The sequence below is a fragment of the Natator depressus genome, chromosome 10 (genome assembly GCF_965152275.1).
Source record: "Natator depressus isolate rNatDep1 chromosome 10, rNatDep2.hap1, whole genome shotgun sequence".
NCBI classification, from domain to species: Eukaryota; Metazoa; Chordata; order Testudines; family Cheloniidae; genus Natator; species Natator depressus.
The window spans coordinates 64,764,246-64,829,283 of NC_134243.1; the positions used below are offsets into that span (position 1 = coordinate 64,764,246).

Sequence of the window (65,038 nt, forward strand, 5' to 3'; positions counted from 1 at the left end):
TTAAAAATAGCAACAAATCTATCATTGTATTCCTATTACCTTGGGGTTACTACATTATTGAAGGCTAATAATGGGCTGCCCTCAATACACTGCTCTCTCAAGTGAAATACAAAGGGATAAAAAAGAAAGCCCTTTACCCTGAGTATTTTGTAAGGACAAAGTAGAGGTCTGGAGGTAGGACAATCAAATCTAAATTTTCATTTAGTGATCCCCACTCACTTATTATAGTTGAGTTTAGTTAGAAAGAGCTACAGGAATTTATATTTGAGAGTTTCCCTGAGATGGGACAATGGAATCGACATTCTAGCCTTTTGTTGCTCTTTTCTGTACTTCTTCCATTTTCTCTATATTGCTCTGCTAACGAGAGGCCCAGAACTAAACACAGTGTTCCAAGAATGGTCTTGCTAGGTACTTAAAAGAAAGTGTGGCTAACAGAACAACCTTTAATGTATGTGTGTGTTTTTAAAAGCATAAGCACTACATGGTGGAAGACAAAAGACTATGGGGATGCCACTGTATAAGGAAGTAAGCCAGTGATCTAAATGTAGTACCTCAAAACTGAGTACATGACTTCATGTAAGGAATACTACAAAACATAACTGCAAGTGGAATCAAAAGAAATAGGCTAGGGCCAGCAGTATGAATAAATATTTTATAATGTGTAGTTTAATAACTGATTTAATAAATCCCACAGTAAAGCAACATATTTTTGCTTTTTTCAGTTAAACAAATGTATAGTATATCATTACAATAAAAAACTCCAAATACAATACAAGTTTATCATACTCCAACTACATTGACTGTAAACCGCAACTTCATAAAATCCTACTTGAATAGCCAGTATGTGCAAAATACCTGGTTTTCAGAAAGTTCATATAGAAAGGACACACAATTTTTCATAACTGTGATATGGCTTTATTGGTGATATACTGTATGTACTGAAGCATTAGCGTCCTGAAGACACTGGTACTCTACCTCTGAGCTGAAGATGCTGGCATACTGTATTGTCATGTTCCCTCTCTCTGTTGGAAGAAATACAAACATAATCCAGTGTTATATGCATTTTGTCCAAACTAATACTGTGCTGTTAATTAGTATCTCTCAAATTTTATCATCTGATTCCCTACCTCAAGAGAAAGCAAACAAGCCATGTTTTAGTTCTAATTGCAACTACAAATGAGTTTGATGAAATTAAGTATGAAACAGTAGCAGGTCTCAAAACAGTATGTTGCCTTGGTATTTACAGCTGAACAGCAAAGCTGTCAATGTAGGGCAAAAGTTATCTTTTCTGATACATGCACAGAACTATTATTGATGTCAGCGGAAGTTCTGGATAGAGATCAAAGTGCAACAGAGATCTGAGGCCAAATTCTGGTTTTCTTTTCAGCTTTTGCAGTCTATATTCTTCCGGCCTTTAGTGAGGAGGATACATGGCGGCTGTAACCACAGGCAGATCAGAGAGACTGATTAGATTTAGCCCCTATAAAATCAAAGTGCAGAGGATTTATAGAGAGCTTGTGAGACGCAGTTCCATAGGATTCTGGACATCATATATCATGCACAGAATGTATTTCTCTAAAGGAAATGCAAAAATGAAATTAACAGATTATTAAAATTCTAAATTTGGGGAACATATCTGAAATCTCTCCTCCCTACATTCCTGTTAGAATATCTGTGTGTTGCATGTCTGATTATCTGACAGTATCTTCATAGTTAACATGGTTTCTATAATTTTCTTTTCACAATGCAAAATAATCATGAAAAATGTTTCCTACAGCACATTTATTAATTCTAATTAGAATTAATGCTAATTAATCGACCTTTGAATCAAGTTAAAAGGTTTTAAACATTCAATTTCACTAATAATAAAATCATCTTAAGAGTCAAAACTTTGTTAAATAAATAAGTGCTTCTAAGATATACATGCCATACTAAAATACATGAAAGATAACTGATCACTTAAAACATTTTGGGTCCAGTCCTGAAGTCTCTAATTAGGCAATGGAAATTTTGCCTGGGTAAGGACCTCTTGCTTTGGACCTTTGAATGCCTGCATTAAATCTAAATTTCTGGTATGGGTGCAGTAAATTCTATATTTGGCAATTTTCTGAAGACAGTTTATCAAATGGTTTAGCTAGCACTGTATGCACCATCTTCCATGTTAATATATTAAAAACTGTATTACAAAAATACTGTATAACCACTTTAGGGATCTTTAAGTGTTATGGACCCCTGACATAATCAACTTTTAAAATTTTTTTTAACTCAAATACTGAATTCTTTATGCTCCGTTTGGAACGCAGGTACATTAGTGGTACACAATTGACAAAATTGAAGTGTAATTGATGAGGTATCTGCAGAGCCATATCACAACCTGTAAACAATATTGTGGAAACATCTTTGTCTGAAAATCATATCGAGCTGACAATAAATTGGTCAGAGCGAGAGAGAGCAAATACATTTTTCTGTGGGGTACCTCCTGCACTTTTTGCAGGACCAGTTCTCCCTCTGGCATCAAATACTGGTACAACCCCACACCTTTGGGATTCCATTCAATCATTTTAGTTTTGCATTTATTGCTTTTTAGTCTTTGACTACAAGATAAAGAATAAGGCAGCAGTTCCCAAAATGTATGAAATTAGGCACTGGAACTCTGACAACTTGCACAGGTCTTGTTTACTTGGTGCTTGTAACTCTGAAGCTGGACAGAGCATTTATACATTCCAAATGTGTTCAGCAGCAAGTGTCTGGCCTTGGACTGAACTTCCTCCCATTTACGTGAACTACCTGGAACTGGAAAATGAAGAAAATCATCAATACATGTCATCCTTCAAAAATCTGACAATCCACCTGTTTCACTATGCATTACAGCTGGCATGACTGCCCCATTATCGTGTGCCCTTAGGCCCTGATCCTGCACTCAGATCCTTAACGCTGATAAAATTAAGAATCTGATAGACAAAAAAGATCCAGATTTTTTGTCTATGCTTTCTATGGACAATACAAAAAGGGATTAATATGATAAATACATTACTGCTGTATTATATAATATTTTACATAGCTGCTAAACATAAACCCTCATGGGTTGTACTGGACAGATATCTGCTGTTTTAATCTAGCTGGAATATATGGGCCCAACGAGTAATGGTGTTAACATAGCCCAGTCACTGTCCAACATTTAACAGATTTAAACAAGCTTCACAGTTTCGTATACAGAAACCTCAGCCTGCTTAGTATCATGGGAAACACACCATTAAAAATCCTTTTAACTTTTTTATGAAAGACATCACAGAAAAGGAAAATAGTTAAAGCATTTGAAAGAGAAAATATTAAGTAAGGCTTTCATTTTAACAACATCCCTTGTCCTCTTCCCCTTTAGATGGATAAAGTTTTTAGAAGGAAAAAGTCCCTTGTCTGACAGTCTTTAAGACAGTTTCAAAGATGGTAAGAACTGTCCTTTTTGAGGAACAGAAGCTAGATGAGCTGGGCTAGAGCTGTCATTGCTGCTGTTGTTAAAGTCTGAACCCGTTTCCTAAAAACAAAACAAGACAAACACACACAAGGGGAGAGAACAGAACAGCAAAGATACAAAATGCAGCTTCTGTCTCTGGCGTTGACTTTCACTTGCAACCTCACCACTGGAAAAACACAGACACAGCACACGGTCTTACCAGCCACTCCGAGACCTAGCAAACTTGTACCAGCATTGGGCTGTTCTGGCTGGGCACTGCATTTCTGGTCATAGGCTTACAACAGTGTTGCACATAGGCCATGGCGTTGAATTTTTCTTTTCCCTGGGGATGCCCCATCCCTGCTCTGCCCCGAGGCTCCACCCGCTCGCCTGTGCTCCCCTCCCCCTGGCTCTGCCTCTTCCTGCCCTGTTCTGCCCCCTCCCCAAGGCCCCTGCCTGCTTGCTGCTCTCCACCCTCCCCCAAGCCCCTCTCCCAGCTACCAAACAGCTGTTTGGCAGCCCCTCCAATCAGCTAATCAGGGGTGCTGCCAAACAGCTGATTGGGTGTGCTGCCAAACAGATGTGGCTGGTGGGTGCTGAGCACCCACTATTTTTTCCCATGGGTGCAATATCAGACTTGGGTGGGTAGCATGCAGCCCCTAGAGAGGTCTGTGTTGATTTTTTTATACAAAGAGTCTTATGTTGTTTTACCGCCTATGGTGGGAAAACTGTTTTTTGGTGCAAAAATCTGTGCAAAAGCATCATTTTTTTATGAATCTGATCAAACAGTATTTGCTCCTGATCTTTCCAGCAGTGCGTTTTCTTGCACAGCTCTCTATAATATACCCAGGATAGGAGAAGTTTTATATATTTTATAAGCAAGCCATTTTCTATGCGAAGTGTAATTAAAAGCCTTGTTCCCAAAACGGATACTTCACAGCTCAATTTAATCAGAAGCATAAAAACAGAGTCAAAGTTCTTTCTGCAGCTAATTTATCTATAGCTGTACCATTGTAGGTGTACTATGCAGTTACTTACCTAATTGCAAGTGGACTATGGCAGTAGTTTTTCCTGCAGTGAGAGACCAAACATTCAAATCTTCTATTGAAAAAACATCTTCAATTTTCATTAAGTCTTCTTTAATGCGGTCTACATTCAAATGCTTTGGAACCCCTACAGTATTAGAATGAGGAAAATTAATTGTTTCTAATTAATACACACACTGATTTTCAAAGTAAAATATTATGAAAGGTCACAAGAAGACAAACAAATAGTTCTTGGAACATTTAAAGTGACTAGTGGTATCTAAGTTATCGGCAAAGAACACAGGAATTGCCACATTGAATCAGGACAGTAATCCTTCCAATCCAGTAACATAGGAACTGCACTATTGGCTCAGACCTCAGTCCATCCAGTCCAGAATCTTGTCTCCAAGAGTTGCCTGCACCAGATGCTTCACAGGAAAATGTAAGAAACCCCGCGGTAGGCATCTATGGAATAGTTGGTCACCCCTGACAGTCTTATTCTACCTCCTGCTAGCTAGAGACTGGCTTAGATCTTGAAGCACATCCCTTCCAAAACTCATTTTTTGTGTTAACTGTCATTACTCTGGATATTCTTCTTCTCCATGTAACTGTCCCAACCTTCTCTGAATCCTTCATGTGACAGTGCTGTGTACCAGATACTTCAAAGGAAGGTGTAAAACCCCCTCGTGGTGCACAATTATGTAATAACATGACTCTGGGGAGAGTTTCTTCTTAACCCAAGAAATCAGTGGATGTTTACATCTGGAAGCATGAGGATTGATATCACTTATAAATATTTATTCTAGCTAATGTAACTGCAGATATTATTCATGTAACTTTCTAATCCTTTTTTAAAAATCCTAATGTGTTCTTTGCCACAAGATCTTATTGAGACAGTGAGTTTCACAGGTTAATTATAAGTTGTATAAAAAGTATTTCCTTTTATCAGTTTTTGAAATTTGCTGCCTTTTAATTTCATCATGTCATGAGGGAAAAAAATAGAAGCACCTTCCTACACCAGTCACTAAATAATATATATATACATCCAACATACCACATATTAATAGCCTTTCTAAATACGCTTCACCTTTTTAACCTATTACAGAAGCTTTTTGGTCACACTTTATATTAAGATTCCATTCATAAATCATTTATAAAGGTTAATAAATGATTACTAACATTCTATGAACATGTTACTAGTCAGAAACTGGAAGTTTTGTCTCATGAAAAGTCCCGACATTTCAAAATTTTGTTTCTGTTCTGAATCAGAGTGGAAAATCAAAATATTGAAAAAAAATACATGGAATGAACGATTCCAAAAATTTTCAAACTGGAAATGTCAACATGAAAATTTTGGCATTTTTGATCAAAATGATTCAACATACTGAAACATTTTTTCCTCTTGAAATGACATTTTTTTCTTTTCAAATAACCCTTTAAATGAAAAAAAGTTTCAAATTCACATTTTGAAAGAAAAAGCATTGCTTCACTTCAAACAGTCAACTTGAAACAAATTCTTCAATATGATTCTCACAACTAGAAAATTTTAAAAATTGCCAGAATGAACTATTTCTCGGGAAAGCTTTCAATTTTGACAAAAACGACATTTTCCACAAGGAAATTTAATCAGCTCTGCATGTTACAGACATGAGGAGTATATGTTATAGATGGTTTTAAGCACATCATTAGAAGGTGTTATAGATGATTATAAGACATGATTTACAAAAAACCTTTTGATCTGTTGCACTTTGTAACAACCAATTTAACCATTTAGTAAAACATCTATTAATCAAGTATTAATGCTTCATAAACTATAAACGGAAGCTTAATATAAAGTGTGACCAGTTTTTCCATGGATCTCACTCATTTTTGTTCCTCTTCTCTGAACCTTTTCTATTTCTGCTCTCTTTTTACAAATAGGATGACAAATACTGAGCAATGTTTTCATTGATCCATTTCCATTGACTCCTCTGTCTTTCAATTCAAGGATTATAATTAATTGAGAACCCATCAATATATAAACGTAATCTACTATTTTGTTGACGCTCTCAAAAAAAATCTGATACACTAGAGAAACATGATATTCTTTTATACAAGATGTAGTTTTGTCCCTATCATGTTCATCTACTGTAGTTGGTTATAACTCTATATTTTTCTAACGCTATTTTTATATTTATATTTTCCCAACCAATAATCTTCTTACTATTAAAATAATCCCCATAGCCATCCCTAGCACCTTTTTAAAATACACATCTAATATAGCTATCCTCCAGTCTTCTGGTACAGTAGCTGATTTTAATTATATATATATATTTAGCAATGCAGCCACTCCTTGTCTATTTTCTTTGGCTAAATCTCAATGCCACTACCCTGGAACTAATTGAGACATCTTAATAAAAGCACAGTTCACCATTTTTGCCCTCTCAATGAACCTTTTATTTTATTTATTTATTAAGGAAGAAAAAACATTTCACAATCAAGATTGGTGAGGCCCTGTTCAGAGTTTTTGACTTGAACAATAATTCAACAAAGCGGAGTGTCAGATACTCAGCAACTTTATGGCCATGTTTGCATTAGCCCTTTCTCCCTAATATTTCCTTCACTGATACCATAGTTGCATTTCCACTAGGGGTAGTAACAGTCGGACTGCTAGTTAAAACAATGCACTGGAGGCTGCTGGCATTTTAACCACCCTGTTGTCTAGATCTGCTCCGCACAGGCTAAGACGACATAATAATTAAAAAGCAATGACCAGTCTACACCTGTGCTTCCACTGTTGCTACCACCAGTAGAACTGCACCCATGGTGCAATAACAATGGTGGGAAATTTGAGGGGGGGGGGGGGAGATTAGTGTAGACACAGCCTGGGTGTACAGCTTTTTGACCCAGGTTTGTCTCTTTGTGTTTTGTAAGCATTTACTTTTCAAGTTAAAGTAAAATGCGGAGCCAGGTGCTTGGCTACGGCAGAGAAGCATATAGTACAGGATTGGGGCTGGAGGAGGGAACATGCATGGGCGCTGTAAACTTCACCTTTGCCTTCCAAATTCTGGGCAAGCTGTGTGCCAGGCAGGCACCCAGCAATTTGGCATAAGTTAAAGTAGCCTGAAGACTGCTCTAAGTTATACCAGCTCCCAGTGACCCCAAAGGCTGAAACAACAGTGGGGAAAAGGGAAGCCACAGACATGCCCCCTATATAGCAGCAGGGAAGGCATAGGAGCCATATGACACCTCTGTGCCACTAGTGATCCCCCTACACTAAGGCAATCCTCTGATGGCTGGATAAGTTGGCTCTGTGGCTAGGTTCTGCTTGTGGTGCCATGTAAATGGTTGTAATCCATCCAAGAATCTGGACCATGATGTCTGTGATCACTTATTCAATATGATTTAAATATACTTAGTGAACATTTTGTACAACAGAGAAATAACAAACTTTCACTGCTAGCTGACATGTAAAATTAAATAAAAGTATCACAGAATTTATACAGATCTTACCTTCCAGTATAATAACTCCTGTGTCCCATATGATTCGGACTGTTGTAAAAACCACAAGTATTGAGAATATGTAAGTACATATAGGGTCAGCAATCTTGTATTCTGGCTGCAAGGTACAGATTAAGAGTTTGTAAGGAAATAGGCTTCTAGTAAAGATTCAAAAAAGTCTTGGTCCAGTAAGATTCAACCACTTTTAGCTCTCACTTGATTTTATATTCTGTTGAAGACTATTTAGAAAATATGTGCATGGTACTCATTTTGGATGAATTTATATTACTAGAAAACAACAAACACTGAATATCTCTATATCTTATAAAAGAGGTCCTTTAATCTAGTATAGGGGTTAACATAAGAAAGTCCACAGTCACAAAAGACTAGCAACGTCCTACCTTGAAACGTATGATGTATGCAGCTACAAGCACACCAATACTCTGTACCAAGTCCCCCAGGGCATGGACAAATGCTGCTCTCACTGCAAGGCTGCTGTGTCCCTGGCTATGCCCATGGGCTGTGTTAGCAGTGTTTGATGCAGGTACTTGGGAGTGTGAATGGGAATGAAGATGACCTGACTGATTCAGTAAAAATCCCATTCTGAAAATGAAAGGAAAAAGAATAAGACTGACATGATTTTAAAATATTTCGACCAAAGGATGGAGAAAAATATTACATTCATTACTACTGCATGTCTCATGTTGTGAGCATGAAGAGACCCCAAAAAAACCCCACTAGCATACAAATAAAATTCCCAAGTGATTGAGACTGATTCAATAAAGATAAATATTACAAGCTGTGAATGAATTCATCTACATATTGTATTTTGTAAATGTATACAAGGAATATCAATGTAGGGAAACAAAGCTTACATCAAGTTTACTGCAACGCCAACAGCTGCTGTAATGAGCATTATATCTCCATTAATTTCATAGTCCATATGGATAGTTCTTTGAACAGCTTCATACAAGAACACCACCATTAGGATATATACCAGCAATACACTAACAAGGGCTGACAACACCTCTGCAAACAAAAAGGGAACAACATTACAAGAGTGACTTTTAGATCTACTATAGCCTATTTAAAATTTGTCGTTTTTTACAAGGCAATAATTGATTTTCAGTAGATTCTCATGCCTTAAAATATGTTGTGAATCAAGTCAAATTCAGAAGATACAGTCCGCAAACAGGACAATTTGTGTTAATCAGATAATACACACTCTCATATCAGCTTTGTTCCTGGAAATATATTTCCTCTGTTTAGGTCATTATTTCTAGGTGGGTTCCCTTCCTGGGAAAGACAGATGCATCAGAACCCACTGAAGCTGTCTCTGTGGAGTGGCTGCAGACACACTTCATTCTGCCCCCTGCATTATGCCACATAGGGTATCTGCAAGTCCTCTCTGCATTCTGCCCCCTGCATTATGCCACATAGGGTATCTGCATGCTCCTACACAGAGCCCTTGCACAGAGGAACCTCACTGGTGTAACCGCCTGGGGGACATCCACAGAGGAGGAGCAATTAGTGTGTAGGTAATGTAATTCAACTAGCCTATAAAAACCAGAGTCGAATGTGCATTTTATAAGATCCACATAGGCAGTTCTTAGAATATGTGCATGTTACTGTAACTACAGCATGAAGAACTCAATGAGAGAGGCTTATTCTTTTTTGTTATTGTTTTTGTTCCTCCCGATTCCCTGATAACAGAAACTGTAAACAACCTATGTTACTTTGACACCATCTGTATGACAATTTTTCCCATATTAGGAAACAGGATTTAAAAATTGTTATTGAAAAATAATTGCTTGGTCCCAACAACAGCTGAACATTCTGAGCCCCAGCCACACAGGTTTGCACAACCATACCAGCAAAACAGTTTTTACAGCCAAGTTAAACTGTTTCTTAAAAACTGGTGGAAACTGTGGGGGAGATGGACAATTTAACTCTAGCCAGGGTACATATTATTGGAAGCACAATTCGTTGGAATTTTGTTATAATTTTGTCCTCTTCCTTTTTATTTGTAATGTTATTACCTGCACACGGAGTTTGGACTGTCAGTAAACATAGCTTAATATTACACATAACTATGTTAAATGAATTAAGGTTGCCTGTGCAACCTTAAGTTGCCACCCTTATTTGCATGCATTATGATACAATCTTTAATGACAGGATCATATGCTATTTTTTTCCATGGGACCCCTGCCTAATTCACTGCACAGGATGGATAGTGTTCAATTAATAATCAGCTATTCAATATTTTGTTTTCTCCTCATTGTTCAGTGTATGGCCCCAGGCTTTATTTACTGCAAAATATTCAGCCTGAGGCAGATCCCTGGCATGGAAAACAGGTCAAGTCTGGCAAAGTTTCATAAGTAACTGAAAACAGGGTCTTATAATGGGTAGTGTTCGGAAAATCTTAAGATATGGTGCCACCAGACCAGCCTATAATGCATATATATCTGCAGGACTGTATGCATAATTTGTATCATTATTATTTGTAATAATTAAAAATGTCATTCAGGACTGCTGATAAAATCTCATTGTCAGTTAATTACCAGAGCCTCTATCTTTCTGTATCAATTCCTCAAAGATCAGAGTTGATATTCATTTGTTCTCTGAGATGTAGAAGTATAGCTGTTATTTCCTTGTATTCCACACATGTTGCGATGAATTCTTTCACAGCTGCAGCAAAATTCTATCCTCAGATGCATAATATACTCCAACAGTGTTCTTCTTTGTTGGCATTTGACAAGCGCCTCAGTTCTCCCCATGTCTTAGATCTGTCAGCATGCGATGAAGTGGGCTATAGCCACTGGTGAGCTGGAGCTGGTTCGCACCAGTTCGTGTGAACCAGTTGTTAAATTTCAAAGCTCATTTAGAACCAGTTGTTAAAGGGGTGGGCAAACTCCGGCCCGCTGGCCACATCTGGCACGCGGGACTGTCCTGTCCGGTCCGCCTGAGCTCTCAGCTGGGGAGGCTCCCCTGAGAATCCCTTTTTAATTTTTACTCACCCGGCAGCGCTCCGGGTCTTCGGCGGCACTTCGGTGGCAGGTTCTTCACTCGTTCCGGGTCTTCGGCCGCACTTCGGCGGTGGGTCCTTCAGTGCAGCCGAAGACCCGGAGCGACTGAAGGACCTGCTGCTGAAGTGCCGCCGAAGACCCGGAGCAAGTGAACGAACCGGTTCTTCAGCTTTTGGCAGTTCATCACTGGCTGTAGCCCACGAAAGCTTATGCTCTAATAAATTTGTTAGTCTCTAAGGTGCCACAAGTACTCCTGGTTTTTTTTGCGGATACAGACTAACACAGCTGCTACTCTGAAGCATGTACAATGTTTCTTTGATGGCTGCAGCATGTATTGTTTCTACCAAGGAATTGTCCTCATTTTACTTATTCAACATGACTGTAAAAAGTGTGCTCTGTACAAGCTTTTGATGTCACCAGAATCACTTGGGCCACAAGCTGAATTTTAAAATCGGGTTGGCAGGAAGAAACTCACACCAACACACTCAGCTGTTCAGTTTGTCACTGCCTGGATAAGAACCAGTATTATAAAGCTCTAACCAGGCACTGAGAGGCAGCCATCATGATCTCAGATGATTTCAGAAAGATACCCATCTTTAAAAAATCCTGGAGTTATCCATGCAATTTCAGGAGTTCTTTATGAAACAAATTATTCATGTTGATGTCCTTAAAACAACACAATTTCTTAGATTCGTCAGTCATGTGAAATGTTGGCATATGCATCACATTCCATTACCATACACCAGCAGAGTACTTATTATTTTTGTTTTAATTCAAAGCAATTTTCTCTGTAGCTGCCTGAAACCAGTGCTTTTCCTGGCAAAAGATTATAATGAAATCCCTTCCTTGCTGGCAATGTGAATTTGGTCTGTCTGCAATCCCTCATTTCTCATTGAATTAACCAAGCACTGTCTAAAGGGATCAATCAGTTCTGTAGCTATTGACATAATCTCACCAGCAATGGAGAGCTACCAAATTCTCTATCTATGATTAAACCAGTTAGCTGAAAAGAGACATCTCCACTTAAATCATGGTTAAACTGAAGTACTTTTGGTTTTAAAGGTGTAGTAACCCATTCTAAACTTGCATGTTCTGTCCATATTTCATCCCCATTTTTTCTAACCATTCTAGGATTCTGAGTTTATCCAAAAAGAAAAGGAGTACTTGTGGCACCTTAGAGACTAACCAATTTATTTGAGCATAAGCTTTCGTGAGCTACAGCTCACTTCATCGGATGCATGTAGCTCACGAAAGCTTATGCTCAAATAAATTGGTTAGTCTCTAAGGTGCCACAAGTACTCCTTTTCTTTTAGCGAATACAGACTAACACGGCTGGTACTCTGAAACCTGAGTTTATCCACTTACTTTTCATCGCTGCAAAGAGAATTAAGCCTAAGACACAACATACATTCTGCATTTAAATAGCGGTGCAATAGGTGATAGCAGTGCTAATTTCCTCTGAAATGTAAACAGATAATCAATAGTGCTAATGTGCTAGATGCTGCTGGAATCCTTTTACAAATGAAAATGCTCTCTCAAGTATTGGAAATTCAGAGTTCCAAAAGCTGGAGTTATCGAAATACAGTTAATTGTATTTGTAATGTTGCCAACGTTAATATCTATATAGGTAACCTAAAAAATAAGTGCAGAGTGCATCAGTTTAAGAAGCCATGAGATATTTAATGCATATTCTCAGCTTTTTTGAAAAGGGTGCTTTCTATTCTGTACCAGAATCAGTGACGCTCGCTCTTTTTTGCTGAATTTTTATTATTCACTGCTCTCTCTATATAATATCTTTCATAAAATTCAGACTAATGGTGGGGTTAAATTATTTGATAACAAGGTTCTTAATGTAAAGACTTTTAGGAGAATGTGTCATGAAGAGCTGGGGAATCTCTTGTTCCATTACCAGCTGTACAACTGATTTGTGTGGCATTGGGCACTTAGGCCAGAATGATCAAATTTGGGTGCCTCAGATTAAGCAAGTAAATCCTTGTATATGTTAACTTCTTACGTGCCCCCAGCAGTAAAATGAAAACTATACTTAGATCGCTCACAGAGGTACTGTGAGGCTCCTTGAATTAATGTTTGTAAAGTGCTTTGAAATCCTTGAATGAGAAGCATTACATAAGTTGAAAGTAGAATAATTGAGTTAGAGCCAGCTGAGCTCCCATGGAAAAGCTGTGGAAAAATCCCTGAGCCACAATTGTTCTTCCTCTACTTAAACTCTCAAATATTTGTTGCTAGTGTAAAACAAACCCAATGAGATGCAAGTCTCCTGCTGAGCCCAGAGCAATCTTAGTGAAAGTTTCCAGGACTGTCAAATATTTTCAAGAAAACGGTTAAAAAAAATAGCTTCCAATTTTTTTTTTAATGAACTTCTCTGACCCCTTCATTTTTGTCTTAGGTTGGTCTCAGGTCACTTCATTTCTATATACACATTAGTTTTTGAGCTCTAAATGCATACAAAAACTGAAAAAATTTTACTTTTTTTAAAAAGGAGGCTTAATAACTCAAAACAGTACCCAAGAGACTTCTGTGTGTATTCATATTGCCCAAAGAGTGCTCTGGGGCAAACCTGAAAGGTCATGTTTCAGTGTAAAGGTAACTCATTCAACAAAATTAAAAACTCTTGAAAGAAATGATTCTAATGGAAATGCTGGCAGATCCTTTCTTGTTAGAGCCCCAATGAGCCTTGCTACTGTATAGTATTACGCAGTATTGCTTGAGTGACTAATTAATGGTCGAGGGTTGTAGGGTTAGGTGATGAAGCTAATGAATCTGCTACCTACTGCTATAAAATCTGAAATATGAATTGTAAACTTCATTACATTATGTAAGTACTGAGCTAAAATAGACTTTGGAATTCATTGTAAAAGCATGTATTTTAAACTACAGTAAAGCAGAAATAGTAAAGCCTGATATTTCATAAAGCATAAAAAGTTAACGTTCCTGTTAAGATGTTTACAATTCAAGACCTGCAATCATACATTATTAATACAGTTACAACATAAATAGCACTTTTTATCTTCACAGATATATACAACCATGAACTAATTAATCCTCCCAACACCTGAGGTTGGTAAATAATTCTTATACTTTATAGAGGCCTAAAATAGGAAGAGGTGAAGTAATTTGCTCAATACCACAGAAAGAATCATACCAGAGTCACAATAAGAACTCAAGAATATGTAGCACATACTAGGGCAAATGTTTCCTTTCCCCTTTGTGGTACTGGAAGGTCCTCAACACACCAGAACTGCTGCTGCACAGGGAAATAAAAGTTGTACAGGAAAACCCATGCACACAGCAGAGTTCTCTGTGATGCTTCTCTCCCCAGTAGCATGGAGTAGAGATAGTACTGTGGTTAAGGCATTGGACTAGGTTGCCAACTTTCTAATCAGACAAAACTGAACACTCTTGCCCCACCCCCTGCCCCACCACTTCCCAGAGGCCCAGCCCCTGCCCTCCCCTTCTCTGAGGCCCCGTCCCCTCTCTCCCCTACCCTCTCTCACTTTCACCAGGCTGGGGCAGGGGGTGGGGGTGAGGGCTCCAGCTGGGGGTGCAGGCTCTGGGGTGGGGCCAGAAATGAGGGGTTCAGGATGAAGGAGGGGGCTCAGGGATGGGGTAGGGGTTGGAGTGCAGGAAGGGTGCAGGCTTTGGCTGGGGGTGTGGGCTCTTGGGGTGGGGCCAGGGATGAGGGGTTTGGGGTGTGAGGGGGCTCCAGGAGGGAGTTTGGGTACAGGAGGGGGCTCAGAGCTGGGGCAGGGGGTTCAGGGTGTGGGCTCTGGCCAGGCAGCACTTACCTCAGGCAGCTCCCAGAAGCAGCTGGGATCTCCTAGGCAGAGGGGCCAGCGGGCTCTGTGCGCTATCCACCCCTGCAGACACCATCTCCACAGCTCCCATTGGCCACAGTTCTCTGCCAATGGAAGCTGCGGAACCAGTGCTGGGGGCAGGGGCAGCACGTGGAGTCCCCATGGCTGCCCCTGAGCCTAGGAACCGGATGTGCTGGCTGCTTCTGGGAGCTGCACGGAGCCAGGGCAGGCAGGGAACCTGCCTTAACCCCACTGTGCCACCAACTGGACTTTTAGTGGCCTGGTCAGCAATGCTGATCAGAGCAGCCAGGGTCCCTTTTCGACCGGGCGTTCCGGTCAAAAACCGGACACCTGGCAAGACTACACTGGACTGAGACCCAGCTCTGCCACAGACTTCCTGTGTGATCTTGAGCAAGTCATTTAATCTCTCCGTGTATCACTTCCTCCTCTGTAGAGCAGTCAACCCTTCCTTTCTCACACTCTTTTTGTGTGCCTTGTGTATTTAGGGCTAGATTGTGGTGACTATCACTCACACTGAGTGGTACCTTATTTTCCAAAGGAACCCTCTGAAGTCAATAGAACTACTTGTGAAATAAGGTACTACTCAGCATAAGTAAGTCTGGCCCACTGATTGTAAGCACTTTGGGATGGTGATTGTGTGTATGTACCACACCAAGCATGTGGGGTTCCTCCAGGTGCCCTACTGTTCTTGTAAAGTGCTGGAAATGGCCCACTTTGATTATCGCTACAAAAGGTTCCCCCCCACCCTGCTCTCCTGCTGGTAATAGCTCACCTTTCCTGGTCACTCTTGTTACAGTCTGTATGGTAACACCCATTGTTTCATGTTCTCTGTGTATATAAAATCTCCCCACTGTATTTTCCACTGTATGCATCCGATGAAGTGAGCTGTAGCTCACGAAAGCTCATGCTCAAATAAATTGGTTAGTCTCTAAGGTGCCACAAGTACTCCTTTTCTTTTTGCCAATACAGACTAACATGGCTGCTACTCTGAAACCTGTAATACAGATAACATTGATATAATGATAGGGGTTGTGGTGAGCCAGAGAAGTGGTCTATTTGGCTCAATAGATTTCATCATCTTAAACTTAATCTTTCAAAACTGAGGGGTGCACAGGGGTCCTAGTTGCTTGGACAGCCAATATTGCTACGGACAATGGAGTGGATGCACATCCACTCTGAGCCTCATCACTGGCTTGTAGGAGGAATTTCCTGTCCTACCTTGTTAGATTCCTTACGCAAGGCCCATATCCTGGGAGCAACAAGCAGCATTTAGATTACAATCTGTAAAATCACCCACTCATCAGAACCTACTTGACAGAAAGCCAAATAAACTTTCATTCCTAAGAGCTAAGTCAAGCACTAAAAACTTAACTCTGAATTTGCCAGATCCTTAAATTGGGTTAGCTAACCCAGATTCCAACAGTAGCGAAGACATAACAACTCAGCTTTTACCTTGTGTTAACAGCTCAAATTCAACTCTAGGCTCCCCTACTGGCTTTAACTTGAGCTGCTCACCCAAGTTAAAAATTGCCTTATCTTTGCTGCAGTTTTACCCTGAGTCAGCTAACAGGGGTTAGTTACCCCAAGTTAAGAACACATTCTTTGCAGTAAGAAAAGGAGGACTAGTGGCACCTTAGAGACGAACCAATTTATTTGAGCAAAAGCTTTCGTGAGCTACAGCTCACTTCATCGGATCAGTGCAGACCTAACTGAAGGCTTTATACATCAGCGCTGGTCTTTCTGTAGCTATATATGTTCCACATACTCTCTGTAGATAAGTCTTTAGATTGGAAGATTCTTATTCAGGTGATGATGAATCACTATGCTGAGTTATTTGCAAGGAAAAGGCTGTACTTTTCCTACATAATTTAACATGAAGTAATCACTGTGACATGAGTTTCCTAAATAGGCCTCTAATGCACAGTTATTAAAAAGATACTACCAACTGAAATGGAGCCTTCTGAATGCGCAGCAAAGTAATAAAGAACAAAAAGACATGCCTGCCCCTTTGGGTATTTTATTAAACTTCTCAGTGATGTTAGTTCTCATGAAAGGCTACGGTCTGACAGCCAAGAAGAACATAGTTTCCTATTTGGCCACACAAATAGATACAGCACAGGTAGGAGCATTGGAACCTCTTCCAGGAAGGGGTATCAGTGTAACACAACCTCGGTCTGGGGAGACCAGGTCAAATCATGGGCTCCAGTCTGTCACTTTTGTGTCACTCTGCCTAGGGAAATTCCCACGTGTCATAAAGCCAGCATAGCCAGCTGTCTGCCACCTGCTATGGACAAAGCATTGTAAAGGGCCCTTCACGTAAATGAGAATCAGGCCCCTAAAATATAAAGCTATTTCTAGATTTACATAACCTCATTTCTGATAGTTATTTAATGCTCTACACTACATCTCTGCAGTCAAACTTTCCTTATAGTTATCATTTACAACACTGCTATAACAGTAAACCTCTGGCAGCTACGTACCTAAGCGGTGAAATCCAAAGGTGAACTTTTTTGTGGGAGATTTTGCAGAGAGCCACAAAGCAAGCAGAGTCAAAAGAATACCACTGAGGTCAGTTAGCATATGAAGCGCATCCATCATGATTGCTAGACTATTAGCAACATATCCACCTGAAATGAAATTGGAAAAGTTAGGGCATGTGATATGAACCACTCTGCAAAACATCCTTTGGGTGTAGTTTACAACAAAGTGCATTCAGAACGGTGCATTGAGCAAGTAATGAAGTGCAGTGATGGAGCTCGTGGTTTTTCCCATTGCAATCAATGTGCCATGCTATTTCTTAAAGCTACCATGGTGATAAATACAGTATAAATACTTAAACAGATTAGGTAAGTGGAAAAGGCTCAGTCCTCCAAGCTTTACTCACACAAGTGGTCTCACTGAAGTCAGTGAGACCACTTGCTTGAATAAGGTTCTGCAGGATCAGGCCTAAAGTAGCTTAGTGTCTTTTTTCTTTGTTATTTTGTGTGTGTTTAATCAGCTGATTAATTTATTAAGCCAAGACTGAAAAGTTTTTTGACATTTTGAAACATGGGCAGAGCTCCAATGACTAAATGGCAAAGAAATTCAGCCTGTCCTCCTTTTTTTACCATTAAATCTTAAGCCTCATTGTTCCCTGTCCCAGCAGCCATTGCCAACCCTTCCATTCTGAAATATTTCTTTCCATTTCTATGTAATTTAACTCCCTTCTCATAATTGTGGGCTGTGCTGAGATAAATTTCCTCAGATCAGAAGGTCAAAATGATCAATTTGTCCTGAAGCAGTTGTCAATATCTGTAATAGATGCATGGAAGGGGTTAACCTAATAAAGATGTCGTCTTCCTTTCATGCACAATGCTAATGGGAGTTCTGCACATGCACTCAAAAGAGGCTACATCTTCAGTGTCAGTTCAGCAATGGGTCAGGTTTCCCCACGGTTCTGGGAGCAGCCTGAAATTGTCCTTGAACCTGCAGCTTCAACCAAATATAAAATGCCCCCTTGCAGGCCTGAATCTCCATTTTCAGAAATGAAAAATCTCTGATAAGAGCTCGTTTGTTTCCATCATTTCTCACTGCCTGGTCTTTGTGTAATATTAAAAATTTGCATTACAGGAAAACCTGAGGATCCTTATTGGACAGACCATTAAGGGCCAGGTATAGCAAAGGAAAGTTCACAAATTAGTTGATTGCAAGATCAACAAAACAAAAATCTATCTTTGTCTACACACACACGCATGCACCGATAGCGTACATTATAGTTGGTGGTGGTATTAATCACTATATACTTAAGTCTGAGATCCAACTTCCAGTCTAGCTTCCCTCCCACACTGGTTGCTCATCACTTTATCAGACAAATTCCTCTGAGGCTGTAATGCAGTTGCTCTACGCCGATGGGAGAGAGCTCTCCTTTCGTCTTAACTACTCCAGCTCCCACGAGTGGCAGAAGCTAAGTTGGCGGGAGAAGCTCTCCTGCCGACATAGCGCTGTTCACACCAGCGCTTATGTTGGTGTAACTTACGTCGCTCAGGAGGGTGATTTATTTACCTCACCCCCACCCCGAGCCACATAAATTATGCCAACATAAGCTGTAGTGTAGACATAGCCTGAGACAGCCTAATGGTTTGTTGAGCCTCCTGGCAGAAGGGACAACCAGACCTTGGGAGACTGGCTGAAATACTGACTGTTTGAGGATGAGCTCTAAACATATGGGTGGGGTCCTGCTGAATGTTCACCAGATGACCCTGGTTTTGAGTTGTGGTTTTTCCTGACTTTGTTTGGACCTTAACATCCCAAAAGGACTGATGTGTACCTTGGCCAGATGGCTAAAGCACTGCTACATCAACCCTTGCAAAAGACAGTGAACCTACCTACAGAGACATGCAGCTGGGTGAGTCGTGCCCTGATGGGCCACAAGGGGGTGCTGCAAAGGCAAATCTGATCACAGTCCCAGTGTGTCAAAGTTCACAGAAAACAGATTGTTATAATATCCTATAGGACAGAGGTGGGCAAACTACGGCCTGCGGGCCACATGCGGCCCGCGGGACCGTCCTGCCCGGCCCTTGAGCTTCTGACCCAGGAGGCTTGCTCCCAGCTCCTCCCACGCTGTTCCTCCTCCTGAGCGGCATGGTAACGGGGCGGTGGAGGGGTTGGGTAGCGGGTCCCGGCGGGCAGTCAGGGGACAGGGAGCAGGGGGCGGTTGGATGGGGCAGGGGGTCCCGGGGCAGTCAGGGGTCGGGGAACAGGGAGGGTTGGATAGGGTGTGGGAGTCCCGGGGGGCCTGTCAGGGGGCGGGGGTATGGATAGGTCGGGGCAGTCAGGGTGCAGGGGGGGTTGGATAGGGGGTGGGATCCCGGGGGGGCGATGGGAAGTGGGAGGGAGTAAATAGGGGGCAGGGCCGGAGGCCAGGCTGTTTGAGGGGCACAGCCTTCCCTACCCGGCCCTCCATACAGTTTCACATCCCGATGTGGCCCTCAGGCCAAAAAGTTTGCCCACCCCTGCTATAGGATCAAATGCAAAGCTCCCCAGATGACTGAGCACTAAATTTCCTCAGAATGTTTTGAAACTTGGGGCCCAGAGGAGGGGCCACAGAAACCGATCACGAGAGGAAGTTTGGTTAGGGCAGTAGGCCCGTTGTTCAGGGGGCTAGCCTGGAGCTTGGGAGACCCAGGTTCAATTTCCTGCTCTGCCACAAACTTCCAGGGTCTTTGGGAAAATCACTTAGTGTCTCTATGCCTCAGTGCACCATCTATAAAATGGGGATAATACGTCCCACAAGGGAGGTGAGGATAAATACATCAAAAGATTGTGAGGTACTCAGCTACTATGAAGATGGGGGCCATATAAGTATTTTAGTTGGAAAGATCCACCACCTTGACCAAGCTTAGAAAAGTGCTGATCTCAAGCAAAAAGCAGTGATGATCTATCTGATCATGATTAAGGTGTAGTTTTATTTTAAACCCACCCTATTGCCAATTCTGTCTCTAAATCAGATGTGTGGTGTACACATGAGCATAAGCTGAGTCAGACACCACTTGGAAGCCAGGAAGTCTCAAACAAATCCACAAGAGGCATGGTGAATGATACTGAAGTCACCCCCATGAAGAAATCTCAGACTTGGATCCTCAAAGGTCAAATAAATGGGAGCTGGGCATCTAAATGCCTTTGAGGATCTGGGCATCAGTCAGTGACTCCAGTAGCAGGTTCAACAAGCTCAGCCAGGAATTCCATTGAGTAGTGAGATTGGTACACAGCCAAAATTCCTAAATTCATTTTATCCTGGGAGTCTCATACTACATCAATCTGTCCTTGTGATAAGGCATTTTCTACACCTGAGATCAGACTCTGCCAGATTCACCTGTCGATCATGCTGAACCACAAACACAGTCAGAAAAAGCACAACCAACTGACAGGGCAAGTTGACAGGTTTCAGAGTAGCAGCCGTGTTAGTCTGTATCCGCAAAAAGAACAGGGTTGTCATTCAGCCAGGTCTCTGTAATATGTTCAAAGTTAAGAGCCTCATCCATAATTAGTTCATGGATTGTGGCAGTCTTATCAATGACTAACCATTGAAGCAGAAGCTAAAGGGCAAGGTCACTGCTTGCCATTACCATGGGATCCTGAGATAACGCCTCTAATTAAACTAAATGGAATAGAAAACAAATGTCAATTACCTAGTGTATGTCTGACAAATGGACTTTCTCCTAGTTTTTCCCTGAGAGGTTTGGTAAAGTATATATTTTTTAGATTTGAACAATGGTGTTTTCAAATACACCACAGATGTAGTGCAGATAAAGTCATTATTCAAAGGTATAAGGTCAACACAAGGTAGTGGTTTCGGCACATTAATTATGATTTCCACTGTATAAAATTAAGCTGCTTCACCACCACCACCTTCTACACTTATTTTTAAAAAGCTAAATCAAGAAAAGTTTAATCTTCCTGTTTTTAAAATGGTTATTTTTAGCTCAGTGGTCCCTAAACTTTTGAGGGTTGCACCCCCCTTACCCGTGTCTGCCTCCCCTGCCACCCCCGGACCCAGGTCCCAGGGTGGGGGACACAGACAGGGGAAAGGGGGCCGAGGCTGGGCTTGCATCGATGGGTAGGTCTCGGGCCAGGAGTGGGGTCCGAGCCAGGGTCTGAGGTTGGGGGCAGGGGCAGAAGCAGAGCTGCAGCCGGGCTGTGGTGGGGGCCAGCAGCCAGGCCTGCGGCCAGCTGCAACTCCACTCCTGCCCCTGCCCTTACCCCTAGCCTTAGCCCCGGGATGGGAACGGATCCACAGCCAGCTGCCAAGACTGGGGCAGGGGCCAGGTGCAGACCTACACTGAGCCTGGGGATGGGGCCAGGTGCCGGGCCAGGAGCCGAGGATGTGGCTAGGGGTGGTACTGGAGCAGAGCAGGGGGTGGGAAGGAGCTGGTTGTGCTCCCTTTCCGCCACCCATGGGTGCTGGCCTGGCCCTGCTGCGCCCTCCCAATGTTCCTCTGCACGCCTCTAGGGGGTGCACCCTACACTTTTGGGACCTCTGTTTTAGCTAAATACAGATACAGATAAAATGCTCCTGAAAGCCATGGCAATGCTGATCACGGAAAAAATGACACAGTGATTTCCAACCATTTTTTTTTAAATAATGAATTTAGTACTCTTGACAGGTGCCAGATTGTCAGGAATGATGCTCTTTATTTATCCATAGTTCAGGCACTACCACTGCCCATCTTGTACTAACTTCTGGCTCACCAATGTAACACAAACTCCCCTGGGAGATCAACTCAAGGAATAAGAGGGAAGCAAGTTTAGTGATGTGAATGAGTCTCCTGAGACCACTAATTCATTTCACAGGGGCCATTGAACAGCCAGCAGACTTTGTCAGCACTGAAATGAATTTGAATGGTAAACAAGTGGCAGCAAGTCCTCTATACCAGGGGTTCTCAAACTGGGGGTCGGGACCCCTCAGGTGGCTCATGAGATTATTACTTGGGAGGTCGCGAGCTGTCAGCCTCCACCCCAAACCCCTTTGCCTCCAGCATTTATAATGGTGTTAAATATATAAAAAGTGTTTTTAATTTATAAGGGGGGGGGTCGCACTCAGAGCCGTGCTATGTGAAAGGGGTCACCAGTACAAAAGTTTGAGAACCACTGATCTATACTATTTTATTACCTGTCCCTTGAGCCATCAGCTCCTATACTTTCAAAAGTTTTTAACCTTCCCTTTTAATAGTGAATTTAAATTATAACTAATTCATGCTTCCAGATTTACAGTTGTGTATTGAAATTACAATATTTACAAAGAAGTATTTACAAGAAGTTGTGTGGTCATAAGTAAAAACCCAGTTCAGTGCATCTGAAAGTCTAATGACTGATAGATACATTGATGCACTGACATCACACCATTCTCCACTTTTGAAAACAAAGTGGCAACAGAACAAGTCAGGGGGAAGTGGATGGCAGAAATACTTTGTGTTCTTCAAGAGTTTAAGTGGCACCAAGTAGGCACTTAAATGGCATGAACAACTCCAAAAGACATGTTAGTACATTATGTATTTAAAGGAAAAGTTAATAGTGATTAGAAGGTAAATACTATGCCTCTTAACAATGATTAAATATTGGTGATGATGTAGTTTTGTGTCCACCACCATGTGACTCTCAACTTTAGAGTTTCTTTCATGGTTATATCACAATAAGCTCTCCAAGAATAATGGCAAAAAAATCATCATTAATGCAGAGTTAAAGATGCCTAATGATAGCTTGTGCCCTTCCAGAATCTCAAGTTCAGCAAAACTCAGACTTCTGAAAACCAGGAAATACAGAATTAAGGTAGATGCCCACACAACCTTAACTCTGCCTGGAGCTGGCAATAGACACTGGGAATTATCTGTATGCATTCCAGTTTCTTTCAGAGTTGTAAGGGTAGCTGTAGTGAATGGTGGAGGCAGCAGGTGGAGTAGATTGGTAAAGGTGTGTTTGTGATATGAGGAGATCTGGGGATTAGTTTGAGGAGTGTCATAGAGCTGTGACTGTGATATGCAGAGATCTGGGTCTGAATCACCTGCATTTTATCAAAGGAGGTGCATGAGTACCTTGAGGTTCCAGTCTGCATCATTTCAATATAGAATTGTGTGGTATTCTGTTGGGGGAACAGGCTCAGTGTTTGAGCACAGGGCAGGTGCACGCAGCACCTGTCTCTTACTTGCACTGTGTCTTTTCACTGTAAGTGAATCCAAGTAACAGTCCAGATATTAGGTTTCAGAGTAGCAGCATCCGATGAAGTGAGCTGTAGCTCACGAAAGCTTATGCTCAAATAAATTGGTTAGTCTCTAAGGAGCCACTGGTTCAGATATTAGAATACTTAGAATAGTTGAGCTTTAAACAGAGAGCTGGCCTTAACCTTAACTATACTGGAGCTGCTGCTCCACTGTAATATACAGCCATATGTGTTTTGAGATTTACAGACTGCTGTATCATGCTGTTTTGGTTTAAATTTACAGTGCTCTTGAACCTGAACTGCAAGAGATAACATGCTTTGACATCAAAAGAGCTTGTCAGAGATAAATAAAAACTGAACTTGGAAAATTAGTTTGTTACTGTTTTGAATGAATCCATAACAGGAGCAATTTTGAGGTGAAAAATCAATGTGGTTTCTCCCAACTATTAACAATATACTGGAAGGTGCAAAGCAGTGGTCCCTCTCCCAAGGCTGCCAGCAGCAGTTGGGCCCTGCCCCCCCTCCAGAGACACAAACACTGGAGGTGCAGGCAGCTGGTGAATTCTTCACTTTCCCTGGGGTTGGGGAGGCAGGCTTTGGCCACAGAGCTGTGGGCTCTGTCCATGTGGTGGCAGGCTCTGGTTTCAGGCTCCGGCCCCAGGCTCACCACACCCACCATCGTCCCTGGGCCCCACTGCCTCCCTGCCCACCTCCCCATACAGGGCTTGATTTGTCCCAAGGCTTGCCGGGGCTGAGTAAGTCTGCTGTGAAAAGTGATATTAGTACACATACAAATATCACTTTACACAGCAGAAGACTTACCAGCTAGCAAGTCTTAGAAGAGAAAAACGCAACCAAAAAAGCAAAAGAAACAACAACAAAAAGACAAAAAGAAAAGGCGTACTAGTGGCACCTTAGAGACTAACCAATTTATTTGAGCATAAGCTTTCGTGAGCTACAGCTTACTTCATTGGATGCATTCAGTGGAAAATACAGTGAGGAGATTTATATACACACAGAACATGAAAAAATGGGTGTTATCATACACACTGTAAGGAGAGTGATCACTTAAGACAAGAACATGCAAAGCACCTTATTTGTGTTTCTATTCTGTTTAGGCCCAGTAAAGAATAAAGACAACTGTACATTATTTTTATTACTGAGTCTGAAAAAACCCTACATAAATAAATTAAAATGATTTGGGCAGTATATGTGCATATTTATTTGTTTTTCTTAAAGTTAATTAAGTATTTTAGGAAAAATTGTTAGCGCGGCCACCAGCAAGAGTTGGTGGCTTCATTCTGAGGCCACCAAAAAATTTGTTCTGAGAACCGCTGGTTTAAGATACAGAAATAGCTAGACTAGTGTAGACACTCTGTTAGTCCAGTAGGGAGAAGCAAAACAGGAAGCTGTAAGTGATTGATCTTTATCTATAATTCATAGTTTCATGAGGGGTTTTTTCCCTTTCAATAGTAGAACTAAATTATATTGCTGTATTTGGGGACTAAGAACATAAATAACGTTTGAAGGCCCTAAAATCTTATACAGACACTGGTTTTCTGCTATTAAAGAGAACCATTAACCTGAAAAAAATACATTTCTGTCTGAAAATATTGCACCTACTATAATTACAAGAAAAAATGGCAATAATTGAAACAAGTTGGGGGGGTCGAATCTGTATTTTCCCCCATTTAACAGCATATGGACAATTTAATTGTTAATTTCAACAATCACTTTCTCTTGGAGGAGGGATAGCTCAGTGGTTTGAGCATTGGCCTGCTAAACCCAGCGTTGTGAGTTCAATCCTTGAGGGGGCCATTTAGGGATCTGGGGCAAAAATTGGGGATTGGCCCTGCTTTGAGCAGGGGGTTGGACTAGATAACCTTCTGAAGTCCCTTCCAACTCTGATATTCTATGATTCCTTGTTGATAAGATCCTTATAAACATCAGCCAGGGAAGAGTTAATGTTGGCAGTGTCCCTTTAAACTCTTTCTTTCCTTAGATGCTAATTGCATGCTGACTTTCTTTACTGTGAGCACTCTCTGGACCTGCTGCTGAAATCTGTGGGTCTCAGTAACTGATACACTGTCTCCTTTAGCAAATAATTAAAGAACAACTGTGTAATAAAACAATGTCCTAAAAAGCACCGAGGCATTTTCCATTAACCCTTGAGGGAGTAAGAAAACAAGCCCAACTCACCTATGAGCTCTCCAATCATAAAGAAGAGATAGAGAACGGCAGCCAGGGTCAGCCGTTTTTTCACCTTCCTCTGTTTTGTTAGTTCCCTCTGTTTACTGCAATTGCTACAAGGGTCCGTCCTGGGGGAGCTAGTCTGTGTGCTCCGCAGAGCAATATCCCGGTCCAGCAAGGAGTCGTCATCGGACTGCAGACCTAGGTGAGCCCCATTGACAGGTCTGTCCGGAGCTGCATCCAAAGTGTCATCAGAAACCACAACTCGCAACTTGTTAAACCGGGGGAAGTCCTCCTCCCCCACTTCATCTGAAAAATCAAAGGCACTGGAGTCGTTCAAGAACAAGGGGTCATCGTTCTTTCTCAGCATGGATTTGATGCTATTCCAGACCCTGGATTGGGCCATAGTAGCTGGAGCCAGGAGCCCAGCGGGTGCTGCTGCTTAGCTACAGCAAATTCTTCTCATGCAACTTCCTCTTGCAGACAGAAATGCTTCATTTCATCGTCCATTCAGGACATTTCCTCCAAGCCTGAGGAAAGCAGAGAGTTAAACATTCAGTTCACCAATGGATATAAATTCAAGTTAAAATGCACCGGGGGGAGGTTATTCCAGGTAATCCTACTAAAGCAAGCCAGCCCTCGTCCAAGACAGCTGTACTAACCCTTAGGCTGGACAGCTCACCTCCAGGATGCCAAACAGCACAAAAATAATCTATTTTAAACAGCCACTTTCATGCCCACTGGCCTACTCGCGATGCAGCTGAACACAGAGCAGTGACTACAGTAGCAAAGACATGTTTGCTGCTGACCGAATCTAACCCGCCTTGCACGGAATAGACTATAACACATTGTTACACTGTCATTTGTAAGAGTATGCAAAACGCTGAATAACTGTTGCTCAAGACTCTCAGGTTTATATTGCTGAAATATACTGGAAAGCTAAAATACGGAAACGGAACGGTACCTTTGCATGGCCAATACCACCGCTGCCTCCATGCAATCCCGAGCCTTCGGGGGTTGGCTCAGGTCATTCTCCTAAGTCCCTTGTAAGTGATAACACCTCGCCAGAAATGCCTGCACTCTGCCCCCGGCTCTGCGGCCGGGCAAAGCCAGCTGAGAACCACAAACCCAACGAGGCGCTGGGCTTTCCCACCGGAGCATGCAACCCCCGCGTAAGGGGGGAGCCGCACCTCCCCCGGGAAAGCCGGCGTCGGGCGGTCACCCCTTCGCTCTGGGGAGCTGCATCTCTCTCTCTCCTGCTTTCAAGACAATCAGGCTTGCGGCTGACTCGCCGGTCACAGAGTGCGCGTGCGCCGGCACCCGTGGCCGTCGGGCGGCGCAGCGGCACGGAACGGGGGCTGGCCAGGCGCATTGCTCGCATTCCTCGGCCGGGGCTCAGGGCCTGCGCGGGCTGCCGCCGGCCCTGCGCTGCCGCCGGTCCAAGCCCTGCTTGGCACAACCCCCTCCCCCCCTCCGCGCGCGCTAGCTCAACGCGGGGGTTCTCCCGCTGGGCCTCTGCCGTGCGCCCGAGGAGAGCACGCTCCTGGCTCGTGACGAGCTTGCACGGGCCAGGACCGCTTCGCGTGCCCGGTGCGGGCTGCCTGCTCGCAGCACCCGCCCGACGGGTTGCAGAGGGGTACAGGCTGGACCTCCTGCAATATGGGAGCGGTAGCCAGCGGAGGCTCCCATCCTGGGGGGCTGTAGTGACGTTGTCTGAGATGGCTGCTACCTCTGCAGAAAGTTACACCTTTTCCATCCAGGCCAGTGGTTGCTAGCCTGTTCTGCTGCCTTGCACGCTGTGCTCCTCTTATGTGCCAACAGGCTCCGTTTAGGGTAATTAGTCCCTTCAGCCCCAAATCTTATACTCCCGATGCCTTACACACATTGTGGGTGTGTGTGCATGTTTAACTGCACACTTGTGCAACCCTGATTTACATACAAACACTGGGTGAGGGTAGTCAATTATTTTTTGTCAAGGTCCCAGTTTCTTGGTTAAGGTATAGTCATGGTCCAGACTCCTGAGAAAATAAGTTTAAAAAACCCCAACGATAACGAGAATAAGTAAATAAAAAGATGTTGGGGTCCGTTCAAAAGCGTCTGGTGGTCCAGATTTGGCCCACGGTCTGTCTATTGCACTGGGCGTGTTCCCTATGTCCATTTATGGTGTGTTTAACTTTCAGAAATTTCTTAGTTCTGTTTCTACGTCCGACGCTGTTCCCTCGGTAAATGCCTTAACCTCTCCATGCCTTAGTTTTCCAATCTGTGAAACTGAAATAACAATCCTTCCCTACCTCACAGGCATATTGTGAGGCTTCATGTTTGTAAAGTGCTTTGAAATCCACAGATGAAAGATGCTATAGAAGGGCAATGTTATTTTATTGCTATAGTTTTAAATACAGTTGCTTTACATGTTGGGCCTTGATCCTTCAGAGACATGCTTAACTTTAGGCACTGGACATGCTCTAAAGTCTTTGCAAAATCAGGGCCTTGTACTGCCAGCCCACATAGATTAAAACCCCACAATACTGTTAATAAATTAATATGCACCTGTTGCCAGCACTTCCAAAAGATAACAGTACAATCTCATTTATAGTGAAAGTGCTGGAACTTGCTAGTAAGCAGTGTGGGTCTAGTTTATGTCCCAATCTTGCAAACATCTATGCAATTATTCCTTGTTATCTGACCAACTGTAAGGTTCGTGACTATGTGATTAGGAAAATGGTTGTTCTGGGTAAGCATACAGTACTCATTAATATTTCATATATTTGTAATGTGGTTTGAAAGATTTTGACTATAAATGGCACAACATAAAATTAAAATATTTTCTGTTGCTATATAACCTGTTACTTATATGCAAGCCCACTTTACCACATGATCTGCACACAAGTAGGTTTAACATAAGGGATCATTATATATAAAGCCTATATTGTATTTTAAGTGTGGAATTTTAAGAAGTCCAGGAGACTTGAGAGATTTGCACGTATCAGAGTTCTTTTCGCAATGACTAGAGTGTACAGTACTGAAGTCTGACATCATGTCAAAAATTTCTTGAATGTTGCATCTTGTTTCTTTTTTTCTAGTATTTGTGGCAATAAAGGCAGTGTTGTTTACATTCTATTTCACGTTCCTGTTCATATGATTAGGGACAGTGATATCCTCATGTTTTGGTACTTTTGAGGAAGGCTGTGTGCACACTGTGATGGGTTCGATCACAGAGACCCCCTTGGGACTGTCACCTACCGTGCTGGAATTACCTCTGAGCCCGTTTTCCCTGCCAGCATGGGACTCCAGAACCCTGCCTTGTTGAGCCAGACACACTAGCCTGCTGCAACACAGACCCAGGTCAGGTCCACACCCCCAAAGCTGCAGACTTTAACCAAAAACTGCTCAGCAGGTCACCTATCTCCAACACCCAGACACTCAGTTCCCAACGGGATCCAAACCCCCAATAAATCCATTTTACTCTTTATAAAGCTTATACAGGGTAAACTCATAAATTGTCCACCCTCTAAAACACTGATAGAGAGATATGCACAGCTGTTTGCTTCCCTAGGTATTAAATCACTTACTCTGGGCTCATTAATAAACAAAAGTGATTTTATTAAGCATAAAAAGTAGGATTTAAGTGGTTTCAAGTAATAACAGACAGAACAAAGTAAGTCACCAAGCAAAATAAAGCAAAAGCATGCAAGTCTAAGCCTAATACATTAAGAAACTGTTTACAAGTAAAATCTCACTCTCAGAGATGTTCCAATAAGCTTCTTTCACAGACTAGACTCCTTCCTAGTCTGGGCCCAATCCTTTCCCCGGTACAGTCCTTGTTAGTTCCAGCTCAGGTGGTAACTAGGGGATTTCTTATGACTGGCAGCCTCCTTTGTTCTCTTTCACCCTCTTTTATAGCTTTGGCACAAGGCAGAAATCTTTTGTCTCTCTGGATCCCCACCCCTCCTTCTAAATGGAAAAGCACCAGGTTTATTCCACCATTCTTCCTGGGCTGGCTTACACAAACACAGGAAGGCTTGCAAATAAACTGAGCCATTTACAACCAATTGTCCTAGTCAATGGGAGCTAAGGTGACCAGACCGCTAGTGTGAAAAATCAGGACAGGGGGTGGGGAGTAATAGGAGCCTATATAAGAAAAAGCCCCAAATATTGGGACTGTCCCTATAAAATTGGGACATCTGGTCACGCTAAGGAGCCATCAAGATTCTAAACCACCCTTAATGGCCCACACTTTGCATAATTACGATAGGACTTCAGAATTATACTTCATATTTCTAGCTTCAGATACAAGAATGATACATACATATAAATAGGATGAACACACTCAGTAGATTATAAGCTTTGTAATGCTTTATAATCTTTTGCGTAAAGACCTTTTGCATAAAGCATATTCCAGTTGCATCATATTTACACTCATAAGCCTATTTCCATAAAACATAATGGAGTGCAATGTCACACACCCCTTTCCTGACTCTCCGTAAAGGAATAAGGGGTCTGAGCTTCTTCCTTTGAAGCTGATTAGAGCTTTACCAATGATTTATGTGGGAAATTGTGGTGGGGTGCACCTGGCCTTTGCAGCTCCCTACAGGCTGCCCTGCAGTTCCACTTCCCCCATTCCAGGAACCTGCGAAGTGATAGGAAAGGAGTGGCAAAAGTGGGTGTTCCAGCCCTGCCTAGAGAGGCCTCACAGAAGAAGCCAATCAGAGCCCAGCAGGCTCAGATAAAAGGAGCTGTAAGGGAGTTAGCAAGTCAGTTTCTTCTGGGACTAGAGGAGAGAAGAAAGGGGCTCCTCTGTGGCCTGGAGGTAGAGAAGAACTTGATTATCCTGCCCCTGACATAGGTCTGAAGATAAAAGGGTCCTGGTAGAAAGAGGCCTGGGGAAGGAGCAACAATGAGTTGGAGTAAGCAGTACATGGCTGTTGTGTATGGGGCCCTTAGTTTGGAATCTGGAGTAGTGGGTGGCTCTGGGTTCCCCTGCCACCCCCAGGTAAAGTGTCATAAACCCCAGGGAAGGGACAGGGCTTAGTTGAGAACCCAACCAAAGGGCTGAGTTTAAAAGGCCCAGAGCTGGGGCCGAAGACCATAGCGAGGGCAAATATTCTGTCCATTTTTTGAACTCTTTAATGTCCCAGAAGGGGTTCATGGAGACTTTGTGAGGAGCAGAAATTGATGATGGAGCCTGGCATTTTCTTTGATGCAACCTTGTTTACGTACAAAGAATGTACAAACTCCTGTTTCTCTGAACACAGTAGGAATCCCCAAATAGCAGGAGACTGTTCTTTTGTTCACTGCTCTAAGCCTATCTTTACAGACAACTCTACCCTGCCCCCGAAATCTCTTTCTCTTAGTTTTATTTCAGGGCCACATTACTGTTCTTGCAGGCTGTATTTGCTTCTGACTCTTTCCCTCTCTCTCCTGGTACTGTGTCTGTGCCACCCACATAAACATACACCCCTAGTGGAAACTTACTCAGTGAAAACCTCTCTGCCTGAGTCATTAGAGTTCCTGAGTGGCCGTGGGTGTTCCTTTGTCTTGGAGCCTGCTATTTTTCTTACTTTTAACCTGAAGTTAAAAGTTTTAACCTGAAGTTAAAAGAAAGTTTTGACTTTCTTTAAGTATCTTTCTAGAGCTAAGCATTTGTATTCAATGCAGCTTTTTACAAATGACTTTTCTAGCAATCCATTTTTGAACATAGGAGGCAAGGCCATCACCGCCCTTTGCACAATATCTTCTTTGTTTAAAACTAACTCAAAAAGTAACGTAATCCGGGAGAAAGAGATATTTTTGCCACTGACCATTTGTCCATTAATAGTAGCTTTTTTCTTTCCTGACTAAGCATTTTTGAAATTCAACAATACTTTCAAAGTAATTAAGCTGATGGTGTAGGCAAGAAGGAAGCCAAGTGGTGGCACAGGAGACACAGGCCTCAATTTTCTTATGTGCCGATCACTCCTGATTGTGAAGATTTTCTAAGAGACTGTTTGTTCCTTTAGATTTGGTCATATTTCCTTTGGGATGTTGGGAGATTATATCTCCTACATTGTAGACAGCTGCCAAACCATTCTGGGATTGCACAGGGAGGACCAAGCATGTAGCGGCAATGCCAACACTTGCTGTCTACATTAGCACTACATCAGTGAGGGTTGATACATGGAGGACAACATGGTGGATTACCTTGCTGAGAGCAGGATTAATGCAGGTAGCGAAGCAAATGCCTGTGCCCTACTGGCAGTCATGTTGTGTGTAGACATGAGGTGTGCTACAGGCATCTATGCCCAGAATTAGGGTAGTGTAATTTTTTAACACTTGTTGCATAGCTACATGAAAGGTTATAAACAATCAGATGTGTAGACAGTGTTCAGATCTTGCAAAAGGGGGGCTACTCCTTTCACTCTAGTGTATATAAACTAAATATGTGCATTGTTTTTTGGTTTGGTTTTTTAAATTGGTAACAGATGGATTAGCCCAAGGAGCTAAGGAACACACATTAACTCCAAAATCTTTCTCAGATGATTCAATGATGATATTCTTTTTCTAGGGAAGATAGTCACTTTGATAATTAGTGAATGAATGCCAGTTGGCCATAAAACCAGGCCTTTTGTAAATAAACATGTGACTGGAAAAGGCGGTCTCTTTGAGCTATGTGCCAGCTCATTTAAGGACACCAAGAAAGCCTTTGTCAGAAACTCCCCTTTCTTCAGAAAGAAAAACTACCAGCTACAGTAGCATTGCAGGGGAGCAAAGAGAAGTTGTAGAAAGTAATTCAAATTCACTGCTGGCATAAGTGGGCGCAACTCCATTGAAGTCAAGGGAGTTGTTCTTTCCTATGCCAGTCACAAATTTGACCCACAAACTCATCCTTTTATAAGCTTTATCATGTTCTTCAGTTTTCTCAGGCCTAAAAAGTATGATTAATGGGAAACCTCTGTACAAGTAACTGACACTTCAGAAAGCAGAAATAGCTCTTTGAAGAAAAAACATACTTTCAATTTGAATGAAAGAATACGAAATTATTAGTGTGGCAGATTGGGAAAGTATGGGCCAGTAGCTGCAAGTGTGGCCAAAGAAAAAAAAAAAAGTGTCTCTATAAAAAGTGAGGCATGAGGAGATAAACTTTGTTTCGGGACAATGAAGTGATAAGGCTGACAGATCATAATTCCATTTACCTTTCAGACCACAATGCTTGTTTCCCCTAAGAGTGATAACTACTCAGCGGGAAATAAATCAATCTCGCTTGCTCCTGCTGTAAATGTGGATGAATTAAGTTTCTCAACAATGCTTTTGGAAAAGATAGCAGCTAACTTAAAGTGAATCCTTTGGAAATGCAGTAAATTGACTCAAATATTTCAGCCTTTAACTGCATGTATGTTGGATTCAGTGGGGTCATCCAAGGTCAGTTTTTACATAAAGAACTGAATGGAAAGAGAGTGTATAATGTTTCAATCTATGGGTCAGATTAACGTCACTTTATGTTTGTTTAAGATATGATTCTGTTTGACTTTAATTTGTCTTCACTCTGTTGAATCTGGTAATATTTTCTAAAATGGGGAGAAGAGGACTGAGGTAAACTATTAAACTGTTTCAGAGTAGTAGCCGTGTTAGTCTGTATCCGCAAAAAGAACAGGAGTACTTGTATTAAACTGTTGTATCTCCAGAAATAACTTGATCTGTACTTTCTTAAACCACTTAAAGTAATATCTATCTTTTTGTTGAACATATTTGAGTTTCATCTTTGGTTAGGTTAATTTGTATTCAGAACATGCTATTAATATCATTTGTTCAGGAAAAGTGGAGGAGAAAAAATAAAAATGTGCTTAAAAAACAACAAAGCCACGCATAGAATTATGAGTTTCAAAGTAAAACCAGGTTCTTTCCAAATGTTTTTTTTTTATTCTGACCATATAAGCTTTTACTGAGATGGCTTTTTTTCCCCCTCCTTCCTAATACGGGAAAAATATGAGTGTCTAGATATTTATGGATGAGCTTTTTTAAATATGTAAACCAGCTGTTATTTCTTCTTTTACTTCAGAAAGGTGGAAGGAGTTAATTTATCTACGATTAAATTGGTAGAAAACAGTTAAATCAACAAGAATTGCAGCTAGGATTACCCTATGTACTCAACCTTTTGGAATCTAAAGATGATTTTATCCCATATATTTATCATGGGCTAAATACTGGCTGGATGGAGCACAGTATCTGGGGTCTGTTGGCCCAGTGCAAAAGGGGGTGCAGACAGATGATCATGATCTAAGGTTGAGTCTGAGTGTTATTTCTAAGTGTTTAGTTGATAGAGTTACATCTCTACATGGATCATGACTCTGACAGCGACTGCAAGGATAACATTCCATCAGCAAGTCAAGATATACCCCCTAAAAAGAAGAGGCTTTGCACTTTCTGGAAAGAGAGGAGAAATGATTTTGTGTGGCTTGGTAAAGAAAGCAGTAATTGCTATAAGGCTCACTGTAGCCTATGCAAAGAAGTTTCTCAATTGGTTATGGTGCACTGTCAGACATCAGACAGCATGCTAACAGAGTGGATCATAAAAATAATTCTAGCATAGCTTCTAAAAACAAAACTCTGAAACTTTTTTGTTCCTAAAAAAAAAAAAAAGTGAAAATACAGAAAACAAGGTGGCTGCTGCAGAAGCACCAAAAGTGTACCATAGTATTATCCATAGTTATTCATATAGATTTCTTGATTGTGACAGCAAATTAAATATTGTTTTTCCAAGCTTCACCCATAGCTAAAATGATACATCTTGGTAGGACAAAAGCTTTGTGTATTTCCAACAATATATTTGCTCCAATTTCAACTGAGAAAACCGTTAAAGATTTGGTTGAAGAGGGAATATTTTTCTCAGTGGGCAATGATGCCTCAAACCATGGAAATATCAAAATGGTGTTTGTTACTACGCAGTTGAAAGGGGAATAATCCATTATCTGATTATTTTCAAGACAACAATGAAACTGCATTAGGAATATTTGAAAATGTGTACTACAATAGGTTTGAACTTTGACATGAATCATCATTTACCTGTGATAACGCTCATGCTAACTTTGGGAGACAACCACTCAGTCTACAAACTAATGAAAAATTAGAATGAATATTTGCTTCCAGCTAATTGCCCAGCTCATATACTGCATAATATAGCAAAGTCTTCCATAGATAATTCATCATTTGGTCTTGAAGATCTTGTAGCAAAAGTGTGCAATCACTTTTCCTCATCTGCCAAAAGAGTTTCAGGATTACAAGAGATATTTCATTTTGTTACCTCAACATTTCAATTATTCAAGGCTATGTCCCCACAAGATGTTTAATTACATACCCTGTAGTTGAAAGAATCTTAAAAAGTTTTCCAGCTATTAGAAGTTACTTGTGTAGATTTGGTGAGGATTGCCCAGTTGCAATTTTTAAGGATGATGAAGATGGGAATGATGAAGAGATATTTACAGTGACTAAATACTACTTTTTCATCATGGTCTTAAGTTATTTTTTATGATACAGTCTTAAAATTAGAACAATCTGATCTTGTATGTCCTGGAATTTGACATAATGCATTCATTGAAGGGTAAGTTATAACAAAGGATCGATGACAAATTCTTTAGGCATAAATTTAATCTTAGCTAAAAACACATCACTGGCAAAGCAGAAAAAATTGAAATGGATTTCATTCAGTGATATATATTACTTCATATTTTGATTTCAGTGAATAAAACCACCTTAATCTGACTCAGCCACTTTCTCAGAAAAAAATGCTGACTTTTTTCAGGAAATCTTAAGTGTTATTGAAGAGTTGAAACTTGACAAAAGGCTTGATATTGATTGTTTGTACAAGGAATATTGTGCATGGAGAAATTAGTGGAGAGTGTGTGCATGCTTCAGGAGTCTGGTTGTATTAGAGCATTAGACCATTTCTTATCTTCAAATTCTAGTTCTCCCAGTTTCTTAACTTGCAGAACTTATGTCCATTTCTACTTCAAACGCAATAGTGGAAAAAGTATTTTCCCTGTGTGAACAGACTTGGACAGATTGAAGAAACCTGCTAAATATTGAGTCTGTTAAGGCTGAACTTTAAATTAAAGTTAATTTCAATTGTGTATATATAAAGAGTTTTATTAATTGATTTTAAAAAACAAAGATGTGTTAAACTGATAACTACCATTTTAAGCATTAAATCGAAGCTTCTGATAATTGCATTGTATACATGAGGGCAGTAGAAATGTACATGAGAGAGAAAAATACACAATATCCTAAGGGAAATGGTATGTCCCTGAAATTTCCCTTAAAATAAAACATGGTTCCTTACTTTTCATGTGGTTTCCCCTTATCTCTATCCTGCAAACATGGTCACCCTAAAAACTGTACGGATACAATCATCCACCAGACTTATCTGATTTAGTTCCAGGAACACAATTTGTCAAAGGCGAGAAAATACAGTGTTTGCTATAGAGCTCAAGATAACTGGTAGTGTATGACTGCACCAGTCTTTCAGTCGGTCCTTTTTGGGGATGTTACTGTAATTCATTTGTGCATAGTTACATATAAAGTAAAACCCAGAATCTATAAGTAATGTAGATGCATGTAAACATCTCAACGGAAATTTCTATGCAGATGAAAAATTGACTTAATATTCTGCTGTTTCACTGACACATATGTAAGCATTTGTGTGGCTAGCAGTCTGAAACATGCCAGTGTTCTAATGCTATACAGACAAAACTGCACAGGATTGTTTCAGGGGACAAGACAAGATGTCACGTTTATTATAATAACACAGTTTGATTTAAGACCAAGAACTAATATCTAATACCTATGTATACACACACACATAGCAAATGTTCTGCAGCTGCTAGATAGTTACCAGCCCTGAATGTAGCTTGAGTTCGTGGCTTGGGTTCGTAGCTTGTGGCGGCTAACTGGCCAGGCAAGCCGGGCACAAGGAAGAGCTGGGTCTCTGTTGGGCATGCACTGATGCCCTTCCATGTTGGCAGCAGAATGTTACCCTCCAAAGTCTTCCATCTCACCCATCCTTTTTATAGGCTTTAGTTTGAATCCAAAGTCTATAGGTCTTGCTGTGTCACGCTGCCTCTGGGTCCGCTGTGATTGATTGATCACCTGTCAATTGCAGACATGACTTTCAGCTAGGACCTGGCTTTGATGTTTCTTCAATTGTACTTTTGTTCTTTTCTTTTGAGGGTGGACTCTTCTTGCTTTGTCAGAGCTGTTGTCTGCATCTTCAGCCGTTGGTGTTTACACTTTATTTCATCAGGACAGGCTGGGGCTGGAGGTTGAGTCCATCATCCATACATACCTCATTCACACATCTAAACTAAACTAGTAAGATTACAGCAGCGTTTAGCAAAAATGAAGTGAGTATTTTAAAATGGGTTACAACATGGACAAGTGTAAGGAATGGCAAACAGTGAACAGAAGTTACAATATAGACAAGTATAATGAATGACAAACAGTGAGCAGAAGTTACAACGTTGAAGCAGTGCAAGTTTCAGTGATTTAAGCAGCAATTGGATTGAAAGTGAAACTCAATTAGCCAGTTATTGGGGTACCTGGTTTTAGGAATGAATGTAGTTTCATTCATAAAACTTTACTTATGAAGTTATATTAATAAAGTGAACAATTAAAAACAATTTCACTGATCAGTTCTACACTAACAGCTGAGGCCCTGTATGTGCTGGAGAAGTAAAATATACAAAGAATTGTGTGTGTAGATCAAGAGAGATACTTACATAGGTGCTTGGGCAGGGATCTGGTGGTACAGAGGGGAATCTGGGATTGTAATAGTATCTGGAGGTGCAGGAATGGCCAGGAGGTATAGAGGATGGGAAATGGGACATGGAAGATCATAATTTTGTGTGGAGAACAAAGGGAGGGAATGTAAGACTTCTGGACATGAAATACAGGGGTCACTTTGGAACACAGTTGTTCATGGACTGTTGGAAGAGGGATCAGGTTAGGATTCAGGACTCCTTGCAAACCTCTTTATGTTAGCTGTGCTGGTGTAAAAGGGCCACAAACCCAACTGAACTGGAAACCTAGGAATTCTCTCAGCATAGGGAAATTCCTCTATGAATCACAAAGGGTGGATAATTGTGTGGAGTCTCTTGCAGGATAAAAGCCTAATACTATATGGTATATTTTTGCCTCTTTAACAATGAGTTTTTAAAATGTTTTGTTTTAAATGCAGAATATTTTTGCATAGCAAAATGAATTGTTGAAACTTGAGCAAAATATTTGACAGAAGAAAGACATGAAGAGCTATGAACAAAATTGCATCTACAACAGGATCTGAACTCATTATTTTTAGTGGCAGACAGAGCCAACTCCTGATTCGAATTTGAAACCAATGTTAAAACTCCCAATTTGCCAAATCCTGAAGACTTTGCTCATATATACTCACCAGAACTCACTCAGGCAAAATTCCCAGTCAAATCAAAGTAAAATGTAGGGACTTTGAGAGTTGGACTCACTGATTTCAGTGGGAGAAGAATTGAGCCATTTAGCCTAGTAGTTAACATCCATGAAAATCTGTCACTTTTGCCATCAGAAGGAGCCTATATTCAATACATTAAATTAAAACATATTAAACATTCAGAAAGCTATTTGATCTTGAAAATAAGTACTACAGCATTTGAACAAAATGTGTTCCCACTTTTAATAAGGATTATACCTAATTTAATCTGTCATATGCCTCTTCAATAAGTGAGATGAAAAGAACAAGATTTTTACTAAATTTTAGCTAAATGCCCTACACAAGGCACCTTTTGAGGTGAACTGCATGTTTACAACATTTGAGTGACGTGGACTGTATTAAAAAAACACACACACAAAGATCCTTTACTGTTGTATTATATGAAACAAATTATATGAAACAAAAAAAACTTTGTGTCATGGGGAAGCGGATTGGTATTTTGCATAGATTTTCTGATCCTCAAATTCAGTCTTGAACAGATAGTAATAGTAGTGCTTTCATTAAATTTGTCTCAATTCACTCCTTAATAACTCTGTCCTTCTGAATGTCTTGTAGCAACTTTTGGAGTTGGACAATCAAGCCAGCAAGTAATTGTCCTTGTTAACTTTACCTAAGCAAGAGTTTAAGTTCCAAGCTGTAGGGTCACTTAACTTTGCTTTCATGCTTTTGTTTTTGTTGGAAGAAAGGCCTGCCTATTCCTCCCATGGAACAATGATTTGGTAAATCTTTGACGGCAGTAAAACTAACATGTTTGTTCTTTAATCTTTTAAATCATATAGTTCACTTGGCTTCGGATGAGACTTCAGGTGTTATCTTTCAGATCTCTGGGATTCCTTCTGAAGCACAAGGAGGGAAAGTTTTTAATTTGAGGACATAACAATACTTAATTGTGATCTGTAAGTGAAGACAAATATGTAGACTATTTTACCATTATTAATCACCAATGCTGTTAATAAAAGTAATATTAAGCAACATTACATTAGAATACATTACAATACATTAGAACAGGGGAGGGTAAACTTTTTGGCCCAACGACCATATCTGGGGGGAGCAATTGTATGCAGGGCCATGAATGTAGGGGTGGGGCAGGGGGTTGGGGTGCGGGAGGGAGTGCGGGGTGTTGGAGGGGGTGCGGTGTGCAGTAAGGGGCTCAGGGCAAGGGGTTGGGGTGCAGGAGGGGGCTCAGGGCAGGGGGCTGGGATGCGGGGGGCAGGAGGGGTGCAGGGGCAGGCTCCAGCCCAGCATCGCTTACCACGAGCAACTCCGGGGTGGCAGCGGCGCTAAGGCAGGCTCCCTGCCTGCTGTGGCCCCGCGCCGCTCCTGGAAGTGGCCAGTATGTTGGCAGTGGCTTCTGGGGGTGCAGTGGGGCAGGCAGCTCTGCCGCGCACTGCCCTCGCCTGTGGGTACAACCCCCAAAGCTCCCATTGGCCATGGTTCTGCATTCCTGGCCCACGGGAGCTGCAGGAGGCGGTGCCTGCAGGCGAGGGCAGTGCACAGAGCCCTCTTCTGCCCCCCCCACCCCACCGGAGCGGCAGAGATGCGGTGCTGGCCGCTTCCGGGAGCAGCGCAGTGCCAGGGCAGGCAGGGAGCCAGCCTGCCATAGCCCCACTGCACCACAGGGCTGGCAATCCCGCGGGCTGGATTGAAAGCCCTGATGGGCCGGATCTGGCCCACAGGCCATAGTTTGCCCTCCCCTGCATTAGAAGCAAAAGGAAGTCCAAGAGAAGGTAGGCCCATTATTCAATGGGAGTGCTGGGGGGGAAATAATAACAGAAAATGTGGAAATGGCAGAGGAGCTTAATGACTTCTTTGTCTTGGTTTTCACTGAGAAGGTTGGTGGTGATTGGACGTTTAACATAGTGAATGCCAGTGAAAATGAGGTAGGATCAGAAGATGCTAAAATAAGGAAAAAACAAGTTAAAAATTATTTGGACAAATTACATGTTTTCAAGTCAACAGGGCCTGATGAAATGCATCCTAGAATACTCAGAGAGCTGACTGAGGAGATATCTGAGCCATTAGCTATTATCTTTGAAAAGTCATGGAAGACTGGAGAGATTCCAGAAGACTTGAAAAGGGCAAATATAGTGCCAATCTATAAAAAGGGAAATAAGGACAACTTGGGGAATTACAGACCAGTCAGCTTAATTTCTGTACCCAGAAAGATAATGGAGCAAATAATTAAGCAATCAATTTGAAAACATCTAGAAGATAATAAGGTGATAAGTAACAGCACGGATTTGTCAAAAACAAATCGTGTCAAATCAACCTGATAGCTTTCTTTGACAGAGTAACAAGCCTTATGGATGGGGGGAAGTGATAGATGTGGTATATCTTGATTTTAATAAAGCTTTTGATACTGTCCCGCATGACCTTCTCATAAATAAACTAGGGACATGCAACCTAGATGGAGCTACTATAAGGTGGGTGCAATTCTGGTTGGAAAACTGTTCCCACAGAGTAGTTTTCAGTGATTCACAGTCATGCTGGAAGGACATAATGAATGGGATCCCACAGGGATCAGTTCTGGGTCCAGTTCTATTCAATGTCTTCATCAATGATCTAGATAATGGCATAGAGAGTACACGTATAAAGTTTGCGGACATACTAAGCTGGGAGGGGTTGCAAGTGCTTTGGAGGACAGGATTAAAATTTAAAATGATCTGGACAAACTGCAGAAATGGTCTGAAGTAAACGGGATGAAATTCAATAAGGACAAATGCAAAGTACTCCACTTAGGAAGGAACAATCAGTTGCACACTTACAAAATGGGAAATGGTTGCCTAGGAAGGAGTACTGGGGGTCATAGTGGACCACAAACTAAATATGAGTCAACAGTGTAATGCTGTTGCAAAAAAAGTGAACATCATTCTGGGATGTATTAGCAGGAGTGTTGTAAGCAAGACAGAAGAAGTAATTCTTCTGCTCTACTCAGCGCTGATTAGGCCTCAATTGGAGTATTGTGTCCAGTTCTGGGCGCCACATTTCAGGAAGGATGGGGACAAATTGGAGAGAGTCCAGAGAAGAGCAACAAAAATGATTAAAGGTCTAGAAAACATGACCTTTGAGGGAAGATTGGAAAAAATTGGGTTTGTTTAGTCTGGAAAAGGGAAGACTGAGGAGGGACATAACAGTTTTCAAGTACGTAAAAGGTTGTTACAAGGAGGAGGGAGAAAAATTGTTTTTCTTCACCTCTGAGGATAGGACAAGAAGCAATGGGCTTAAATTGCAGCAAGGAAGGTTTAGGTTGGACATTAGGAAAAAATTCCTAACTGTCAGAGTGGTTAAGCACTGGCATAGGCGCTGACTTCCCCTCTGCCTGATGGGTGCTCGACGACCGCCCTGCCCCACCTCTTCTCGCCCCTGCACCGCCCTCACCCCACCCCCATTCCACCCCTTCCCCCAAGTCCCCGCCCCTGCCCTGCCTCTTCTCCACCTCCTCCCCTGAGCACGCTGCATCCCCTCTCCTCCCACTCATAGATTCATAGATATTTAGGTCAGAAGGGACCATTATGATCATCTAGTCTGACCTCCTGCACAACGCAGGCCACAGAATTTCACCCACCTCTCCTGCAAAAAACCTCACACCTATATCTGTGTTATTGAAGTCCTCAAATCGTAGTTTAAAGACTTCAAGGAGCAGAGAATCCTCCAGCAAGTGACCCGTGCCCCATGCTACAGAGGAAGGTGAAAAACCTCCAGGGCCTCTTCCAATCTGCCCAGGAGGAAAATTCCTTCCCGACCCCAAATATGGCGATCAGCTAAACCCTGAGCATATGGGCAAGATTCTTCAGCCAGATACTATAGAAAATTTGTCCCTCCCGGAAAGTCCTAAACACCTCCAAACAGCTGTTAGGCAGCGGGGGGCAGGAAGTGCTGGGAAGGAAGGGGAGGAGCGGGGAAGCAGCATGCTCGGGGCAGGGGGTGGAGAAGGAGATGAAGAGAGGGGAGCTAATTTTTCCCCATGGGTGCTCCAGCCCCAGAGCACCCATGGAGTCGGCACCTACGAGCACTGGAATAAATTGCCTGGGGAGGTTGTGGAATCTGTCAGGGATGATCTAGATAATACTTAGTCCTGCCATGAGTGCAGGGGACTGGACTAGATGACCTCTCAAGGTCCCTTTCAGTCCTATGATTCTATGATCTCAAATACCCACCTTTTTCCCTCACCAAGTTCCCGAATGGCATTGGTGGGATAGGTACTGATTGAGCCTCACGGTAATCAATACTGTGTGTCTTAAAAACTTGTGGGTTGATTTGCAGATACAATATAAGGACTCATATAGCAACCCTTGGTCTGCTGAACCACAGTATACACGTAAGAGGTCTAGTCAGGTCCTGATGAATCCACTTATGGCTGACAAGCCCAATTTGAGACCGACACAGATTGTTACAAGTTTCACAGATTCATGTATTGTCTGAACTGGAATTCAAGATTACGGCACATGACTTTCTTCTTTCTTGCTTTGCTTCCATCCTCTGGATCAAAGCCGCTTCATGCTGAACTGCACCCAGTGCCAGGTGTTCCCTCCAGATTGAACTGGATTCTGTGCACTCCTCCCAGCTTTCTACATTGATGTTAAATGACTTCATATTACTTTTACACATATTGTGGTCCTGCCATAAGATTCATGACAGCTCTAAAAAAGCGGGATCACCCTTTATGATGGTATAAGGAATTAATCCTTCCCAAAAGATCCAAAGGCACCAGAGGCAGGACTCTTCAGGTCACTAGGATCTTATTCGGAAGGAGTGGTTTCAAATAGCATATTCACAGCCAATACGTGATTGATTAGATTGATGAGGCCAGGCCACACTCATCCCACTCCTGGAAGGCTCTCTGCCTGCTCCTGACACACTCTGACATGTCCCCTGTAAAGTGCTTTGGAGCTGAAAAGTGTTGTATAAATGCAAGGTACAGTGGTCAAACTTTAAAAAAATTGAAAAATTCAGCCATTTGAAGATTACATAAAATGGAGAATGTGTCAAACTGCTAATAGCTTTCAAACCACAAGAAACTTTGTAAGTGCACCAACCTTATTATGATAATGAAAGTTACAGTGAGAACTTGAAATTTCTAATTAACAATTCATCAATTTCTCAAAAGCATATGCAGTTTTAAATGCCAGAGAGAGAAATTTCCCTGTTCATTGCCAGTGATTTTATCACAGGAGATTAGATCAGGCTTCTGCAAATTTTGTTATAACATTGGTTCCTTAACATATGGAAAAAAATCAAGCCTCTCCTGATGTACATGGGAAGACTCTCCTGCCACAGATATTTCATATGTATTGTGTGAAAAGGCTAAATGGAGCGTTTTCATTTCTTATGCAGTCATTTGAACTTAGAACTCAGCAAAAGCTGCACTGTCAATTGAATAGTCACAGCTCAGAATATTTCCTATTCATGAGATGACTTTTCTTTAATGAAAACAATCCATGAAGTGACCCTGGATGGAATTCATCCTTGTGTTGGTGCAGACCATGGGGGGTGGTAGGCAGTGGTTAAAGGAGGCTTGCACCCTCCTGATGCTGGAGCTGCTGGGAGACCTTTTGTCCCCTGTTGGTTGGGACAGCAGTAGGGACAGCTGGCAAGGCTGTTTTAATTTGTGCATGGCTACTATGTTTCCTATGGGCCTTGTGACAGCTGGAGAATAGGCAGCTGGGGCACAGGAACACCCAGGCCACACTCATCCCACTTCTGGAAGGCTCTCTGCCTGCTCCTGACACACTCTGATATGTCCCCTGTGCGGAGAGTATACAGAGCTAGGTCTGTGCTGCCTTAGGCACCTAAGTCCAAAATCTAGGTCTTTAAAACCTCTCCTTAGTGTTGCCTAAACTTATAAGTGCCTAAATTCTCTAGGTGCCTACGTTTCCGCTAATAAAGTCTTTTAGGACACCTCAAAGTCTGTGGCTGGGCATGTGCTAAGCCATCTCAGTCCAGATGCATAGCTCACACCTAAACCCCAGTGGGATTCTCAAACTAGGCATTGCCCCACCTGTCTCTTGCAGGGCCTGATGCAATAAGACATTCTCAGAGGCTGCCTAACAGATCAGGACACACGTAAAATGCCATTGGTGGTGGTGCCAGTGTGCGTGCCCCCCATCATACCTCTTAGCCCAGGGGTTAGCACCAGTTCCACAGGATGTGGGAGAACTGGGTTCAAGTCTCCCATTGCCTAATGTGCTGTCATCCACTATCCCTTGCTAAGGGGATGATGGCTGCCAAGGGAAAAGTCATTGATGAGATTTAAGATGGCTGTGGAGTGTAATCCGTGCTCTACAGGTTTTTCCACATATATGACCTTTAACTTTATGCACCCCGCCAAAAAAAAAAGTTATATTTGAAATGTTCTTACTGTTGCACTTCGATTTTTGTTTGATTTTGAAGGGTTGTGTGTAGCTGGTTACTTTAGAATACTGGTATGTTAAATGTACTTCCAAATATAAAGATTTTTTTTCCATTGGTTTAATTAACTTTTTTTTATTCTTTCATAATAATGGATGTATGGCAAATGGTTTTATGAGTCATCATTGCATTTAACACAGAAAATCCTTTAAATAATTCTGAAATCACTCATAGGGTTTTGCAGAAGCACATAGGGCATGTTAAATTTCAACCACCCACACACAACACCGCAGTGCTCGCAAAGTCTGTATCCCAACACTGCCAGCCCCCTACCCATGAGCAAACATCAAAATATGAACAGGAGGCATCCCTGACGGCATTCCCACATGTTTGTGTTCTTTATGGGAGCCTTGCTGGCTGCTCAAACCTCTAAGAAAGTCTCCACACCTCAGCCTCCCACCCATTGATAAGGTTTTCCCTCTTGCGCTCATAAATATTGTGCAAAACACTGCACAAAGCAGTTCTAATGGTTGGAACATTTTTTTCTGTTGCTTCCAACCTATTCCGTAAACAGAGCCATCTGCCTTTCAAATGACCAAATGACTTTACTATCTTTCTGCAACTATTCAGGTGATAGTTACAATGTTCCTTTTTTTTGTTCAAGACACTGGTGTATGGCTTCATTAACCAGGGCATCAGGCGATAAGGCAAGTCTCCCAGTACAACTGGACCAACCTCCATACCATTAATGTCTATAGTGCTCCTGTGGGCAAACTGTCCTTTCTGCATTAGTTTAAATAGTATTGAGTCCTGAAAGTTCCTAGCATTGTGGACCTTCCCAGACCACCCTGCATTTGTTTGTAAACCTGCTGTCGTAGACAACTCATCCTGGGAGCACCATGGAGAAATAACCCTTTCTGTTTATAAATTAGGTGCCTTGGCTGTATATGTGTGGAAAATGATAGGCACTTGGGGTCCATCAGTTGCCTCAATACAGTTTGGAAACCCCATGTGTGGAAAGCCACCAATAATCTTCTGAGCCTTGTGACCCAGTTAGACAGCACCTTATCAATGGCATAGCAGAACTGCATGACAATGGCCTCAATAGTTGACCTCCCCATGCCAAATTGGTTGGCTACAGACTGGTAATGTTCTTGGGGTGGGGGGGCTTCCAGATGGCAATGGCAATCCATTTTTCCATGGGTATGGGGCATCACAGGTTGGCATGCTATCACTGAAGCTCCAGGGTCAGTTCTCCACAGATCTCAAAAAAAGTAGCCCTCCCCATCTTGAAGTTCCCTTGCCATTAGTGATCACCCCAGCTCTCCAGAACAATCCTTTCCCACCAATCCACAGTGGTTTCTTGGGTCCAGCAACTGTACTGAATGGTGTGTATGTGATCCAGGAATCAGTCCTCTTGTTCCAACAGCTCAGTGTTTCCTGCCTCATCCTGCTGCCAGGGCTGCAGAGTATCCTCCTGCTGCACGAGGAGGAGCTCCTGCTGTTCCCACATCATCTGCTCAGTGGTAAAACAGGCCAACTCCAATGCAGAATTCATCTGCGTGTTGTAATACCGACCAAGCAACCGATGCATATTTGCACTTGTCACCATAGCAACGTGGAGAATTGTTGGATCCATACTGGCTGACAGCAATTTGAAAATGGCATGAGCCAGCCCAAAAAGGAAGTATGGGGCAGGGATGGTAGAAATATGGAATTTTTCTTTTAAATTTGAACCTGCCTAGCTTCACACAATTTGAAGCAAAAATAGTCCAAGGAGGATGCACACTGCTCAGCAGTGAAGCAAAGGACAATGGGATGCAAATTGCAAATGGAACAAGCAGTCTGTGGGAACACAATTAGTGCAACTTGCGTACTGCAAGTTACCTGATGTGCATCAAAAAGCTTTTGATTAGCAGCCACCCCTCCCATGTAGCCAGGGCGTAAGTCCCCTTTGTGGAGCTAGTCCTGGGGCCAACCACGAATTTGGCCCCTTTCCTTATTTCCTTTATTCAAATTCCATAATGGTTGTACCTGACATGGCAATTTTCCGATATTACTTTTTTGAACAAATAAATTTGCTTTCTACAAATAATAATCTCAAAATTTAGTTTGCATTTGTTTTGGTAATTACAAATAGAAGTTTGTGAAGAGAATAGTGAGTTGGGAGAAAAACCTTAGGCCAGGACTACACTATAGATCTGGATCGATATAACTTCTAGTTATGCTGACCTAACCCCTCTGCATAGACAGTGCTAAGTGGATGGGAGAGCTTCTCTTGTTGACATGGCTACCTCCCCAAGGAGGTGGCTTAACATTTAACATCATGTAGTAGAATCTCCACTAAAGTGCTACAGCAGTGTAGCTGTAGCACTGTACCTGAAGACAAGCCTTTAGAGCAGTGATACACAGATTGTGACTCTTGAGCCACAAGTGGTTCTTTAATATGTCTCCTGCTGCTCTGTGCAGCACATGATATTAAAACACAGTGTGGTTTGGTTAATAACTCAGATTGGTTAATAATTAATCAGGATGATTTTACTAGGTTATTAACCAATTAAGTTATCAGCTTACACTAAGTTATTAATGTATTTGCTGTGAGAATTATATATATAAAAACCTAAATATTTCCCCTGTCATTCACACTAATGTGGCTCTTTTGGACAAAGTTGATTGCCAATTTGGCTCCTGAAACACTAAGTATGCCCTGCTTGAGAGGAAGCCACAGAAACCTATCCTCTTCTACTAAGGAAATAAAGGATTCAGAAGACTCTCTACTCCCCATTGCACTTTGTTTCTGTTTCTATGTGGAGGTCTGTGATGGTCCCACTACTTCCTCTGCCACATTCTTTAATTGGGGTTATGCCTACATCACAATACCTTCCCCCAAGAAAACTGGGAGTCACAGATCGGGCTATCCCTTCATAGCCCCCTCCTCCCACTGCAATAAAATGGAGTTTGCGGGGCTGCCTGCAAGGCTCATGTACAGGGCTGTACAGCAAAGGACCGGGCTGCTGACATTTGAAAACTGGACCTTCCCCAAGACCGTCCACTTGAAAATCAACGTGTCTGAAAACTGCATCTGCTGTAGTTACAGGCGACACCCACTCTTAGAGCTGGGCCTTGGACCACCCCATCTCCCGCTGTTGCTAAGGGCCCCGTCCTAGCAACCATCAGCGTCAGGTGACTGACTACCGCTCTGGGAGCGGGGTCACTTCCGGGCTCGGCTCCCATCTACATCCGGGGTAGTGGACGGTCCCCCTTCCGAACCCAACTGCTGTGTCCGGTTCTGTGGTCAGGAGGGGCCGAGGCGCGGTTGCCTCAGCGGGTCGGAGCGCCGCGGCGCTGGACTGCCCGCCCGACGGGAAGGCGCGTTAGGTGGGCCCAACCCCGCTGCGCTCCAGGGTCTGCTAAGAGCCTCCCCCGCCCCTACCTCCCCCTCCCCCTCCCGTCCGCTTCGCGCCCCCCCCGCCCCCCCGGCCAGGCGCCCTCGGGGCCAGGGTCTACCCGAGGAGCCGCTTCCCACGAGACACAGGGGCCTGGCCCCCGCCGCACTCGACTCCTAGGGGCGGGCCGATCCCCGTGGAGCCCCGCCCCCTCAGCCAAATTGCGGCCGGACCAACCTCTCTCCGGGGGGGGGGGGGCGCGAGCGATGGGCTCTGCCTCGGGGTAGGGGCCGCGAGCAGCTGGGCGGGGAGCCCCGGTGCGTCCCCCCCGCCTCGGGAGGAGGCAGCGGCTGCCGGGGGTCGCGCTCATGCTGCTGTCGCTCTGTGCCCTCAGCTGGCCGCGGCGAGTTGCGCCATGGAGCAGCCCGAGGGGAAGGAGGGGTTCCTGCTGGAGGCCGCCGCCCCGAAGCAGCCGGGACCCGCGCTGGGTATGTGAGCAGCGGCCACACGGAGCTCGGCTGCTGATCGTCAGCATCTGTATTGAAGGCCAAGCATCGTGCAAACCTTGTTGTTCTTGTCGTGGCGGTTGGGGGAGGAGGGGTCTTTTTGCCTGGCTCTCCTCTAACGTCTGAGTGTTCAGATAGGGAAGCTGAAGTGGGGAGGCTGCACGTGCATCCATTACTTGTGTATGTTTGACTTCTCTGAGGGAAGAGCATTTGTCATGTCTGAATTGGTTTACTTGATTGAGAGGGGCTTGTATGCACAGTGTACAGTTTTGTTTAAATCTCACCCTTCTGCTGTATTCTGTCATGGCATGTTTTTGGAACTGAAACCTCATAATGTAGGGAGGTGAAAGGAGCATTGCTTAATTGATGAAGTGCAAGGAACTGCAATTTACACTCCATTGCTGAGACGCCCAACTTTTATTTCAAAATAGAAAATCCATTAGTACTAACAGATAAAGTGATGGCAATAGTTCTTAGCAGTTGAAGATTGCTACTTCTTGTTACAGATTCCTGCGAGGCATCTCCAGATGAGGGACTAATAGAAGATTTGGCTATTGTAGATAAGAAAGCTGTGGAGCAACTAACTGAAGGATTGATTTCTCATTATTTACCTGATCTTCAGCGATCAAAACTAGCCCTCCAAGAGCTCACGTAAGCAAACTGAAAAAAGCAACTCTTTCTAATACATGCATTTCCTTTCTAGAATTTCTTCAGTCAAATCCCCTTCTTATATGTAAGTGGAATATATTTTTGTGTAGTATGGTTTACATATAAAATACAGAAACTCCTCACTTAAAGTCATCCCAGTTAATGTTCGTTCGTTGTTACGTTGCTGATCAATTTGGGAACGTGCTCGTTTAAAGTTGTGCAATGCTCCACTCTTACGTTGTTTGGCTGCCTGCTTTCTCCACAGCTGGTAGCCTCTCCCCCCCCCCGTCCCCTCCCTCCCAGCGCCTCCCGCCAGCAGACCCCACGGATCAGCGCCTTCCCCCTCCTCCTCCCCCCCACCTCCTGATTGCCACGTTCGGGAGGGAGGGGAGACTGCGCGCCACGTCCTCGCTCCTCCCTCCTGCCTCCAAAACGCCGCAAGCCAGCTGATTGCCGCGGGAGGGACGGGGGAGGAGTGTCGAGTCCTTTTGTCTGGCAAAAAAAAAAATTCCCTGGAATGTAAACTCCCCCATTTACATTAATTCTTATGGGGAAATTGGATTCACTTAAAGTCGCATTTTTCAGGAACATAACTACAACGTTAAGTGAGGAGTTACTGTAAACTTTTCTGTGCTTTGAGTGCAGCACTTTGAACAGTGAGTGAATATTCTGCAGATTATAAGTATAATTTTAAAAGAATTTCCAGCCATGTAACCTACCAGCCGTTAAAATGAAAGAGAATTTTAAAATTAAAGCACTGAAATCCATGCACCCAGTCACAGCAAAAGACACATCAACTTTCTAAATGCTCATTCTTTTTCTGGAGACATGTGACCTTGTGCTGTACAACTCTATTTGGAGAAAAACATCCAGTATTTGGGATGTTCTATTAAAGCAGTGATTGCAAGAAAGATTTTTTTTGTTAAGGTTTTTCTTACATGTATGAAACTCCCAGACTCTACTTTTAATTAACATACGCTTTTTTGTTTTGTTGCTTAACATTTATAAGGGTCCCCTCTGTGTGCATTGCTTTAAGACACTGTTAGGGATTTCCAGCAAATGTCTTTGCTGTGCTTAAAATTTTCTAAATAGTGCACAAGAACATTTTAGTAGCAGGAAGAGAGAGAGCAGAGTCCTTTATAACTGTTTAATTAGAATTCATTTAAATGTCAGTTTAAAAAAAATCTGAAAAGACTCGGTTCCTTTATCTACTTGTGTAGGTTTCCTGATTCTTCTTCTTCTTCTAATATGGACAACAAAACTATTTAGTACAAAAGAAATAGTTAATCTGAAAAATTTCTCTTGGAATATTGATTTTTATACAACTTATTTCTGGCATTATAGCCTCATTAACAATCAGTATGTTAAGATTTCAGTGAAGAGAACAGTAGTAAAACTCAAAATTGTGAGTACTCTTTAATCAATCCAAGATAGTGTATTTAATCTGACTTCTTCTGTATGTCGTAAAGTCTTTGTATTTTTGTTTCAGACAGAATCAAGTAGTGTTACTAGACACATTAGAGCAAGAAATCTCAAAATTCAAAGAATGTAATTCCATTCTTGATATCAATGCTTTGGTAAGTGTATTCTATTATAAGTTTGCCTGTTTTAACAAAAATGTGTATCATGTACATGTATTGTTTTTCATCTCCTGAGAAAATGTTATAAATAGACGACTAATAATCATTACATCAATAAGTCTGTTCTTTGTAAATTGGAAAATACAACAGAACCAACATAATTCTATTAAATGGGAAGAGGAGAACATGGAGGACTGCTCAGGTCTGTACAGGTATGTATATCCACAATAAAAGACCTGCAACATGGCGACTTCTCGCCTGGGTCAGCTGATGGGGGGGATTGAGGTGTGAAGCTATAAAATTGAAGTGTAGACTTTTAGGTGTGGCCTGGAGTCTAGGCTCTGAGACCCTCCCCACTCACTGGGTCTCAGAGCCCAGGCTCCAGGCCAAGACCAAATGTCTACACTGCAATTTTATAGCCACCAGGCCAACCCCTGTGAGCCCAAGTCATCTGACCCAAGCCAGCTGCAGCCCTGTTGAGGGTCTTTTATTGTAGTGTAGACATACCCTTACTGGCCTGCAGATGAGGGATTAGCAGGCATATACTGTGGGTCCAGCTATATAAATCTAGAAGCCAAAAATCAGTGCATAAAGATTGCATATGCTACTGAGGCTCCAGGAGCAGCCATAGGGTGCCCATGATACTCTGTCCTACCCCCCAGGTTGGTGGAAGGATTCTGGTTCACTCTCCTACATTTACTCAGACTGTACACAGGGACCAGCATTTGGTCCTTTGATTTAGTTGCATATTTTTTGTGTTTGTTAGTGGTAACTTGAGATATTCTAACAACAAAAAAATCACATCTGTACTTCATGATTGCCACAATTTAAGGCAAATGACAGTGTCTTACAGAAATTGTATATGCAGTTGTGACATATGAAGCCAGAACTGTAGGCTTGAGAATTAATTAAGTGTGGAACCATATAAGAGCTTGAATTTTAAGACTAGCACTTGCTAAGCTTTGGCACATTGGGATATAAAACTGAAAACTAATGAGCATACAAGTGATATAATGCTTGCTTCACCCTTAATGAATATTTAAATAATTATAGTAATCTGTACCCTTTGATACATAGTAATTTTATGAAAATTGTTTTAAGTGTTTAGAATTAAGACCCTACAATATTCAAGCCAATCTCAAACTGACTGACTGATCTTCAGCCTGTTTTTGAAGTTGCTGTTTTAGGGCATAGCTTCATACTCCAGACTAACAACCATTTTGAGCCACTGAATCTTACCATTCAACTGTCTTGTGTTTTTAAAGTTTTCAGAAGCTAAACATTATCACAACAAGCTAGTGAATATTAGAAAAGAGATGATGATGCTCCATGAAAAGACATCAAAGTTAAAAGTGAGTGGAGTGAGTTTCGCTTCCTCGTTTCCGCTGCCTATCAATGTAAAATTTTAACAGCACACTACCACATACTCTTAATCAGTATTTTTAATACGTTAGGAGATTGTAAGAAAAACCTGGTTCTTTATATCCCCTTTCTTTGTGTCAACTTGTTTACCCTGTATTTCCAATGGCATTGAAACTAACCATGGCTGTTTTTAACCTTCACTTAAATTTCCTTGTGTTAAAATATATTTATACGCTAGCATCACTGGGGATGTTGAACCATTAAGAAAAGCTAGATTCTGTCTGAAAGCCGAGGCTGAGAATTTCTTCTGCCTCTCCGTCCTTTAGTATAACACTAACAATGGCATAACCTCTACCAACCTGGTGGGCTGCTGTGTATAGCATGTCTGACTTCATTCAGGTGTTAAATTTGGTCCCTCAGTCCTTGACCAACAAAAAATTAAGTCCTCTGGAGGCAACAATCTGCATAGTATATACTCCTCTGGTGTTTGTAAAGAGCAGTGATAGTGGGATTTGGAGGAATCCACTTCATTCCTTCCCTAAATAGATCACCAGGATGCAGGGCCTGGGGTACAGGGCAAAGAAAGAACATAGAAAGAGGGAGGGGCCCTCTGGATTAAGAGGGCCTGAGAGGGTTTTGGCAAGATCTCAGTTGTGCGTGCATGTGTCTTGCGTTTAAGTTAGGATACACAAACACAGAACTTCTGATTGATTTTGTTTTTTTTCTGGCTCAGAAAAGAGCACTCAAACTGCAGCAGAAGAGGCAGAAAGAAGAACTAGAACGAGAACAGCAACGTGAGAAGGAACTTGAAAGAGAGAAACAGTTAACAGCAAAACCAGCTAGAAGGACATGAAAGCTGAGCATACATCAACTTGTCCAAATTAATTATTTTTAAATTCTCTGGACTTGTTAAGGCAGACTCTGTTATACTGGTGAGCTAAAGTTGTTACTGGGAAAAGAGTCTCTTGTACAGTATTATAAACTTCAGAATACTAATAACCAGTTGCTAAATTGCTACTTTTCCATTTCAGCCATACAGGATGCCTTCTTTTCTAATGCTATGCTGTTTGATATTAATCATAATGTAAATTTAGTTTTGATCTATGCAGGGGAATTTAAATGTCATAATTTTAATTACGTATCTGTTCATTTTCCGTTTGTTTTTTCTGATGTTTAAAATATTGGCTAAAAAATAGAAGGCTGTGTATTCTTTCAAACAAAATGTGGAATGTGGTTGGTGCAGTTTGGGAGTTCAGCTATGATCCATGGACATCCGCAGCTCTGTACCCTTCAGAGGTATTTGTCGTCTTGTTGAGGCCACAAGTCACAAATATCGGCCTTCTGTGCCAGTTAGGTATAGTGGATCTCTCTCCCTTAATTGCTATATAACTGAGCATTAAAGCCATATGATATTACTGATCATGTGTGAGAAATACAAATGACATCCTTATGTTGGGACTCTTTCCTCCTCTCTTCCCTCCTTCCCCCACTCTCCACACACACTTAAGCTGACGGGCCCAGTGTATTTGGGTGGAGACTCTCTTTATTTCAGCAATCTTTCTTGGATCTTATAACTACATAGTTTGAGATGATCACTTCTGACTATTCCCCAAACCTGACAGGATGAATGTGAAAAACCTGTTAAATTAAGATTGGCATAACTGATGCATGCATTGTACAAGAGTGATCCTATAATGGAATTGCCAGCCCTTGTGCTTGGATAAGTGCTTTCTTGGATGGCTGTGATTCAGACCAAAGTAATTGAAACTAAGGTACGGGTTAGAGAGAGAGGCTGTGAAGCCAAGTCAGTTGTATTGTTAAACAGATCTCAAAGGGTTCAAAAGCTGTAGATTTCATTGCTTTCTATGTAATAGATACTAGTTTAAATTCATTTACATCTTCAGGAAAAATTCTTGCAGTGTGATATTGTTTAATGCAATTGACTTAGTATTAACACTTAGACTTAAATGGGAGAATCTACTTCTCATGGTTAAACTTTGTCACGAGCTGATGACAACTAGTACTGAAAAACTGTATCTGGAATGCTCTTAAGTAAATGTGGGGTGGGGATTAACTACAACTTCTCTGAATGTGTAACTGCTTTCTTATAGAATTTGGTACAGCTTCCTGTTCAAATGAATATATACACTGTTTAACAGTCTAGATAAGCTTTTAACTATTTCATTTCTGCAGTCTGATAAAGTAGTTATTTTACATCTGTACCTTTTGAATCAATATTAGTAAAATAAATGTTGTCACCTGAGTTGACATGCTTATCAGGAAGTAAGTAAGATTAAGTGTAAATTTTTAGTAAACTATTTATAAAAATGGATAGCAAGACATTTAAAGGGACACCAACTTGAAATTGAATTGGTTTTTAAAAAATAATTAAAAGTAGTTTCAAATACTACATACGCCTGCCCTGATTTCTCAATATTTATGATGTTACAACCAAATTTTTCCTATTTTTTAAATGGTTTTCCTTTTTCTTGTTATGTGAATGACCTTCTCAAACAGGGAAAGAGCAAAACTAACTATATGTAAAGTTTCAGAGTGGTAGCCGTGTTAGTCTGTATCAGCAAAAAGAACGAGGAGTACTTGTGGTACCTTAGAGACTAACAGATTTAGTCTCTAAGGTGTCACAAGTAGTCCTCGTTCTTTTTATATGTAAAGTGCTGTCCAATTCATAGTGTAAACAGAGGAGGTGAGGAGACGAAACTCTCTTAATTTTTCAGTTGCAGTAATTAAGTAGATACCTGTAGCAATAATAGATGTCTTTGTTTCTTTTTTAATTGACTTTGCAGGAGAATTGTTGACCTATACTTTGTGGGGTTTTTATTAATGCATTTCTAAAAAATATGTACAAAAATGCTAAAATCCGTTTTTGTAACAGTGTAAATAAATTAAGTAAATTTAAATATTAACCTCTTTTTTTATTTTGTAATTAAATGTATTTGCACAATTAGATTTTGAAAATATACTTTAATAAGAACTATTTTTATAGTAGGAAACTAGATGCCTCAGTCACACATTCAAATTAAAATTAACTTCCTCTGCTAACCATTTTTTTGTTCTCTGGTAGAGGAAAAAAAACATTGTTTCAGGCCATAGTAGGTTTCTAATAGTTAAGAATTGTTTAAAAAATTGTGATTGTTCTCTGTTCTGCAGAATAGAGAAATCCAAACATTGAAATTAATGAGTAGGCAATTTACATGGTTCCTCATTTTGGATTAACTTGTCATCTGTTGAAGAAAGTTAACTTGACAGTGCTTTATTGAAGAACCTCAATTGCACCTGGATAGAGGAAAAGTAAAAATGTACTGGACAACATCCATCCACTGCCAAAAAAGGAAAAAAGCAGCAAATAAGCAGCTGAGACTTTTCTTAAAAAAAGAACCCTGATATAGTGGGGTAAATAGGATAAATGGAAACTTTGGCAAGTGTGGAATTTGATATAACTTTGGTTACATAGAAATTAAAAAAAAATAAGATACCAGTCAGAGCAGTAAATCAGATTCTGTAAAGCAGAGAATTATGCCTCACAAAATTGCATCTTCATGGGTAATGTAATAATTTTTTGCCCAGACTTCTGTAAAATCTCTTTATTAATGGACAGGGTTTTCTTTTTCAAATTGTCCTGTTGCAGTTAAGTCAAACCAATATGACAGAGAGAGGAAAAATCCAACCCAACCATTTTTTCTAGAGCTCAGCCTTGCAAAATTCTACTTGGCTGGAGCAAGAAACTGTTTCTTTTTATAGGCAAGTAAAATTCTAATTATTTTTCCATCATCCTTATGGTAAGAATGTGTGTGCTGGGGTGTCTTTTTCCCAATTGCATCAATGGGGATAATACTACTTGACTACCTCACAAGCATGTTGTGAGAGTAACGTTTGTGAAGCAGTCTGAAGATGTATAATTGCATGTGTCGTGGACATAGTCCAATTTTGTGTTTAGACAGATTTTTAACTATTGATTTCTAAATCAATACAACCCCCTATTGTGAATGCAGTTACACTGATTACTTGTTTATATCGAGTGTGTTTCGGTAAACACCTTTTTATTGATATAAATGTGTCCCTGCCAGGGGGATGCAACCAATTTAACTATCTTTTTAGAAACATACAGTTAAATTGTTGCAACTTGTGTGTATACAAGGCTTTATTACTTGCCCCAAGTATCCAGTTTGCTTTTTAAACTGCTAATGCACATCAGATGTATGTCTTCATTCAGCTATTCAGTTGCTCTTTAGCCTTTATCTTCTGAGAAGTCCACACATTTAGAGACTATCATCACAGAAGTGAATGGTAGACTTAAAAAATTCCCTTAACATTGCTCCTATTTACCAATCCCAAGAGTACCCCACCATTCTCCTTTTTTCACTCAATTTCTTCAAAAATCTACTTGGGTGCTTAATTTTACTAATGTGAGTAGTTTCATTGACTTCAGTGAGTAAAATTAAGCACATCAATAAATCTCTGCAGAACTTGAAGCTAACAGTGTGCGCATGCCAGACCATAGGAGAGAGTGTAATCAGATAAGCTGATGGGACTATCCATGCCAGTAAGAAATGTTTATTAGTAAGTGTTTAATTTAGAGCCTGATCCTGCAAAACAGATCATCAAACCAAGGAAGAGAATAGAAAAGGTGTGAGTTGACAAAACAAGAGGAAGGAAGAAAAGCTCTTATGTGAGTGGTTATTTTGGTACAGCTCCTTTTACTAAATGCATGTATTGTATTTTTATATAACTCAAAATAGAGTAACTGCCTTTGGCTCTAGGGAGCTGTAATTATATATATTTTAAGTACACAGTTATCAAATTCCTGAAAATCTCCCCTGAGCCAAAAATAGCCAAGCAACAAAAAGAAACCATAAATACTTTTAGACACCTGCCAATTTCCCAGTGTCACCTATCTCAAATATTCAGAAACCATGAATGAGGCATGTGCAAAAATCATGAGATTTTTAAAAAGAATAAACGGGGGCAGGTTGCTATGGGTTTTGATCTAAGATTTATATTAAGTTTTCCTCTACAACTATCAGAGCTAACCATCTTTTTTTTAAAATGCTGAAATTTTTACAATCCCATGACTAGGAGCTGGGGTTTCATGGAAAACACTAAATAGCATAAGATTGTGATACCATTACTGAATTTGTAAATTTTGACTTCCATCATAGTTATTTGGCAAGGTGGGGTGAGTGGTAGTTGACCACCGAGGGTGGTAGAAACTAGATGAAAGAAAATGAGTTTTGATGAAGGAGTTGAAGGAAACTGATGAAGCTGTTTGCTTTCTAGGCATGTTGGCGGGGGTGGGGAGTACAAAGGTATGAGTGAGTAAAAGAGACTACTGAGCATCCCCTACAACAGGTTCCATGTGGGAGCAGGGGATCTCTCACATAGAGCCAGTTTCTGAATAAGAACCAAGAGAACTGTAATGGGAAGGGGGCGGAGTACTACGGGGTGAGGACTGAGATGTAGGTAGGGACAGAGTATTGAAAGTCTAAAGAAGGAGTCAGAATTTGGAACAAAAAAGAAAGGATACCTATAAACAGGTTGGGATAGCTAGATAATTTGTGCTGCAGCATTCTGGAAGGAAGGATGCATGATGGGAAACTGGGAAGCCAGAGAGGAGGATATTGTAACACTTGAGGTGAGAAATGACTGAGGTATGGACAAGAAGGGATTGTAAAGGAAAAACTGATGGGAGTCACACTGGTATTGTTTCGGATGAGTTAGAGATAACACAGAAAGAGAGAGAGAGAAACATTTGACTCCCCCATAATTCAGAGCAACATTTCCCCCCAAAATAGTGTACTTGAAGGTAACATGGAGGCAGTGGTATGCCTGCTCACTATGCAGTGTGCTTTTGCTTATGCAACATGAGCTGTGTGGGCCCCAAGAGGCAGAGTATGAGTGCATTCTGCCAAAATGGGTTTGTCGTTCTCTGGTACGGTGCCACTGTTCTGTTGACATAACTTTCTAGTGTAGGCAAGACCTCATTAGCAATCCAAAAAACTTGTGACTCTAATAGTCACTATCTAATCTCAGATCCCCTGCCTACAGTACATGTAATTGGAAAAAGCTGTTTACTCATCAGCCATAATAAAGCACCCTTCCTTGGGTTTTTCCCCTTTCTAATGTGGTATCTAAGTTATTCATAAATGTACTAATTCACTCAGTTCAATACAAAGGTCATTCCTCAGTAATAGGTTTTTGCTGTAAATGACTGGTATTCATTATTACTATGAGACCTCTATCGTGACGGTTTGCCTTTGTCTGGACTCTGGCTCCCTCTTGCAGTGTTTTTTCAAAGGGTTTCATTTATTGATTCTAGAACAAACTTCTGCTAATTGTTGAAGTGCCTCAGACATCAACAGGTTTTCTTTTCCAACTTTAGGTGACTTATGTGGCACCATTTGGTCTGAATTTCTGAGCCCAGATCCACAAAGACTAAAACTCAAGCAACTAAGGCCCTGTCTACACTTTTGGCAGCATGTAGGTACATGTAGCTACATTCTGCAGTGAAAAGCAGCCTGCAGCCACACTGCAGTGTTTAATTTAGAGCCTGATCCTGCAAAACATGTTGCTACATGTTTAGCTACACACCGCAGTGAAAGGCTCTGGCAGGCACGAGGTAGCAGCAATCTGCCAGAGCTTTTCCCCGCTTCCTCCCCCCACCCAGAGCCTTTCCTGGTGGCTGGAGTCTTTCACTTGCAGCAGGGATATTACACTGCTAAAAACAGCGATGTGGATGGGGGAGGTATTGCTTTGGCATGTAGAGAGACATGAAGGGTATATACCCAGGGTTGTGGTGTGCCTGTACTCTACTTGCCTAACCAGTGCATCATCAGCTACAGTGCTATTTATGCCCATGCTAGCTGAGCATCCAGTGTCTATACTCTACATGCTACAGTAAGTGTAGATCTACCCTAAATCCCAGTTTTGGCACCACAGCAATCCACAAAACTCCTGCCAAACCTAATAGGCATCTAAACTCAGCCAGCGCCCAGGTTTTCAAAGTAAAAGTTTCCTAGGTGCTTATGTTTCCGAGCACCTGCACTTCTGCCTCCCTCGACACCTATCTCCTGCCTAAGCCCGAGGCCTAGAGTGATTCATGAACTCGCGGAAGAAAGGTATTCAGCTGCCTAAATTGTGGGCAGGGCCCAGGCTGGTAGGCATGCTCAGAGGTGGTCTACCAGATTGGCACCATTCAAAATTTAGCTGGTGAAAGAGGAGGAGAAGGCACTGCCCACCTTATAACTTTTAGCCCAGTGATCATAGCACTTGCCTGGGATGGAGGAGGCCCAGGTTCAATTTCCACTTCCCTGTGAGAAGGGGAGAAATGATTTGAACTGGGATTTCCCTCTTATCAAGAGAGTCAGTCAGACCAAATCAGTCTTGCTTTCTGGCCCAATGACTATTTCAGTGTGGGTAAATACTTAAATAGTCATTGAGTCAGAGAGCAAAACTGAGTCAGTAATCCAATGGTTAGGGCACCCCCTGGCTGGTTGAAGACCCTGGACCCAAGCCCCCTCCAAAATGCTAAATACCTTACTTAGGATGGAAAAATCAAATGCACAAATACAAAATGTGGAATAACTGGCAAGGCAGAAGTACTGCTGAAAAGGATCTGGGTGGATATAGTGGATCACAAATTGGCTAGGAGGCAGTTGCAAGGCTAATATTGGGGGGGAGGAAGGTGGATTAATAGTAATGTTGTATGTAAGACATGGGGGGTAATTGTCCCCCTCTAGTCAGCACTGGTGAGGCCTTAGCTGGAGTACTGTGTCCAGTTCTGGGCACCACCCTGTGGACAAATTGGAGAGAGTACCTTTTGAAGTCAGTGGAAGTTTACAGGATTTGGCAAAGTCTAAAGGATTTGGCCTGGAGTCCTGTGTCCAGTTCTGGGCGCCACACTTTAGGAAAGATGTGGACATATCCGAGAGAGTCCAGAGGAGAGCCACAAAAATGATAGAAGTTTTAGAAAACGTGACCTATGAGGAAAGGTTAAAAACCAAACAAACCTGGGCATGTTTAGTCTTGAGAAAAGATGACTGAGGGGAGACATGATAACAGTCTTCGAATATGTTAAGGGCTGTTAATAAAGAGGATGGTGATCACTTGTTCTCCATGTCCACAGAAGGCAGGACAAGAAGTAATGGGCTTAATCTGCAGCAAGCAGATTTAGGTTATATATCAGAAAAAACTTTCTAACTATAAGGATAGTTAAGTACTGAAATAGGTTACAGTGGAGGGTCCTAGATATACTTTGTCCTGCCTCATCACAGGGGGCTAGAATAGATGACCTCCCAAGGTCTCTTCTAGCCATACATTTCTATATAAAAGGCATTGTTTGTTATGTGAATGCTAGGATGCCAGCAACTTGAAGCTAATACCCCAATGTGTAAATGTGAAATCTAAAATATATTGTATGGAGATTACCCTGCTCTCTCATTTACTCTTCCTAATTATGACTGATTTCACTGAGATTTTAATAGCTCTTTTTCTCAGCAGACCCAGAATCGTCAGCTGATATAGTAATAACCACAGTCTCCATTTAAGAAAGTAATGGCTACAATTGTTTTTCAGCAAATACATTCATTATACAGGCCAGTATGTGGGCAGATAGGATGTAACTAGATTTTAGGGGTTAAATAACCAGGGCTAGAATTTGAAATTGAAGCCCTTCCCCAAGGTTAAATATTGAATAGAGTTAGCAATCCTCAAGCTGCTTAACCTCCTCTATTCCCACGGCAGAGATTTTATATTTTGCTGAGTCCAGAATTGTGAGTTCCATAGCTTCAAGATATATTTATTAGCTGCTCTGCATATAAATACATCTGTCTCATGGCATGTGTCTGGTTTTCAACAGATTCAGACCCTGCAGTAAGCCCACTTGTATTACTAACTGCCTCTTACTACTAGTCACGTACTAATTAGTCATTTGTATTTATGTGATGTTGATATCACATGTTCAAACAAGTTAGTTGAATATCAACAAAATTATTATATGTTGGATTTGACCCTAATCTCATATTAGTCAGTGGGAGTTTTGATATGGATTTAACTGGTAACATGAGCAGGCCTATACTGCATGCTATTAATGAAATATGAGACATGAAATTTTAAAACACACTAAAGCAGTACTTAATCTTAACCAAGTTCTGATTTCTTTGTGTGTGTTGCAATAGTCTCTAGATAATGAGCATCATATATTCTGAAAAGCCCAGTAATTAATTGTTTTAAAATTATGTAAATTTGTTTTATCAATGAAATTTTAATAGATTAGTTGATCTGAGATTTGTTGTTTGTTGTCAGTTTGTTACTTTTGTGTAATATAACATTTCACACACTGTATAATGTGGACCACATGGTTAGAGACAAAAGGAAATGATTTCTGATCAGGTTACTCTTTGGTTACTAAATATGCGTGTATAAGTCTTTTGCAGAGAGACAGATTCTGGGCCTGTTTTTTCCTTGTGGAGTTTTTCTTGGATGTCTAATTTGTTCTGATTTCTGCTTTATAATTGCAGGTTAAAATGATTTAAGATGGTGTAGGAAAGATATGTCTTAGTTCTTTTCTTATAGTAACTGTAGGACATGAATGATTTTTCAATATTTTTAAAGTGCAGTTTAGAGTGCAAGTTCTGTTTTATTGGTGAACTCCCAATTGGAAGAGGGTGGCTCACGGAAGAAATTCCAGTCAAAGTCTAAGTGCTTAAGAGATTTAAATTAAGGAAATGACTCACAATTTTGGCAGATATGGTGGTTTTACTACTGGCAATCTCTGTAATTGCTCCTGAGTCTAGTTACAAATTTAGGAAAAATAACTACATATAAAATATACCTCACATGATCTTTCATAGCTGCATGGAGAAATTTAACTGCTCACCCACGTTTGTTGCCCTCCTAACCTTCAAAAGTGGATGGAGGATGACATTGGTAGCCTGCTTGGGAATATATTTGTTACTATATTTTGTGTATTTTGCTGATTTGTCTATTTTGTTAGTTCTACTTTTGATGGGGAGGTGCTGCAATTTAGAGGCCTCCAGGAAGGAGTGTGTTTTAAATTTCTCTATAAAGAAACAAGATTGAAGAAATCAGACATGACTTTACAGTTGCTTTTCTTCTCCATTACCTATCTCCACCTGTTGTTGTTGTTATCTGTTTATGGTAGTGCTTGCTTTCTGCTAGGCACTTTCCAGAGAGACTAGAAGGAACAGTCTCTGTGCAGGGGAGTTCACAATTTAAGCTTAGAGTGACATATACACAAGTAGACACATTTAGGAATGGGAAATAACACATACTGTACTTTCCTCCCCCACTTCTCTATTATGGACTGGCACAATTTATAACTATTTATGTTAGAAAATTGTACCTCAGGGACAGGCACATGTTGCTGAGAGAGATTTGGCTGCTCAGATCCTGAACTGTCCCTGGGAAGGTAGGGCTGAAGTGGGATGAATGGGCCTCCTGTCCTCAAAGATTCCATACTCCTGTGGGGCAGCATCTCAGATCCAACATTTGCAACAGGTGGTTGCAAATGTAACATATCATCAGTTCCTAACTAAATTGAAATCTGTTTTTCCTAAACCTCGCCTGATTTTTCTATGGAACGGGGTACTACAAATATCAGGCCAGTCAGTCTCTTTGGGGGAGTGGTCTGGATTCCCTAGGAAGGGAGAAAAGGGATGATGAACACAGTCCCAGCCTTCACTTGTAGCTTTAGTCAGGGGACCAGTCTCTGTGAGGGAATTGTGCAACTGCAGCCAATCAGGTGCCCAGCAGTGTGTAAAGGCCAGACATACAGCAGTCCTTCTCTCTCCAGCCTGCCCACTAATCCCGCTAGGACACTACAGCTGCCAGCCACTTCTGGCAGCACTGACTTGCTGCTGGAAGAGTTTCCCTTTACTGCTAGAGGTAAGTGTTTTCTTCATGCTCAGCTGACATCTACTGCTTCTAGAAACATTTTGATCAATCAGAATAATTAACATACCGATTTTAAATGACTTGTTTAAGATTGTAAAATGCTCAGTGGGAAAATCTGTGGGAAACCCCCCACCCAAGTATGGGAGGTAGGAGGGGAATAAAAGACTTAATTTTCAAACTATCCTTGTATTGGGGAAATGAAGTCTTTTCCCAATAGATACAGTGGAAAATCAGTCCTTTTGGACCAGAAGGCAGAGAATGGCTATCTTTTCAATGACAAGGTAGGTGAGGTAATATTTTATTGGAACAAGTTCTGTTGGTGAAAGAGACAAGCTTTTGAGACTTATTGTTGTGTCTAAGCAGACACTGGCATCTTACAGTACTAGTCTAAGGGAGAGGATTGGTGTATGTGAACATTTCCTGTCTCTTTTTCTCAAGTGTCTGATAATGAAAAGAGTAACATTAGTGAAGGCATAATTGATAAATTCTGTAATAATCATTCATTTTACATGTACAGTGATTCCACTGCAAATAGTTAAGAGTAGAAGGTGGTAACAAATAAAAAAACAACAACCCTGTCAAATGTGTTTTTGCATTTATCACAAGGGGAGGCTTAGAAACGTGTGCAGCTAAAAATGTTCATTTTAGACTGACTAAAAAGGGAGCGAGGGGAATGGATGGGGATAGAAAACTAAAACCTGTGAAGTTTAAAACAGATAATGTATCGGCAAAGTAGAAGAGACTGCACATTCTGATTCTTTGGGGAGAGGGATACTTTTGTAACCATTCTATTGATCCTATCAAGAAGAGTCATGGCGTTGGCTAGAAGGAGGTATAGTTCAATCAGCTGGAAAAAGGGGCTGCTTGTGCTTAAAAAAACAAAAAGTCCTGCAAGAATTTGCTCTCCTTCTAGTAGGTACCTGAAGGAATGCACACTGACGACTGGGGGATAAGGATTTCATATGGGAATTCATATCCTACATTGTAGTCCTAGTTTAATAGAACCCCAGAATCTTACAAAAGAGCAAAGAAATACAAAATACCAAGAAGGATGGTCAATTGCAAGTGCAACTTGTATTCCATCAAAATTAATAGCAACTTGATATAAATAAAGATGTTTCTTGGGGTTTATTTCTTTTCATTTTTGCTAAAAAAAAAAATCCCATTTACTAATTTTGTACCATATAGGTTTATAAAGCAGGCAAAATTGCAGCACATCAACCAAAATCTTTAGTGTTGCAGCTAATCACAGATGTCCTCTGCACCTGGCAGAGAACATTCAGCAGAAGAGGGGTAAGCTGTTTTGCTCAACTTTGCGATAATGGGCTTGCAGCCATTAGCTGTGACAAGCATCTGGAGCCTCCTTTCTACAAGTGGAAGCTCAAAGTTACCAAAAATAAGATAGAGCTCAGAACAATGACCTGTAAACTACTGGCTGCCCAGTATTACAAACTGCAGTACTCCTATGTACCACAAGTAGATCTGAGACTAAAAGGTTGTTCAAGTCCTATAGCAAAGGCTGTGTCTAAGTATGCATAACCCACAGATGATCAGAACATGTGCCTGGCTCCTCTTTAAAATGCCCTGAATTTTTACATTTTTCTCACACTCCTCTCCTCCAGCTCTTAATCTACCCTTCTCCCACTAGCATGAGTAAACTGGAATGCCCTATGATCTCTTACAACTCTGACCACTTGAGGCCTGCCTCACTGTTATATTTGTCATATCTCTCCCCAGCCATGACTTACTTATCTCTAGATTTCAATGCAGCAGTTGAACAGACTAGACAGTGGGTGAAAACCTAGCACCAAGAAGGGAGGGTCAGGACAATACTGAGGATACAGACTGATAGCGGCTTAAAGCCTGTTGGTTGCTTAAGGCATATTTTGCTCTCACATGCTGATGAATTATCACTTCCTTACATATTAGGCCACCCTGAACTTTTCTGGCTTCCTTTTGCCCATACAGTTAAACATAAGTGGTAGATTGATTATTATAATTTTGTAACATCTTGACACTAAAGAGGCATACAGAAGAAAGTCAAATGATACAACGGGGCAGAGGGTAAGAGCTTCCTACAGTTTTAGAAGAA

General features: G+C 41.5%; 2 protein-coding genes across 4 annotated transcripts; one reads left to right on the top strand and one right to left on the bottom strand.

The window, feature by feature from the left end:
• Positions 1 to 691: 691 nt before the first annotated feature.
• SLC30A4 (solute carrier family 30 member 4) lies at positions 692 to 27,016 on the bottom strand. 2 transcript variants are annotated; one of them, XM_074964784.1, is made up of 8 exons: positions 26,665 to 27,016; positions 25,710 to 26,230; positions 17,299 to 17,445; positions 8,832 to 8,985; positions 8,358 to 8,559; positions 7,969 to 8,074; positions 4,490 to 4,624; positions 692 to 2,793 (listed from the first exon to the last, which is right to left on the bottom strand). In XM_074964784.1, exons 2-8 carry the CDS (start codon positions 26,104 to 26,106, stop codon positions 2,639 to 2,641), a joined length of 1,296 nt encoding a protein of 431 aa, XP_074820885.1. In that variant the 5' UTR covers positions 26,107 to 26,230; positions 26,665 to 27,016; the 3' UTR covers positions 692 to 2,638. The 2 variants fall into 2 exon arrangements, with proteins under 2 accessions (XP_074820885.1, XP_074820886.1); XM_074964785.1 differs by lacking the exon at positions 17,299 to 17,445.
• A 20,740-nt stretch (positions 27,017 to 47,756) lies between these two features.
• On the top strand, positions 47,757 to 54,855 carry BLOC1S6 (biogenesis of lysosomal organelles complex 1 subunit 6). Of its 2 annotated transcripts, XM_074964786.1 has the most exons (6): positions 47,760 to 47,913; positions 48,316 to 48,409; positions 48,934 to 49,078; positions 50,565 to 50,652; positions 51,921 to 52,007; positions 52,751 to 54,845. In XM_074964786.1, exons 2-6 carry the CDS (start codon positions 48,337 to 48,339, stop codon positions 52,868 to 52,870), a joined length of 513 nt encoding a protein of 170 aa, XP_074820887.1. In that variant the 5' UTR covers positions 47,760 to 47,913; positions 48,316 to 48,336; the 3' UTR covers positions 52,871 to 54,845. The 2 variants fall into 2 exon arrangements, with proteins under 2 accessions (XP_074820888.1, XP_074820887.1); XM_074964787.1 differs by lacking the exon at positions 51,921 to 52,007 and having other exon boundaries at positions 47,757 to 47,913; positions 52,751 to 54,855.
• The last annotated feature ends 10,183 nt before the right edge of the window (positions 54,856 to 65,038 follow it).

Bases quoted from the DNA above. Each gene is read 5' to 3' on its own strand.
- BLOC1S6 (XM_074964786.1), top strand. From the start codon at position 48,337: ATGGAGCAGCCCGAGGGGAAGGAGGGGTTCCTGCTGGAGGCCGCCGCC. The intron at 50,653-51,920 runs GTAAGTGTATTC...GTGTTTTTAAAG, and splicing joins TTCTTGATATCAATGCTTTG to TTTTCAGAAGCTAAACATTA. The intron at 52,008-52,750 runs GTGAGTGGAGTG...TTTCTGGCTCAG, and splicing joins AAAAGACATCAAAGTTAAAA to AAAAGAGCACTCAAACTGCA.
- SLC30A4 (XM_074964784.1), bottom strand. From the start codon at position 26,106: ATGGCCCAATCCAGGGTCTGGAATAGCATCAAATCCATGCTGAGAAAG. The intron at 8,075-8,357 runs GTAGGACGTTGC...TGTACCTTGCAG, and splicing joins CATACATCATACGTTTCAAG to CCAGAATACAAGATTGCTGA. The intron at 4,625-7,968 runs GTAAGATCTGTA...CTAATACTGTAG, and splicing joins AGGAGTTATTATACTGGAAG to GGGTTCCAAAGCATTTGAAT.